Below are 72089 nucleotides of genomic sequence, written 5' to 3' on the forward strand. Positions count from 1 at the left end.
GCGTTCAGGTTGCCTGTGCAGGCATGGCTGCTGTGGGCAGGCACATCGGCCTGCAGCCCTCAGCAAGGCTTAACGCTGTGTAGCACCACATCCCTCAGTATGGTGGAAGCTGCCAGCAGGGATGCTGGGCATGGCAAAACGAGGGTTCCAGTGTGTGTAGCAAGCTGTTTTTCTGTCCTGCTGAATGCTTTTTCCCTGACCTCCCTGCCCCTAGATGCACAAGCTGTCCTGGTTCTGCACACCCCCTGCATACCAGGTGTGGAGGAAGTCACACTGGTTTTCTACTTTAAACCCACTTGCAGCTGTTTGTTTTCCCCACTGAGGATATCATCACCAAAAGCAGCCTCATGCCTCTTGCCTCCACCACCTCACGAGTGTACCTGTTACTGCCACTCACATTTCAGCTGAAGTAGTCTCTTCTTTCTCACATGGCTCTAGATACCCATTTAAGAAAACAAACTTTTAAACATATTTCCTCCTCTTTTTAATCTTTAAAAAAAAATGTTGTTTTAGCTTTTCCCATAGGGTCTCAAGGCAGTTGTGTCAAAATCTTTTGCTACTACAGAATCTCACTGGACTTACAATGTAGGTTGCTAAATTCCAAGACATACAGGAGGTTAATTTATTTCTATATAATTATTTCTGTTTAGGACCAAATACAAACAGGATAAATGTATAGGACAAAAGAGAAGACAACAGGTTTTTACTGCAGCTTGCTTCTGTGGTTTTTATGCTCTGCTGGACACTGGTGTGAAAGGTGAGTCAAGCCAATATCATCATACAAAGGAGCCCAGGACTGCTCCACTCTGCAGAACCCTGAAGGGGAAAGAAAGCAGCTGGCTCCCTGGGCCACCTCAGCGTGGTGATGCCGTGTCACATCATGCACACGTGGCAGCTGGCAAGTGCCACTTCCTGCAAGGTCCTGGGGACGCATGGTCTCTCAGATGGAAAATCCCCAGCTGCCAAGGCTTCTCCCACACACCGCAGCTCCCCATGCTATAGGCAGATGGTCAACTTGATCTGTGATCTGCTGACCAGCGGGTGGGATCAGAGCAGCAGGGTGCTGCTCTGCAGTTGTTGAGATACAGGACGTTTGGGAGAAGGGAAGGGAGGGGAGGGGAAAGGGAAGAAATGGCAAAACAACCAACATCTACTTTCCAAGTCTCACATGCAGCATGTAAAACCTGATAGCTCTTAGCAGTATAATTATGTAGGGACTGAATGTGATGATACAGGTGCTGCAGGAAAGACCAAGAGAGTCATAGAATTCCCCCTAATGCTGTACAAGTCACTTGCTTCATCGGGAGCTGCTCTGGCTTTGAATAAAATCAGGTGGTGAAAGCAGGCTAGGGAGATTTGAGAACAGCTAGTTAAATTGAGCGATTTCTTCTTCTTAGGCTAAAAATAGTTTTGCTATGTTGATCTAAAAGCTAGATTTTGTTCATCAAATCTTTTATTTAAATCTATAGTCCACAGAATAATTAACATTTAAGTTAATTAAACCAGCAATGATCTAAGCACAAGTCTATAAAGAAGGCAGTGAAACAGATACCTTATATCTTCTCTTACAAGTCATGACTTCTATCACATATAATTACATTCCCCCTGTGGAGCGCATTGGGAAAGACCTGTTTCTAAATGAAGGCAGTTTCTTATTAAAAACAGCAGGAGAAAGGTTCAGACATGAAGGTCTTCATCTGAAAGGCTGATTTTTGAATGAAATCAACCTGAGTCTGTCAAAGCACTGGGGCAAATGATTATTTATGAGTGTGTGAACAGTTGTTTTGCTTTTAATGCCATCATTTCTGCTCTTAAAGTTAGCTTTGCCTTTAAATGCTTTGTTTGACCTGTCCCAGAGCACTTGCTGGAGGCTTGTAGAAATGGCAATACTCAAACCAAGCATCTAGGAGTCGGGCTTCAAAAAAGCACCAGAAATATGTAGGTCCCAAGACCAGCACCTAGCTATTGCTCTGGCAATGGTATAACTGGCAAGTAGACAGTGAAGGAGGTAGCACTTAGGGAGACAGAGTGCAGATTTTTGTAAAGATTTGTGCAAGTACTGATGGGTATATATGCTGAGGGTGGTGGAATATAAATACATAAATATTCAAAAGATGGGAGAGGTGAATTGTAGGGTTGTTCAGGGGTTTAGACAAAGTTGATTGTAGGGCTGTGAGAGAAGGTGGCAGACTCATCAGAGGTGCACTGTGGACCACACCTGGGGTTGGGAGAGAGGTGCTGTAAGGTTTGGTGGGAGTCTCTGGGGCTGTGAGATGCAAAATGCAAAGCTAGCTGGGTGGAAATAAATTGAGGACTATATGAAAAACTTGCTGGCTTGCAGGGTCAGCTCTAAAGCAGCATCTAGGGATCATTTCTCTGACCATAAATACTGTCTGTTTTTTCTATCTGTTCCTTGTAAGACAAGGTTCTGTAAGGATCACAAGCTGTTTTAGACTTATGTCATCTTAGCATCATGGATTAATCATGCACTATCCAACTGTACATTTGGGCAGTTTCTACTGCCTCTTGAGTTCTGGAAATGTAGCTGGCATGATGATCAGAGAATGAGATTGCTGTGCAAACTACTTCAGGAAGCTCTTGCACTACTGCTGAGGCAATGACCTAACTCTTTTTGAGGAAACAGGGAGTGGCTTGTGTTGTAAGCAAGTCCATCAGTGAGGCTGCACTTGAAAACAGAACTGAAGAAACAATCCAAATGATTTCTTTAGTTGTCATTGTTTGATTTCTTAAAATGAATAGATTGCGCTTCCTCTTTCTCACAGTCTTCATCTTTAACATCAGTGCAACTAGCAACAAGGATTGAGAGGCAGTATTTGGCTAATTCCTCATGTCTCAAAGCGGAGGGTATTTTCCCTGAGTTTGGACTGAAGAAAGAAAATGAATAGGTGGTTCAATAGAAAGATGTTTTCAGTTCAGCATCAGTTACTACTGCTCCCTGCCCTCCCCATTGAAGAAGTGACACCTTACCCTCTGGAGTCCTGGTGATTTTTCTGGCTCATTCTTGATTCAGAGGATGAACTGGTAGTTTGTCCAAGCAGCTACAAGGAAGTAGTGCAACTCAAGCGTTGAATAGCCCTCATTTGTCTAAAACCTGAAGAATCTGGGAAACATACGGCAAAAACACAGGGAACAGAAGATAAGAATAATACTTATTGAAAAGAACTTAGTACAAAAGATTTCTTTAGCTCTGATTGCCATAAAATCAAAGTTTAGATGTATATATACATGTGTATGTCTACATCTACTCTTTCAAGCTGCCTGCCTATTCACATGATCTATCAGCCTAGCCAGAAAGGTAGTAATAAGAATGTTGCATGAATTTTATGTTACTGAATGAACATTTTTTGGCCAAATAATCTCTTACTATTTCTATCTGTCAGAAGGAGTACATTTCAAACCTCTCATTACTTCAAGTAGAGACACAGGCTATTAATATAGGCTTTGTCTATTTTTCTTTGCTGATTTACCATGGCAATAATAAGTGAATAACTGCTTCCAGGACACCCTGCTTGGGATCACTTCATGGAAAGCAATCAGCTAGCGTCATTGGGCTTTTCATCTCTGTTGTTTGCATACAGGTATACTTTGTTTTCAAAGGATTAGTGTGTGTAAGGCAGGCCTCCGCAATGACGTTGGTATCTTCCTCTGGAAGGAATCACCTGCCTATGTATTGTGTTTGGAGTTATCAGAAATCAGCTAAACTCCAGGCTTGCATAGAAAAATATGAAATATAACAAAGAAGTGAACCCAAGCAGTCCTTTTAATGACTATTTTTGTGGATTTATGAGATAGAATGTACCGAGTTTTGCAGGGCTCCCATTTATGCTATTTTTTAAATGAGCTGGTCTGGAACATAGCATTGTAACTGTAAATGCATTTTTTTTCCCCACTTTTTGAGACTTGGTAGAGATGGAGATTACAGAGCTGGCTGAAACCTGAGTGTGGATGTGGGGGAGAAGAAAGGCTGAACAGTCACAAGACTGCTGCATCATATGGCAGAGAATATGTGTGCAAAGCAGGGAGAGGCTGGTGGCAGAGAAGGACAAGAGCCCTCATGTTTGTGTATAGATCAGCATCGTTGTGCCATCTGGTATCATGATGACCCCAGCTTTCCTGCAGAAAGCATCTACTTTCAAAGCAGTTGGCAATGGCCCTCATACCCCAGGAATGACTAGTTAATCTCTCAAATGACCCTGATGAGATACTGGAATTAACTTCTCACCCGTTAGAGGTCATAAATTCATAAATGTTTAGTTTCATATTAAAATACAGGGTCTCCTTTACAGTTAGCTACATGCATTTTTTACTATCACACATAAGCATACGCATACAGTTACACAAAGAAACCAAGGAATATTTTATCTTTATAAGGAAGAGAATTGCAGAGGTCTGATGGAGCAGGAAGAGTCCCCTTTAGTGTGGGGATTATGCCTGGCCCCTCCCCAGCTCCTGCCATATGTAGATATGCAGGCAGATAGCTCAAAGAATCATTATTCCCTGTCTGTCCTCTGCCTTGTGATTCCCCACTACTACCTCTCATTCTGTGCTAGCAAAATCACTGTGTATCTAAGCACAACTAGACCAGGAGGATGGAGTGGGAGGGCAGAGATTCACAACATTTTTATTTTTTTCTTGCCATGTTAGTTGTTGTCCATACCACCTGTACAGTGGTTTATTGCACACTGAATGGGTGCAGGTGCAGTAGAAGAGAGAAAGAGTGGTAACAAGAAACTGAATGTGAAGGTGCATCTTGCTAGCACATTTCTGTCTCAAAGTGGTCGTGAAAGCTATGGCCTTTGAGTGAGTAATATATTGTTTCAGGAACATGCATATAATTCCACTTTCCAAACTAAGTTTATGGGAAGAGGGAGGAGGAGAGTGAAAAACAAAGCTTATTATTGGAGCTTTCTATTTTTACTACTCAGAAATTATTTCCTTACATACAAGAATACATCCCTCTCTATCATTACTGTAGTATCCGAATACATCTTATTTTGCGGACCTTAATATTACTCTCATTACTCTTTTTTTTTTTTTTTTTTTTTTTCTCATGGAAATGGAAAGTAATCAGATTCTCTGTTGAGTTCCAGACAAGTAGGCAGAGAATGGCATGGTTCTATGATTTTTCTATGACTTTTTCTTTATTTTTTTTCTCAACTGCTGGTATGTTCTAAATGTAGGAAAACAAAAGTGGTGATAGATGGGGGAGTGAGGGATGCTGAGCCCAGCATTTTAGCAGTGCCCTTGAATTCTTGTTTTACCTGTTCACCTGTAATTGTAGCTTATCAGAAGCACATCAGAAGCCTGAGGTAGAAATATAGACAGATCATTGAGCTTGAAAAAATGAAGCCGTGGGCTCCCAAAGGACAGAACAAGGCCAGAGCCAAGACTGTGCTTTGCTGTGAACATAGTGAAATGTATTAGTCTCTCTATAACAGAAAGATAAATCCTTAAGATGTGCAGACAAATGTCTTAGAAACTTTTAGAGTGCTTTTGTGCTCAGCTCAAATGATTATTTCTAAAAGTGGAAAAGAAGCTAATTTTCCATCTGTGCCCAGTCCTGGCTTACAGCTAGAAATGCCTGCCAAGATAAACACTTAGACCTTAATCCTCAGCCTGGTGGAGTTAGGTACCTCAGTGCACTTGAGCATCTGGGCTCTAGCATCCACTTTGAAGATGGACTTTTGAATAGAGTGTTTGCTCAGCACAACTTGTTGTTTCACAAGGATATCAAATAGCCTGACTTCAGTGATTTCCGACTAGGGAGGTGTATTGAGGTGAGCGTATAAACCTCTGCCAGTGCTTGAGAAACCTAGTCATACATTCAAAATGAGCACTAGTCATTTAATAACTTATTTCATTTGGAAAAATCATAAAGGATATGAGTAATAGGAATTTAGGAAAATTCTCACAAATCATTCAATGCCTCCTCTTAGAAGAAAAAGAGCACTAGGTAAAAAGGCATATTTGCTACAGATGGCCTTTCACACTTGCTGCAAGCCTGATGATGTAGAACAGCAGATTTGTGGCTTCTGGGTAGGGAAAATCTGCAGGAAATATGAAAACTTCTGAAACTCTCTCACTCATTTCTCACTTCTTCATCAAGCATTTATTTACAGAAGTATTTCTCCAGGGACAGACCATTCAGGAAAGAAATGAGAGAGAGAGAGAAAGAGAAAGAAAAAGCAAGAAAGCAAGAACTATTCATATCCTGTGAAGAGAATGTAGCCTTATGACTTCTCACACTTCCCTGATTATCTTACAGAATTTAAAAGTAATTATCAGTATGTGAAAGAACCTTCATGTTTTGTGTGCTGTGTATTTCAACTCGCCAAGACAGTGATGTGTTGCAATATAAATCATCATGATGCTAAGAATGTGTCCCTGTGTTTTAGTACTATGTATTATTCAAAACATGAATGGTATACATGTATGATTTGAGCTGATTGAACTGAAGACAGGATCTCATAAGACTTCTTGTTTTAAACCAGAAATAAGAATGAATGACCCATACAAAACTGTATAAAACAACATACGAAATTCACCCTGTTCAAGTCTGAACTGAACCATATCTTGAAAGCGATTCAGTTAAGAATGGTGATATAAACACTTGCTCTTTCCACATGCACTCACTCATTATAAATATCAAAGTATAATACTCAGGTTGGAAGCAGAGACTGAATAACTGGAAGTAAATGTCCTTCTGGAGAGGCCTTTGGCCCCTGAGTAGAACAGTACCCTCAAAAAATTTAAAATTAATACACAAAATGAGAGCTTAACAATAATTACTACATTCATTAATGTTTAGAAAATATCACATCAACACTACACTGTAACAACCCTGATTGCAGATTATTAGGCTCTACTTGAGCCCAGAATTTGTAGCTCCCTTCTAAGTAGCACTGCCTGAGGTGACCAATGTGGATTTCTTGGGGTCACAGAAAACATCCTGCATGTCTACAGCTATCCCCCCACCCCATTCAGATCAGTGTTTGACCCTAATCAAAGCTCTGATAAGCATCAGATTATTTCTAGACCTTTACATGTCAGATATATCACCTGGGTGTGGTACCACAGTAATTCATATTTAATACTATCATGACCTTGTACTTAATAACTGCATTAAGATACTTGATAAGTATGTACAAAGTCCAACTCAAAGTAATGTATCCTCTGAATCATGACAAATGAATGGGGGTTTGTCATCTACTCAGGTTATCTTTTTTTTCTTCTCTTGTGTCATCTGATAATTTTATTTAGTGACCAAATGCAACAAGGTGGTTGCCTGGAGACTTCCAGTCACTTGTAGATATGTTATTAAAAACAAAGACCCTGAGGCTGAAGCCTGAGGCTGAAATGGAAGGTGAAAAACCTTACAACTTATTGTACATATGTTGCCGTCGTATTTCTTCTTTCAGTGGATGATATTTTAATATCATGTCTTGTTGTGAGCACCCTCTAATCCAATTTTCAGGTGATAGAAAATAATTCTTTTGTTTATCTTGGGGAACAGATTTTGAAATCCAGAGAATTGTCTTTGAGAAGAAGAATAAAGTCTTGCCTTTTAATACTATGATGTTGTAGCTGAAAAGGAATATAGCTACACAATGCCATGGACAAAATATGTTTGCTTCTGAAACACTGAAGAAAATTGTATTTTCAAGACAGTGTTCCTCTTTCATGTATCTGCAATTTAAGCATCTAGTCTCTTAACTGTTTTCTTGTCTCAAGTCTATTAGCTGATCTCCCAGGCCTCCCCTGTCCGGTCACTGGCCAGAAAGGAGCCCTTTTCTTTTCTGCCATTTTGAACACAATGCATCTGGATGCTTTTAGAAATCTACATGTGGATGAGAGGAATCAGGTTATGGAAGTGTCTATTCCTCAACACTAAATACGAGGTGAGGTAAAACAACTTAATCAGATGCACGTCATAGAGTCACAGAATCATTAAAGTTGGAAAAGACCTCTGAGATCATCTAGTCCAACTGTCCGCCTACCACCAATATTGTTCACTAAATGACGGCATCTTGATTAGGTCAGACATTGCCTACTATGTCTGTAGGACAGACATAATCTAGTTCTAAGGAAACAGTGAAAACGAAAACAAACAGCTAGAAGCAAGGTAGAAGAGAGACTCTGAAAAACCTGAACTCCACCAATGGCAGGTTAACTCACAATGTCTACTTCTGAGGGTTGACAGATAAAAAGGCGAAGGATGCTAGTGTGTTTGGAAAAGACTTCTCAGTTGCTTATTCATCATGGTTAACCTCTACACATTTATGAGCTTGTGTAAACCACACCAAATATTTTTCTGAGTGTAACTTACTTGTGAGTGTAGTTTTTTTTTCTTTCCTTTTTTTTTTTTTTTTTCTGAAACCTCTTCCTTATAATTAGAAACATTTTTTTTTTTCCCCACTCTGCATGATTGAAAAATGAACATATCACTGTGCACTACCTGAGGAAGTAATCAACCTCTTTTATTTTTTATATTATTTTAATAGAATGCTGCATATTTTATGAAAACCTATCTCAAAATAAATAAATTGATTTCTGCCAGTGAGTAGTAAGTATTTGGTTTATATCTTGGACTTCCCTTAATTTTAATTTTAAATGTAATAAATTACTTCATTCTCAAGTGCCATTTTGAACATTAGTCCATTGTGAAGTAGCTAAAACAATAACATTTTTATCTGAGTTAAATGTGAATCAAAATATAATGAATGAATCTGTATATAATTTTTCCACTTTCTCCAATATTTTTTCACCTTCACTTGCATTTTACACTGATCTGCATACCTTTTATTTTGTAAGTTGGTGGGCAGAAGTGTGTGATTGCATCTGAAAAGCGAGTTATACATACATGTATATGAATGTAGGCAGCAACTACGGAAAGCCATCAGAAAACCATGTTTGAAGCTTGGGTAGCATCAGATATCTCTTTTTGTCACTTCATCAGATTCCTCCCTTCATGCAATGTATAATGACAAAATTTGTTAAAATTCTCTCAGCCAGGCAAAACTTTTATATTTTTTCTTCCTTTTCTTCTTTTTTTTTTTTTCTTTTTTTTCCTTTTTCCCCTGTTTTTCTTTATCTTTCTTCTTTTTCTTTTTCTTTTTCTTTTCTTTTTCTTTTTCTTTTTTTTTTCTTTTTCTTTTTTTCTTTTTCTCTTTCTTTTTTCTTTTTACTTTTCTTTTTCCTTTCTTCTGTTTGCTGTCTCTGTGTGGCAAGTATAAGAAGAGGCACTAAATTCTTGCCCTAGATCCAGGTTTGGAAAGTCATGTTTGCTATGGAGCCTCCCTGATTAGATTCTGGTGCAGGAACTCACCAGTGGTTGGGTGATTACTACTGTGGTTTCCTCTATGGTGTTTTTCATTATTTCCCCTTGGTCTGTCTGAAAAAAAAAAAAAAAAAAAAAAAAAAGGTGTGTGTGTATGTGATTTTCATCCAAACCTATCTTTCTCTTTGAATCCTTCATTGGTTTCCTAACAACCATGTATCACATGCAGACTCCTTGTATGGGTTTGAAAGACTTTCTGCAACTCTATATACTGCAACTTCAAGTGCCTCTTGAAGTTCACGGTTATGTCTTGATGGCTACATCATTGATCTGAGTATGGGTGACCTCATCTCTAATCTGTTCATAGTAGAAGGGTTCTTGAAGTCTTACAGAAATATTGTCCCACTCTCCTTCCACCACCCATTAAAGCTTGTTTCTGTCATGGTGAAGCCCAATTTTATTGAATGATATCTTTAAAATTAATAGAAACATCATCAAAACATGACTTGTGCCAGATCCAAGCAGTTTTGAGGGGAAGGCTGTGATTCCTACACTCCCTTAGTTCATAATCAATGTATTGGTTGTTCTCATTGTAGCAACACATCTAAACTTAGACAGCAAAGTCTTTGCCTGTTAGATTGCCAATTTACTCTGTGCCAAGTGCATAGCACAGTTCAGGCCCTGCATAGTTTGGCCCCAGGTTAAGATTACTTACAGCTGGAGTGGCATGTCACTGCTGGCTTGCTGACCAGGCATTCTTGCAGGAAGCATTCAGTGCTACACCTGTTTGGATTTCATTCCTGGATGTAACTTAGGTTATTGTCTTTGACAAGTAAACTTAAACCTAATATGGAAATGGCTCCTTAAAGCCTGCCCCTTTGGTTGTGTGAGACCATGGAAATAAAGAACTGCTCACATAGTGTTTAGGAACCTTCTATTTTCTGTGCAAAAATATTTCTGGAAAGGTACTCTCCATAGAAAGAGCTCATCTTCAAAGCGCCCTCTCCTTTCACCTTGAAACCGGCAACCTGTGGAGCAACAGGCAGCCACTTCGATTTTCTCCAGTATTTGAGGGAAAACGCCCAGTTTCTGAAAAGCTGAAAGTACATTGTGTGTGTGTGTTTTGGGGTAAGCAAGCATACTGGGTGATGAATGAGGAGAATTGTCCAGATCAACTGATCAGGTGTACATTTGTCCAAATCACCTTGAAAAAAGGAACAGAAAAGCAACATATTATGTAAAATGCATGTTGAAAGGTAGCACAGAAGATAAATTCTGTCTGCTGTGCTTAGCACAACTGCAAACTTTTCATTGCACTCCTCTGTTTGCTGGCAAATAGTACAAGGCTTGTCTTGCACCCAGGACATTGCATAATGATTTTTAGGCTTAGTCAGTATTTTACAAATTCATATGAGGCCCAGTGAAATTAAGGTAAAGTTTAATCTAATTAATTTTAAAATAAATACAGGTAATTTTTGTTTTTAAAAATGTCAAAGTAAAACATTTGAACTTAAATAAACACATTCCTTTCCCCTAGCTGAAACAATTTCATGAATTTGCCATGGATTTCTGTGTAATTTTGTCTAAGCCCCAAACCTTATTTTTTGGAGAATAAGATACTCAGAGAAAAATGTTTCCAATTCTTTCCATATTTAGAAATTCGTAAGGGAAAAATCATATCTGTCTGCAGGATTAGGATCTCCTGCCCTTCCAAATGTATGGCCTTTGCAGTTGTAACTGGGCGTTTGTGCCAACAGCCACAAAGTGAGCTGAGACTCATCAGCATTGATAATATTAGCTATAGTTTTGGCAAGTTGATGCCAAGCAGCTATTTACCGTGATGCTCACCTCATCCAAGCCTCTTCACTGTTGTTTCCCTGGATATGCCCTTGATGGTTGCAGCCTTCTCCCTCTTGCTTGCCTTCCTTCTCTCACTCCCTCCTTTGTTTCTCTCTCTCTCTTTTTTTTGTGTGTGTGTGTGTGTGTATGTGCGTGTCTATCCCTTTAGTTTATCATATTACTGCCCCTACCCCCAGTGCAACCAGGGCTTGGGAAGACAGTACAACTGTGAAAATACCATAGTGTTTGCTGCCATAGATTTTTTTTTTTTTTTTTTTTTTGTGGATTTTATCTCCTTTCTCTAATTTTTGGCTGTCTTGTCTGTTTTGACTGTAAGCAGTTCAGGGTGTGGACTGCCTCCTTCTCTTCATCCCCACAGTGCCTAGGATTGCAGATCTCTGTTTATGGTTCATTCTTAACAGCAATAACAATAAGCATGTAAATAAAATGGACAAAATTTTTATGTATTTACCTAGTTAGGAGATAGTGAAGAAGCACATTTTTTGCCTAAAAATTCTCCCTATATGAAGAAAATAATTGTCATTCTGTAGTGAGATTCTTGCATGCTTATTTTACTTCAAGTGTGTTTTGTATTTTTATCTTCTACTGGCAGCCTTACGTGACTCCAGATAGCAGTCTCTCTCACACAATAAATCCTCACTCTTATTTTTCTTTCAATTTTCCTGCAGACCAACTTAGAATTTACCAATCTCCATATCCACAGCCTTACATCAATTCTGTTTTCTGTCCTGCTCTGCAAATGTAATTAACAGCAGAGTCCTGCAAGAACTCAGCACGTATAAAAGCTGGGGTAGGCTCCTGGGCTTCAGTTTCTTTTTAAGAAACAAAGTTGATAGAGGTATTCTGTGCATCCTACAGTGGTTCCTTATTTCCTGTGAGGGCAGTTTCTCACACAGCTGTTTGCCAGAATTTCTCAGACTCACCCAGCAAAGCTGGGATTGGAACAAATCAAAATGAACAGTTTCCAAGCTTTAATCCTACACTCAGTTCCCAACCTATGCTAGAAGGGCTTGCTTACATTTTCCCCTCTCAATCCATGAAGCCTCTTATATAAAATGCTTTCCTAGGTCACTCAAAAATCATTCTGTGATGATTCAGTCCTCCATAATCTTTAAGGAGCTTTTGGCACTGCTTGGTAACTTCTTGGGAATTTGAGGAGGGCAAATATAAGGTGCACTGTATAAGTGTATGAGGGAAAATATTTTTTCAAGGCTCTTCATTTATAGCTCAGCAAAGATCAAGCATGAAAATAGTACAGTCTCAATTAGCTGCTAGTCTGGATGATACTGGCAAGCTGTAAATAAAAACCATCTGTGTTTTGCTGGACTGTGAATAGGCTCCTTTGAGCAGCCGAGGAATGGCTTGAGTTGGCTGTTGGAGGCTCAGAAAAGCCCCAGTCTGCATGATGGGATTCTGCCCTGCTCAGCTGTTGGCAGTTACCTAACACAGTTGTGTTTCTTTCTTTTTTTTTTTTTTTAAATTGACTTGCAACAAACTTCAAGTTAACCTTAAACTGAGGTCAGTCTGAGGCTATGTAGACAACGTATATGCATGATGCTGAAAATATCTAAGGGGTTCTGATTACTTCAACTCCTGTCAATCTAGTTACAGACCTTAACATAAGATAGAAACTATTCTGGTACCACAAATCTCCAGTCTTCCTAGCAATGGGATAAGACCAGATCTCTTAGGCTATTTTTTTCAGATTCTGATTTTTTTTTTTATATCAGTGTTCAACACATGGTGTTCATTTCCCTACCAAAGTGGAACCACCAGAACTAAATGTGAACACAGATGAATCATATTTTCTACAAACTAAAAGCTCCTGGGCAACAGAAGTCTCTGTCTGTAAAATAAATAAACAAATAAATAAATAAAATGCAGGATAAAACAAACAAACAAACAAACAAACAAACAAAAAAAAAACAGACAGTCTCACTTTCCTACATGTTTCTAAAGGCCACTTTCAAATTTAGTCTTTCAAAGAAGAAGCTAATCACACCTGCAAGTTCTTGGCATGATGTAACGTGCTGCAGCGAGGTCTCCAGGTGCTGTAACTGATTTTCTCAGAATTTTGTCAAAATCCTCTTGTACGGGACCAAAGCTGATCTGATTAGAAATCTTTCTACTGAACATTAAAAATAGTTTATATTGAAATTATTCATGATCATCAGTTGATTTAATTAAATTTCTACTTTTGAGAAACATTATGAAAATATTCTTAAGCTATTAAATACCCATTTGTGTAAAAATATTTTCATAGCTGAAAAATTAACTTGGTCTACAGCAAAAAAGCTTCAGCTTTTTAAATGGTTAAAAGCAAAGTTAGTTTAAAAATGATCTACATGGAACATTAAGATTTACCAAATAATAACCATTTTTTTCTAACCTCACAAAAATAGTCAAACACTCCAGTTTTGGCTAAGAAAAACTGTTCAAACCTTGAACATTCTTGTAGAAGCACTGAGTGTGAAATGGCTTTTTAGGTGACATTGTTTCATTTTGCTAATCTGCCAAATCTATTCTTCACTCCCTGTGAAGTGGTCAGGTGTTAATCAACATTACCCTATTAGCTATGGTGTTCTCTGTTTTAACTGCCTGAGGATGGTATTGTTTGCACAGGTGCCCTAGCTGGGGAACTGAATTAATATCCATTTTTCTTGGCTGAAAGGCTTGTTTTTCATGTCTTGCCTGTCTTTTTGCAAACATAAATGCAAAATTACTTTTAGACTTGCATTTACAATTAGCTGTTTTCACACAACAGGCTTTCTTTCCTGCTGATGCTGGTTCATTAGTATGGAGATACATTTTCATGCTTTCACCTACAGGCCTGATCCTTTCCCCACTGAAATAATTAAATATGTTGCCATTAAGATCAATGCAACCAGTGCCTGATCCTGCATCACTATTCCTCTTCTCCTGAAGAAGTTGCATACTTTCCTAAAAGTGATGGTTAGACAGTAGGTTGCTGTCCATTAAACACAACTTTAAGGTGTGTGGGTTTTCCAGTTCAGTTCTTCTGTCTTCTCATTCATACTGAGTATGCTCACTTACTTGACAGTACTGTTTGTCATAGTCCCTTGCTCAGTATAATAGTCAGTGCATCTTTCTAATGAGTTAAGAGTTTTCCAAAAAAATAAAGTCCATTTTCTTCCTTAGGAGTCTTTCTTTCTGATTTGTTCCATAACTCTTTAAGGAAGACAAATCAGAGATCAGCATTGTATTTAGCATTGAAGGTGGAAAGGCTGATTTGCACTTTACCTTGCATCCAAACCCTATGACTTGTCCTCTCCCCAGTGTACAGGAGGGATTTCTAAGTCAGTTATTTATTTATTTATTTTTAATTAGAAAACTATACCAACTTGCCCTGACAGAAGCCCAAGCTGTGAAAGGAACCCTGTTTCATAAAGCAAATACTTATTGCCTTTTCCAGGGCATTTGGTCTTGCTTCTAAACAAAATGAAGCTTACTTTAGCTTACTACCTAGGAACAGACACATACTTTAACCAGTTCTTCGCAGGATAAAATATGCTAGAATTTTCTGTATTTCTTTTTCCTTCTTTACAGACTTTCAGATTATTTAAAGCACTGAAGTGAAAATAATGTAATGGCTATAAGCGACACAATTCTCTGTTCAAGCATACCTCTCTCAATGCCAGAACAAAAGACTGTTTTCTGCTTTAGTAGACCAAAGACACCATTGAAGAACACTATGCAAGTAAAGGAAATCTTAGATACATGAGCATTTGGCATACAAATGACTCTCTTCTGCCTGCACCTGCTTAATTTTGCCTACATTCAGTTTTGACTAGGTCCCTACCACAAAAGTGATAATGAAAAAGCATCCAAGGATGGATGAAGCTGGTAGTTTCTTGTTTCATAGCATCCAGAATATCACCCTGCAAGGACAAATGTAGATTTTTGTTTATAACTTCTCTAGAAATCCACTTATAATGTTATCTGGAAGACTAATTATTAAATTATTACCTGTGGGAAAACTGGGTAGAGTACATGGAAGGAAGACCTTTCTCTACCCTAACCAGGTTTCATATCCACGAGTGGTAATGCCTAAGAAGATAAAGGCAGTTTGATGATCTTACATACTTCAGCACTGTGTTGGAGAACATTTCCCAGATTTTGCTGAGGATGCCCAAGTTTTGGCAGCAAGAGAGAAGGAGAGGTGCGTGGCGGGGCGGGGGGGGGGGGGGGGGGGGGGAATACAGCACGGGAGAGGCTCTCAGTACAGGACCCAGCCTCTATCTGCCTCCCTTGTCACCAATCACATGGGCACCCTTGAGTAGTTTTGACTCACGTAAGATTTTCCTTCTTTAGCTGTGAAGGAAACAAAATGGCTGCTCCTTCTCTTTGCTATCCCTTGGCTAAAATGAATTTGAAAATATTAGTAGGATAGCCGGCAGACTGGACAAATGTGTGGTGCTTGGAGAAACTAATTTTTGGAGGCAGAAACAAAGAGAGCCAGCATTTCCTTATCTCTGATTTTTGAAAGATTGTGAGCATCTGCCAACTCTTTTACTAGCTGGTATTTGTGATTGCTTTAAGGTATTGCATTCAAGTGCTGTAAGTGTATTTTGAAATTGCTTCTGAGGGGAGAATTTTCTGAGATGCTACCGGATATAAAGTAAATGACGCACAGCTGAATTCCTTACCTACTTCTTCACCATGCAGTTCCAGTGACACAAGAAGCCACAGGCATGCAAGGCTCGCAGGTCCTGCACCCGAGCCACCACTCCCTCACCATGCTGTTGCTTTTCCCTCCTTCGTCTGCTCCATCCTCCTGTGGCCCCATCCCTCTTTTCCTCCACAAACTTTTAACTCTCAGTGGTCGGACCAAGTGGTTCTTACCTCTCAGCTAGGACCCAAACCCTGTAATCATAAATCCATTAATTACTAGACTTCTTCTGTATGAATAGAAGTCTGGTAAGGTGCTTATTATTTAGATGACAGAGAGAGTGTTTCCTGTTTGTCTGGTTCTGTTCTTACGAAGTACCCTGCTACAAACAAGTGCTTTGGCTGAAGCCTCAGCTTTCATAGGATCAGTCTGGTTTTACCAAGGTGAGTCCACATCCTGGAGCCTGCAATTGAAGCTTAATGCCCTGGAAACTATTTTCTTGCTCACAGAAACTTTGTTTTGCTATGTTATGGTGTGGGCATTCAGAGCAATCTCTACATACTGCTCTGTTGTGATGTCACTGTGCTGCAAAATGATATGCTGGCATTTGCAAAGCAAGAAGAATTACAACCCCCAAAAAACAGATTTACAAAGTCTTTGTTTCTTACCAGGTCTGGTAAGGCAAAAACAAATCAACAATTTGAAACATATCACAGTAGTCTTTAGAGAGAATTTCAACTAAATGTTAGTCATTCTTCTATTACTAAGCTGATACATAATTGTTGCTGAGTACATAGGAAGCTTGCAAATTGCTTTTATATTGAAATGTCTAATTAAATATTAGGATTAACTAAACAATAGATTACAAATGACGTGAAGGGACATCATCTGAGTAGCTGACTTTTCCGATAATGGCCTTGGGAGAGAAGTATGTGCTATCAAACAAGCCTCTGCAGCAAGTGTGCAAGGAACTGATCTATTTCTGTATAAATTCTAAGAAAAATTCTGCACAGAAATAGTCTTCTCTAATTGATGTGATTTTTATTCAGCCAGTTCTTACATTGTATGTTTCTTGGGAGTAGCTGATCTGGATGAAGTGCTATCTCCTATTTGCTCTCTGCATAGGGAGCCCAGGTGTCAGCCCTGTCAGCCCAGGTGCAGAATGGAGGGTATGCCTCACAGGTGATCCCCTTTTCCTAGGGATAATTTGATTTCTCTGCTAACAGTGCAAAAGGCTTTATTTTTAAGCACTAGTTACATCAGATTGAGGCTCTTTCTAGAGCCTCACAAGCAATAATTAGCAATTTCAGATAATCCAACTAGGTTACTAAATCTAAGGTTAACGGTCTTCTTGCTTTAAGTGGTCTTAGCGTCTACATCTACAAAGCCTTCTATGTTAGAAGAATAATTTAGTGACAGAATTACTTTGGAGGATACACATCCAAATAATTGTTCTTAACTTATTCCATTATTTTTCTTAATGAAAACACTGAGTAAAGTGTTATGATTTCTTCATTTTTTTTTTTAATGCATAATGAAGATATAGCAGTTCCTTCTAGTTATACACAATGATTTTAGTTAAAAAGTGAATATATTACCAGAGGAAGTTAATTGTATATGGGCCAACAGATTAAAAGGATTTCCAATTAAAACGTCAGAAACATGTCAGAAGCTGGAGCCAGAGCTTCACAGCTCAGTGGCCAAGCTGCTCCAAACAAACAAATTGGATCACCTTATTGATTCAAATATGGGTTCCAAGATAACATGTTTTCAGGTTGCTATTTTCAGCATTAATGTGGATGCTATTAGAGCGCAAAACTGCTGTATTAGCCATTCACCTACTGAATTAATGTTCATAAAATTCCCTTGTAATGACAGTGCTTGGAAGATTTCAGCCAATATGCACAGGCATATGGAAAGAGTGCTGTATTGGAAACAGTTTTGAAGATTACATATCTCCATGCCATTCATGATTTTTGAAAGAAGATTTATGACAGTCACCTTTTTGTTTGCCATTGTCATCTGTAGTTTTGTGCATATCCATTTACAGAAGCATTCAACAGGATACTTCTCACAGCAGAAAACTAGAGTAGGAGTCTCAAGGCCCAACACTACAGTGTTGTCATCAGGGTTGGTTTTGCCATTGTATCAAGTGTAGGTAGGATTATTCTTGAGACGGTAGGCACAGACAACAGAAACTTCTGCATTTTTCAGGGAAAATTTATTTTAATTTTATTTTTATTTCTGTCTGTTTGAGAGTTTTTTAAAATGCCAACTTCCCTGCTTGGTAGGGGCATATCGTGACAATGTAAACCAATGTCTTGTAAAACAGTAGATTTTAATCTTTTTCAGGAAAAGTTAGAAGAAGATGATATAATTGTTAGGAGAGTGAGTCAGCCTCATTTCCCGACCAAATTCTATTTTGGCTTAATAACTTCCCTTTGTCTGAATTCCCCCACACTTGCAGAGACACTGTAGTTTACATCCAACCTCATAGTATTCTGATGTGGTGTTAAAGATCCTCCTTTCCACTGCATATGTGTGACTATAAGTTGTGGGAAGAGTGATTCTTGCTTGTTAAATCATAGCACTCTGCAGTCTTGAGTTAGTCTTTACGTAAAAGGTGCTGTGTAAGTGTAGATTTCAAAGCAAATGTATTATTATGATCTTTATTATTATTTTTTATTCCTATTTTGAGTGAATACCTTGAAATATTGTGTAATGTCAAATATTTCTAATTATTCTTCTTTAAGAAAATGAACTAAACTCTATGGTCTCCAATAGGATCTGAGTTGGCATGTTATCTTTGATCTAAGTCTAACTATTTTAGACCACTCAGGTAGTGTTGGCATGACGTGTGGATTGAGTTTCCAAAGAATCTCAGTCTCAAGCCGTATAATCTCATATTGACTTGACAAGACAATAACATTTATCAAGGTGGTGTCATATTTAGTGGTGGTGAGGTGACTTTTCTAAACACCCTACAACTCTAACCAGAAATCTGACAAACAAGAACATGCTGATCTTATAATAATAAAAATAATTAACTTTAAAAAGGAAAACCTTGACCTCTCTTTACCTGTTAAACATAAGGAGGTTGCCTTTGTGATCTGATGATGGACTGCCCTTGAATTCTTACATCATATACTAAAAATGTCAACACAGGAACCTCCAAAGGAATGAGTCTCACTTCTGAGATGCGCTGAATATACACACTAGCTACGTTTGAGTCACCCAGTGAAGTACTTCTGGAATCTCAACACATGGCTATAGTATGTTACAGGTCTGGTGTCACATGCCCTAATAACAGGGCAGAGAACTGTAGCTAATCTCACCTTCATGCACTCAAGGCATAGTCACTCTTCACAGAAGTAGTACCACAGTGCTGTTAGACCTTTGTTAAAATTTCTGCTGTGTGGCAGCCTCACTGATGGGCTGGAATGGGCTGAGGGGTGACCCTGAATCAGCGCATCCCCTGGCTGTACCACAGAAGCTCTCCCCTGCCCCAGGGCTGTGTTCCTCCCAGGCAGGTTGCTGCCAGGGAAGACGGGTGCCCACCACCCTGCTGGGCTCCTCCAGTTGGCCTCTGCTGCCCCGTAGTTTCCCCACTGGCACAAGTCAGCAGGAACCTTAAGTAAATTTGTTTCCTGATGTTTACAGGCTGCAGGTTGCTTTGGTAACATGGTTAAATGCCAGCCCGGGCATGCTAAATTTCATCTGTGCTGTTGTCTTTATTAGATGACCAGGAACTCTCTTTTCCCAGCACACTAGTTCTGATGTTTATGTGGGACCATGGTCGGGTCAGCTCAGGCAGAGCAGGGCTCTTTCAGCATTGCTGTTCACAGGGGCCACATTGTTGCTTTGTCTGATTTATTTTCCTCAGCATCACAGTGAAACTAGCAAGCCTAGAGCATGTCCCTTCTCCCTCTCCCACTGTGAGAGGATGTTAGGCCTGCACCCCCTGCATAGGATGCGGAAAAAATGCTGCACTTCCATAGTGCATAACTCAGCTTTGCAGGCTCCCACAGAGACCAGAACCTCTGCAAACATCAGCATCAGATTTTCCACGTGTGGTAGAAGCCTGATTTTACTCCAGCTGCCTCAGGTGATCAATGAACTGACACCAGTTATCATAGATGTGAGGTTATGTGGGGAGAGGTGGAGTCTCATTAGACACATCTGAAATAAATTAAGGGGTTTCCAACCCTTACTTTGCTTCTCCACAGGCACCATCTTATTCAGAAGTCAAGAACAACAACAACATGGATGGGGGAAGCAGTAAAGAAGGACTCATTCCTTGCATTTCGAAGAAGGATCATGTCATTTTCATTTAGACATAAGCCTCACTGTGGACGGAAGTATTAAAGGCTTAGTGAGTCATTTATACCTAGCTGTACTTCCAAACATTGTGGTGGCTCTCATTGTAGCTCCATGTCACTGCCTGCATGTGTGTGCAGAGAAGAGGATTGTCCACTGTGACCAACACGTCAAGAGAGGGGTTAGCTTATGCTTTATTCAAATGAATTAACAGACTAAGGGAATCCTGCGCCTGAACAGCTTCCTAAAATAGCACTGCTTACTTGCTGTGATACTAAATCTAAGATTAGCATGGTGTTCTCCCTTTCACCTTTCCTTCTATTTCTTCCTTTCACAAAAAGAAAAATAAAGCCTCCTCCTAAAATAGGATATTGAGCATAACTGTCAAGGAACCTTGTTTCATCTGAGATCACATAATGTGCAAGAGAAAGATGAAATCCTGAAGCTCATGGAAGCTGACATGAGCACTGCCTGAAAAGGAGCTCTGTAAGACTCCCCGGAATTGCCCTAAAACTAGGCATAATATATTTGTTTTGCAACATCGGAAGATGGAGTAACACCAAAAACTCAGTTCTATTTAATACTATGTTTGCAAATGCTGTCTAGTATCAGTATAGAGCTGTTGGGAAGGGAAGGGAAGGGAAGGGAAGGGAAGGGAAGGGAAGGGAAGGGAAGGGAAGGGAAGATTTTTGTTTTTTCTTTTCTGGGGGGAAGGGTTTCCATAAGTATTTTGATTGCTGAGCATTGAGGCATGGCAGATTTCCATTCCTCTCTACCAGTTTGAAAAGTGTTAGCAATGCAGGCCATCTCAAAGAGGTTGTAAGTTTATAAGGCATTAACTGACTTCAAACATAGAAGGAGTTGGATGGGTATGGGTCCCTGTTAAGATCTGTTGTGGTAGGAGTGCTACTTTTGGTCAAAATCTGCCTTAAATGATCTCATCGCATTTCAAAGTATTTGGCTGTATACCAAAGCCGTACTCTCTTTTGCACATCACTGTTTTGTGCATATGTGAAGTGACAGCGTCATAGCTACATTATGGGAAGCTCTGAGCAGTCCAGGAGGTGAGAGAAGACTGCATCACCTCTTCTCCCAAGAGTCCTTGATCACCCAATAAACTTCCCTAAATGAGGGATTCAGGTTGTACAAACAGGTCTGCAAATTCTTTGTTATTACTCAGCAGTCTCTTTTCTTTCAGATATATAATAAAAACAATAAAGATTTATTTAGAGTCTGAAGGCCAGAATGCCTTGGAAACCCAATAAGCCTCCATTTCAGCTATAGCTGGGAAGAATTGTCTCTCTACTTTATTTCTCTTGCTGAGTTTTTATATTTCTCTAGTTCTAGGTTTTATTCACTGCAGTATCATAAGAAAACACTGTTCCTGGCAGGATTACACAGAAGAGAAGAAAAGAGAAGAGAAGAAAAAAGAAAAGAAAAGAAGAAAAGAAAAGAAAAGAAAAGAAAAGAAAAGAAAAGAAAAGAAAAGAAAAGAAAAGAAAAGAAAAGAAAAGAAAAGAAAAGAGAAAAGAAAAGGAGATTTCCATCCTAGTTTGAAAATTGGATAGAATCACAGAATCACAGAACTGTAGGGGTTGGAAGGGACCTCGAAAGATCATCGGGTCCAACCCCACTGCCAAAGCAGGTTCCTCAGAGCAGGCTGCGCAGGTAGGCGTCCAGACAGGCCTTGAATATCTCCAGAGAAGGAGACTCCACAACCTCCCTAGGCAGCCTGCTCCAATGCTCCGTCACCCTCACGGTGAAGAAGTTCTTTCGCATGTCAGTGTGGAACTTCCTGTGCTCTAACTTGCAGCCATTGCCCCTTGTCCTATCCCCACGAACCACTGAGAAGTGGTTGGCTACATCCTTCTGTCGCCCACCACTCAGATATTTATATACACTGAGGAGATCCCCTCTCAGTCTTCTCTTTTCCAGGCTGAATAGGCCCAGGTCTCTCGGCCTTTCTTCATAGGGAAGATGCTCCAGGCCCTGTATCATCTTTGTGGCCCTCCGCTGGACTCTTTCCAGGAGATCCCTGTCTTTCTTGTACCAGGGAGCCCAGAACAGTACTCCAGGTGAGACCTGACCAGGGCAGAGTAGAGGGAGAGGATCACCTCCCTTGACCTGCTGGCCACGCTCCTTTTAATGCATGCCAGGATCTCATTAGCCCTCTTGGCCACAAGGGCACAGTGCTGGCTCGTGGTCAACCTGTCGTCCACCAGGACCCCCAGGTCCTTCTTCTCAGAGCTCCTCTCCAGCAGGTCGTCCCCCAGCCTGTACTGATTGATACTTCTGGTTGTTCCTTCCCAGGTGCAGGACTCTATGCTTGCTCTTATTAAATCTCATTTGGTGTCTTCTTGCCCATCCCTCCAGCTGGTCCAGGTCTCACTGAATGGCAGCACAGCCTTCTGGCGTGTCAGCCACTCCACCCAGCTTTGTGTCATCGGCATACTTGCTGAGGGCAGACACTGTTCCCTCATCAAGGTCGTCGATGAAGATGTTGAACAAGACCGGACCCAGCACTGATCCCTGGGGAACACCGCTAGTCACAGGCCTCCAGTCACACTCTGCTCTTCCAATCACCACCCTCTTAGCTTGGCCAGACAGCCAGTTCTCAACCAACCTTGACGTCCACTCATCTATCCCACACTTTCTCAGCTTTGCTAGTAGGATGTCATGGGAGACAGTATCAAAAGCCTTACTAAAGTCAAGGTAGATGACATCCACTGCTCCCCCCCCATCTACCCAGCTGGTGATGCCATCATAGAAGGCAACGAGGTTGGTCGAGCATGACTTCCCCTTGGTGAATCCAAGAACAGGGCTAAAATGTAGCTGCCTTTTCATAAGACATCCCTCCCCAGCTATCTAGGCCTTTTTTCCTAACTTTTATTTTAATTGATGCTTTATTATATGAAAGACTCCCATAGAGTTCAAGGAGGACTTAATCCTCCTGCATGGAGGTTAACAGCTGGCTAGATTTGTGCAGGGTCAGATGCATTAAATGTGCTCTAAGTAAGCAGGTCAGGATGACTCCTTCAGGTGACAGATGTGGCAGGTAAAACAGCTTGGAGCATGCAGATCCCTCAGATTTCCAGCACAGAAGTCTCAACTGCTGGACACAAGGCAGTAAAGAGCATACAAGTCTACCCAGTCACAAGTCAGGTGAATTCTGGGCACAGCAAATCGTCTGGCATGGCCAAAGTCTGCCTTTGATGCTAAATTGCAGCAGGAGCGATCCCCTCTCCTGTTCTGTGATGCCAGCTACCAAGTGCATTGGATAGATGATGGCAAATCCAGGGCAGCAGATGCACTTGTAGAGGAAGGGTGATTTATCTGCACTGGTGTGTGTAGGCATCTAGCTAGCAATTAAGTCCAAATTGCTTCATTGGTAGCATCATGGCTTGTAGTGTTTGTTTGTTTTTTTTTTTTTTTCTTTTTTCTTTTTCAGAAAATAAATTTGTGATACTTAAAGAACTTCAGTGTTATAGCACCTAAAATGCCTTTGGATACCTTCAAGATCAAGTCACAGTCATGTAGAGGTTGCATCTCTAAAGCTGGAATTAGGAGAGGTTCAGGAACCTCCATCCCTTGGTAGCTCTTGCCCTTGGTGCTATTTTATACTATTCTGAAGTTTTCACACCCATGGGAGTAATTAAAGACAATGCAAGAATATTACTTGAATTTCCTGCTTTCGGTGTCCTTATTATCACTGAAACATCAGGGGAAGTCAAAGTAAGCTTTCATGTGGGGAAGTTTAATACTTAAAATTTGTGGCATACGAAGTCACACTGCCATTCATCTGCTTGACCTTCACAAGTCTTTTATTAGTATTTTGCCTATTTATTATTTTATTTATTTTTATTTTTTGTATTATCTGATTTCATTTTTTTTTTTATTGCTGCTATAGCAATTTTTGCATTCAGTATATTATTCTCTGGCAAGAGGCTGTGAATGAACTCTGTGATTCAGCAAGTCAGCAGCACTGCAAGAAGGACTTCAGGGTCAAAGCAATCAGCTGCTATAGGCATAAAAGCATTGCAGCATCCAGAGTAGGCACAAAAAGAATCAATTTTTCTTTAGAGAACACAGAAACAATTTTTTTTACAGTAGAAGGTAGAATCCAATTTTGTGATGATGTAAGGTCTTTTAAATATTTGGTGATGTCATACTCAAGTGTTGTGGATGGAATAAGAACCAGCATCATGGTTCACATCGGTGATGTTTGGATTTGCAGTTTTATTTCAAACAGATGCCAGTCAAGAATTTAGATTTTTAGTGAAATGTCACTTAACCATAAGGAACACATTGACCTGAAAAACTGAAAAAAAAAAATACCTCTCATGGGAACTCATTTTCTTGTGCAATCTGCATATTTTTGCTCTCACTTCCTTAAAATGCAACAAAAGAAACCCAAAAGCAATTCATCAATTTGGCTTAGAATCAGAAAATACTGAGGCAGAGGAAACTGCCCAGCATAAGATTTTTTTTTTTTCTTTTCAAAATACTAAATTTTGAACATGCAAAATATTTCCTGACAGGTTTGCTTTGGCCATGGGATAAATGCTCAGGTCAGTTCCTTGTACATCTGCCCTCAGATGTTCACCTCTATGTGTTGGGTGATTGCAGCTCATCCCTATGTGGTTCAGCCTCATGGTATGGGACAGAAGTTGTTAGTGGTGCCCTGTAGTTCAGAGCCTGTAGGAGATGCTGGATTTAGTTCTTCCCGGTGACTTCACCTTTGAGAGTAGCAATACAAGGGGCTGAGAAAAGACATCTCTTTGCAGGACAAGTAGGCTGGGATAGGCCCCTGGGCTTAAAATCAGCTCTCCATCCAGCAATGGCATCCCACTCCTGACAGCCTGTGTGAAGCAAAGTCAGCACAGGGGCACTGCATGCTTCACAAGCCAAGCCTAGCAAGATGTTCAATTCAGGAGCTGGGCAAGATGTATCTCGTGCCATGTTTACTTATTTGCAGATGAAATAAAACACAGCCAATAGCCAGGGAATAATATGCTCTAATGCACATAATAGCTTCCCTTCTGAGTGTACATCATCAACACCATTCAATCACCTTCTTATTATATGCAGCCAGGTGCATGCTCTTTTTTTTTAAATCTATTTAATCATAAGCTACCATTGTAAAGTTTAGGATAAAAAAGACATTTGAGCATGCAGAGAATGGAAAAGAACATTTTTATCTCAAGTTAGTATTTTTAAAGCAATTACTATTCATGCATGAAAATCAATCCAGATAGAGGAGTAATAAAAACTGGAAATGGAAAGGAAACAATTTAAAAAAAAATCAAAGTTTTTTCCATTTTAAAACTGCCAAAGCACATGTAGATAACAAAAAATAAAATAAAATAAAATAAAAATCTGTTTTGGACAAAATAACATTTCTTTTTAGAACTTTGAATCAGAAAATGGTTACTGAGGAAATCCTCAATCACTTCACAAGCTGTGCAATTTCTGAACTATGGATCTTCTTGAAAATAATGACCGAAACTGATTAAAATTTTTCTATAAGGGTGTATTTATTTTTATGCCATTCTAACCTTTTAACGAATCTCTACAGAAAGTAGCAGGAAAAAGACAATTTATTTTAGAAACCAACCAACAGTTCGTACTTGTTCATTGTCTGGAGATCAAAGGTCAACAGAGATAGCAGTTTAGTCTGTAAACCATGTCTATGTGGCTTTTAATAATGCAGTGAAATAATATATACATCAATTTGTGTTTTCAGTTCATGTGAGCACTTCATTCTGATGCTGCGCATTTTCTTGTGCAAGCAAAATCCCTACTAGTATAGAATAGTTTATTAAATCCCCACTTGAAAATGCATGCAGACACTTTTTGGTTTCCAATCAGAAGATTGTTTCATTTCCTAGTTTACCAGTTTAGCACCTTTTCCCCAATTGGTCAGTTACCACCAAAGATGTTTTTCTGAAGAGGATGGTCCTGCTGGGGAGGTGGCTTCTACCTCATTCTGTCCCTCTGAGGAGGTTGCCACCACCAGGGCTGGCCTGCACACCCCTGCTGGCTGGAGCTGAGCCCTCCAGGTGGAACAGAAAGTCACCTCTGGCATGTGGGTCAAAGACAGGAAGACAGGAGAGGTAATGCTTTCAGGCAGCTTCAAGCTGAAGCTAGAAGCTGCTTGTGGAAAAAACAAACAAACAAACAAACAAACAAAAAAAAACACAAACGAAACACAAACAAACAAACTCAGAGAAACAGGAGAAAAGCAGAGCACGAGGCAGATACATTAAGACTATCGAGGACTCTGGACAGGTCTCCTTCTGGTCCCTTCTATGCATACAGGTCAAATCCTGCATAAGGAAGTTCTGAACAAGAAATATGTTCACTTCTACAGCTGATGTTGGCATGGATTATTATATTTTTAGATATTTCTCAGGACTCTACAAAAGCACAAAACCCTATTTACGTCTTGTAACTCCTAAGGTCATAGACAACTGCAAGCATGGATATTTCTGGTGGTCTTTCCAGCTCAAAGGAACTAGCAGATGCTTTGCATTTTGCAAGTCTGATTGCATATTTTAGGCAAGAATATTTCCTTCTGTTGGTTTTGAAATTAGATAGGTACAGGGAAATACAGAAGTTCTTGTCATTAGTGAAATTATAGACACTGCCCTCAAGGGACACTAGATCAAGTCTACTTGAGGGTATATTTATTTTCTTATCCCTGTACCTTAGACAGTTCCCTGCTCAAGTTTTTAAAACTTACCTTTAAAAACATATCCATCATAAAATGAAGATATCTTAGGAAAAAACCTTCCTGTTTCTAATTTGATTTTGCTCTCAGCAGCCTACTTAAGAGAGTAAATGACTTTTGGAGATCTGCCTTTCTCTAGATCTAGTTGTTGTTGAATCAGCAAGGAAAGGACCAACCTGCCTGGTGTCCAGTCCCAAAACACTTTAGAGGAAGGCTGCTGCCAGGCTGAATATCATGTGATTGTAACAGAAACACCTGTGGAGAGCAGTAGCCCTGTAGCAGCTAATTTAAAGGATAGCTTGAGCTTCAGCTGAAAGTTGGCCAGCTGGTAGTCAGAACTGTGGAGTTTCTGAGATCTTCATGGAAAACACAGCTCAGAGACACAGACTGTGTCCTGCTTCATTGCCTTAGCTATAATCTGAGTGGCTTGAAGGTGCAGCTCCACGTAGCTGTAATTTGACCTCAGGGTGACAAACTGAGATCAATAAACACTCTAAGGTCCATAGCAGCAAGCAAGGACAAAACATGCCTGCCAAACACGGAGCACAAAGGGCTTGGCAAGCCTCTGAAGTGCATTACATTTAGTAACTTACTTACTATATCGGATTTGCTGTACGTGGTGCAAACATGGATTTAGAACTATTGGAAATATCTTTTGTAATGCTCCTCTAGTGCATTTAAGGACTTGCATTGAAAGATCTAAGTAATATATTCCAGGGTTTCCTGCTGCACACCACAAAGAAACAAATAGAAAAAGCCAAATAAAATGTGTTCGTTTTCTCCCAGTATGTTGTACAGCTATTGAGAAGTACAAATTTGCCTATTGTTTCTCCACATATAAAATATTCAGAATGATAACCTCAAGAAAAATAGCTAGCATATGAGTTATTATTTCAAAGATCATCACAAATGTCTTACCTTTTAGTATAAGAAAAAGTTGTTTTGTACTGTGAAGTACTATGAACAGATACGGAAAAGAATAATCTGTTGACAGATTTTTGGTTCTGCTATTTAAAAATAGCCAAATGGATATATATATATATAAGTGTATACTTCTAGCCTGAGAATATATACTATTCTTCTTTTAACTGGTTTAAGGCCAATATACAAACTACCAGGCAGACCTGCCTACCCAGCATAGCTGTGATTAGTTTGACTTCTGACTTGAGTTTACTCTCCAGCTCAGTTTGCATCTATAACAATTGACAGAGTTGATGTTACATTTACAGTTATGCAGAAACAAAAGGGAATGTGGACCAAAAGACATGGCTGCCTTGTTTAGAAGCAATGCAGTGGGTTTGCAACCTCATGCTCTGTAACAGATTTTTGTTTCTGGTAGCATTTTTTCTGTTTGACAAAAGGGATGCCACTGCAGTAAGGAGCCCAGCAGCTAAAAGAAGAAAATATCTGGTTCAAACAAGTACCTTTAGTGAGTAGGAACCCCAGCAGGAAGAGGCAAGGGATTACCTGAGGAGGCAAGCTTCAAGGAAATGAAAGAGACAGAAGTTCAAGGTGTGTGCATATCTGCAACTTATGTAAAAGGCTGATATTTTTCTGTCTTGCCACATTTGGACATTGTGTCTTTTCCAAAATCACATCAGATAGAACAAAGTATTTGTGTTAGGCAATTACATAAAAATATTGGCCCTGAATCAATGAAAATGTGAGTACTGTTCTATCTGAGGCTTGGGGATGTTTGAGAGAGAGAAGGAGAGATTTCTCTTTATTGATAGCTCAGTGTGATTTATTTTCTGCTAGTACAAGGAACCAGCCTGCTCTAATTTAAAAACAAAAGCTCTAGCAGCCTATTGTATGGGTTATTTTCAAGATGTCCTGCTTTTCATTTACATGTTTTGTATTGTGTTTCCAACTTGCCAGATACTAAAGTGACTCCAGTATAAAGTTTTCTCTAATTTAGAGTACAGAAATGCTAGATAGTAGACTTATGCAGGCCCTTGATAAGTAGGTTGGTTTATTTTGCACCAAAATGCTTACAATATATGTGCTTCATCCCCTGCCTTCATAGGAATTCCATAGGAAATATCTTGCAGGGAGAAGGAGTGCTTATACACAGGGAAGTGGTCAGCACACTCTACTTTCAATATTCCTGCTAGATGTCATGAGTATGGGGCATGAAATGACATCTACCCAAAGGCTTAAGTTATCTTTGGGAATATGAAATGAACATTATCCACAAGTCAGTAGATTCTTTATGAGTAATTTGCCACCTACACATACATTATTAAAGCTCTTGATGCACCCGAGTGCTCATCTCTAAGTTACAGCAGTAATATGAAATCCCACAAAGTTATTATTACACAATTTTTCTTGCAAAGATGATATTTTACGGCTGTAATCACTTCCCTCTTGGAGACTCCACAAAATTTCATCTCCATTACTTATGATTTATAGAGTCAACTTTGTGCACATATCATGAGCTTTCCTGTGGCCTGCTGAAGCACAATTAATGGAAGCCGTAATAAGGAAGGCTGACTTCCCTCATCCTACTAAAGAGGAACCTTTGCAAATAGAATGTATTTGGAAGTTTCATACAAAGTAAAATACCACTGTGTCCCTGCTCTGTTAGGGAAGGAAACAGGAAGGGGGGAAAACAATTAAAATAAGAGGAAAACAGAGAAGAACAAGAAATATTGAAATCAAAAGTTATAGGGAACCTGACTACAATGGAATAGGAAAGTGGAGAGAAAGCCACTACCATGAAATAATTATGTATTTGTTGCTCAGTTCTGGCAATAATTTTTTTACACATAGAAACTTTTTGGCTTTGCCTTTAAAATCTCATTGTACTTCAGACTACATGGGCTAACACAAGTGGAGAAAAATCCTTAGTTGTTATTCCTGCATGGGGAACCACATGAGCCAAACACCAGGAACAAAAGCAACACTCTCTGCACAGGAGCAGAGAGCTGTCTGCACAATGGCTTGGAGGATCCAGGGTCTAGGCTGGCACATGATGAGCAGTTCTTTGGCCTCAGATCCTCCTGATGAAATCAGGTGTAGAAATAGCACCATGTTTTTCAAGGACAAGGAATACAGAGTGCAACTCAATAAAAATTCCACTATGCTCCTTCATTTCCTCTTCCACTCTGCCTCAGCGCAGTAAGGCTCCTCCTGCCTACTGCCTGCAAATGAACCTGTCTGGGGAGAATAAGGCTCAGGCACAATATTGCTTACAATAATGCTGGCTAGGCTAAAGAAGGAAGTATCACATAAAGCCATTCACTTAGTGTAAAGACTTGTCTTTTTTGTTTCAACCCTGTGCACCAAAATGCTTTGTACTGTTTTATATGAGAATGCTATTAAACTCATCTGTGGCTTATGATGAGGTCTAAAACCTTTCACGAGTTCATCTCTTATTCTCTAGCATTATTACTTTTTAAGTGAGGTCTACAACTACAATTATTCCCAATAAAAAGTATAGCATTGACTGCTGTTAATACCCTTCTGTTGTGGATTACTTCTATGACAGTAAGCTTACCAGATATGGAAGAGGAAAGTCTCCACTATACTTTCCTTTATAACTTTTACAGCATTCTTGTTTTTTCTCTTGATTAGCAGAAAAAAAATATATATGCAATGAGATTTTTCCAATTTGCTTTGACCTGTTTGTGTAGCAGGTCCCAGGAGCTCAGAATGCAGAGTCTTGCTTTCCTCCTTGAAGATATGTCTGTGCACTCACACCTTCAGATTGAAGTTTAAATATTTTGGCTGCTCTGCTAAAATCCTAACTTGGGCTTCCCACTGGGATTTTACAGCCAGAAAAGATACATTTCTGTTGTCTTTTTACTTTTGAAATATTTTGTGTACTTGAGTTGAACTATCTTTTGTTTAGAATTTAGTTTTGTGTTGTTTTGTCTTGAAACAGTTCAAGGACTGAGTAGGGAGGGTCAGAGTATTAGACTTTAAGAAATGCATGAAACAAGTGATTGCAGAAATAAAGCCAGAAGGCAAGATAGATTGGAGATTTGGAGAAAATGTATGATGCATTTTGTGATGGTGTCTAATCACAGTTATTAAAACAGAATGGTAATGACTAAGTAGGTAATAAATCTATGTTCTGGAAAAAGAGTCATCAGTTTGCAGCTGAGATTATTATACTATTTGTAGGTGTGAGTCTGCATATTCTCATTTATATGTGTGTTAATCCTGTGTATGTGGATTTGTGCTCCCACACAGCAGGCTTTATTTAGATCTGTCATACACATGAGATGTGCCATTTGTCTTTGTGTACCACCTTTTGTTTCCTTTTAAAATTTTGATTTTTTTATATATATATATATATACTCTTAAATTCCAACTGAATGTAAACTTGTAAGCTTGTGGGAGAGGTTACATGCTTTAAGCAGTCGTGTGCTATGACTTATAATATGAAACGGCTTCAACTTCTACAATTTTCCATGAAACACATTGCCTAGCTTTGTATGAACACATGAGTAGATGTAAAGAGAGAGTTGCAAAGCTGACATGTTGTATGGTACTACTCTGTTTGCTAATACATATTTACCTTTGGCATATATATACATACTGATTACTTTGCAACAGTTGGATATGTATACATACATATGTTTTGACATCGGCACTTATAAAAATATTTATATATACAAACACAGATGCGTATGTGTTGCTTGTGTAATTGTTGCAAAATAGGCAGAGAAAAATAACTGAGGCATGAGCATGTACAGTTGTCACAGTGAGTATTTTGAATAACAGACTACTCTATGTACATATAATGCACATGTGTACTGTTTCTCAAAACAAACAAACAAACAAACAACAAAAAACAACACACCACCGCTAACAAAACAAAACAAAACAAAACAAAAAAACCTACTTGTTTTCCCATCAGTAGGCAAAACTACAGGTCATATTTGTGTAAAATAACAGCATATAACATTACAGTAGTAACAACAGACAACTTAATATACTGAAGGCATACAACTTCCTGAAAGACTATTTAAATGGAAACCTTTGTCCTTTCCACAGAGAGATAAGCTCTTCTTCAGGTCACAAATTGCATCTCTTTCCCAAAAATATCACCTTCTGTCTGTTATATTATTATAGTTAAGCATCCAAACACTAAATAAAAGAGAGAGAGAGAGGAAAGAGAATTTGGGAAGCAAAGACATTTACTAGGGAATAAATTAGTTACTGACTAAACATTTTCAGCATTTTGATAAGATGTTTCTTGCATGCCAAGAGACATTGCTGAGTAGGTGTCAAAAGTCCAAGCAGATTCAATCTAAAGATAACCTCAGAGAACATTCCCTGCCAGCATTTTGTTGATTTTAGCAGTTCAATATGTTTCACAACCTGAGATGAATTTTCATTACATATTGTTGGTAGCATATGGTGCTGCGGGAAGCTCCAGTGACCTGACTGGAATTTTTCACCCACTCAGGAACAATTTTTGCCATTAGGCAGCCTGCATGGGGGCTGGGGTGCAAAGTTCTTGCTGCGCTGAAGCTGAAGTACATAGCAACCATGTTTTGAAGATGCAAAATCTAAACACAGTTCTAGGAAAAAACAGAGCTTCAGAATTAGAGAAGAGGTAAATAGCTAGGCTCTGGGGAAATCTGACTGCTGGAGACTGCTGCAGATGCATTTTCTCATAGAATGCAAGAAAGGGTAATAGGTCTTGCTCCCTGTGGTGTTGCAACTCCTTTATTTCACACCCACAACATAAATAAAGACACAGGTCCCTGGGTAGAGGGTCTTCTGAAGGTGTGGGTGGGACATTAATGTCTCTTTAAAATACCCTTTACTGCATTCCCAGAAGTAATTGTGGCTTTGGGGCTTGTTGTAATTCCTGACACTTCAGACTCTGGGAGATCTGCCTTCAAAGGTATGCAGATGTCCAGTGTTGCTGTGAGGTCAGCTCATTTCAGGCAGATGGTGTGCCCAGATGCATCTAGAGCAGAAGCAGTGGGGTCTGTAGTTCCCCCATGAACACTAGTGGGTGCCAGGTGGGCTTCCAGCCATTCAGGCAGGAGCTTTCTGATGGCCACAGAAACCTTCAAGCCATGCTGGAGCTCAGACTGCTGCTGTGTATACTCGGCTGTGCACAAGGGGCAGCATCCTTGGGTACAGACCTCTTCAAGGAGATGCTCAGGGTAGCTTTGTTTGTTCCTAGGGATCTGTTTTTATCACTTTGCTGGCTCTGCTGAGCAGTGCTGTAAGAAGCTAGATGTTCAAGAGCAGCCACAGTTGTGTACCAAGAGTCTTGACTTTGAAAGCCTGTTTACCCATTTTGTCTACTTTGAAATAGTGAGGTCTGAGTGGGATGAAATTTGCCGTCCTGTTGATTGGGCAAAAAGCAGACCTTCTGCACCATGCTCCACATGTTCCAACTCTGTCATACCCTATAAATATGCTCTGGGTATGCCCATGTGGGCACATCTGGAAGGCCCACTCATCTTTTACCAAGGTAACTTCAGAGAGAAGAAACAAATGCCTGTAAGCCAAATGATGCAGCAAAGCCTCCTGACTGCAAACTCTCAGTGTGTGTATCCTCGAAGTCATCAGTTCCCAGGAACTGGCAAAGTAAAAATGACTTTTCTAAGGACAATGCTGTAGCTCACTGTGTAAAGAAGCATGTGGCTGAGGTAATATGTTGCTACTGTATTTCAGGCATTAAGAGGAAAGTACAAAGGGGAATCAAGCAGTTGACTCAGAATAGTCGTTTTTTTTTTTTTTTTTTTTTTTCTTGTGGCTGAATTGTACCCACAAGTGTTTTATAACTATGGACATCATTATATATGATATTACAGTATGTTATATTATATAAAAGCAATAAGATAGGAAAATGCAATGCTTTAGTCTAATCTTCACCTATCTAAGTACTTGTTAAAGCAGGAACACCCATTAGTATCACTGATAACCTTTGCTGGATCTTTGTTAAAATACATTTTGTTTTACAAATAGGATAAAATTTCTGACACAATCATAGCAAAATAATTCAAACATTGTTTATCTTTTGACTTTATGCCTATCAGTCACTGTTTAGACCCAGACTTACAAACAGAAGCAAATCATATTTACACAAAAGCACACTAACCCCTACCTTTTAGAGTACAAGATGAAAAAGTAAAGGAGAGCTGAACACATGTGCCACTTGAAAAACTTCAAAATGATGTTGGTTGATTTTTGTCAACACAAGCACAATTTGATTGAGCAACTTCTTACAGCATGACATCTGAAATGGCCAGAAAACAGGAAAAAGAATCCCAAAAACATCAGTATGCTTTGGATTAGATTATACAGGCTGGAGGAACAAAATACTAAAGAACTGATCTACATACAGGCTACAGGCAATCCTTGTTCATAACAATTAAAGAACTGAAAGCATCTCTTTTGCTAAGTTTATTTGCTGTCCAACAGAACAGAGTCCTCAACCTGAAGCAGGGTCTCTGACCACTGCTGGAATAACATGTAAAAGGATACTTTAACATTGCTCTTTGGAGACCTGGAATTAAGTTTTCTGTTTAGCTGTGATCATTACATTGACAACACAGTTTGAGGTTATGAATGTTTTGTGGTTAATCGGGCTCTGGAGATCTGGGTTCAGCTCCTGGCTCAAGCACAAGTTTTCAGCTGCTCAATTAATCTTCGTGTGCCTCAGTTCCTAACCTGTAAAAGTCAGATAATAACATATTTTCTTCACCATCCTATGTAAGTTTCAGCTAGTTGGCATATAAACTCTCCAGGGCAATGATAGCCTTTCTTCAGGTTTCTGTAACACCAAATACAATTACGGTCTGGTCTTGCTATGTTTCTACAAGATATGCTCTATCAGAACAAAGAATAAATGCAAAATCTTTCTCAGTCATGCTAGATTTTAATTTCTTGGTGAAGCTCACAGTCTCACTTTACTCCAGTTCCCCTGCATAGCCCTTGTAAAGACTTCTTTTATTCTGGGCTACCTTCTAGATATCACTCTGTATATAAAAATTCTTCTGACTCTGATGCGATGCTGGTATGCTTCTTTCCCCAAAATATGGGATGTCTCAAATTATTAAAGAGGATATCAGACCCTGCCATCTGACAGTGCCATCAGAATGCTCCACAGTCCACCAATCAAGGAAGAAATAACCATTTATTGCTAAGTATTCAATTAAAAAAAAAAAAAAAAAAAAAAAAGCATAAAGATTGCTTTCCAATTTCATCATTATCCCTCTTCCTTTCCCTTTTTAAAAAAAGGATTACTGGTGTAGCGATTATGCTGTTGAATGAATTGTCTTCCCTTTCTGCACATTTTCTTCAGTGAATATTCAGAGAAATAAACCTATTTTTGAAGGAGTAACACCTTCCTAAGAGAATTGCAGTGCATTGACAGAGTATCAAAAGTAATTTAATTCAGACCCAAAGAGGAGACTTTGCGCTATGGCACTGAGTATGCACAGAGCCATGTTTACTTATCTTCATCTGAAGAAATTTCTTCCCCACAGCAATGCAAATGGCACACTTCAAATTATAGTTATTAAATCCTAAAGAGTATAAACACACCAAAGTGAAGCGGGACCTGGCGTTTTTAAAGAGCCTTTGTAGATTTTTGTTTCATTTAATTTTTACCTGCAGTGGGTAGTGGAGTGGTTCTACACTATGGCAGTAGAGGCAAAACATATTCCTGATACTTATAAAAATGTTCACTCCTTTTTCATTTTCAGTGGGTTCTTGACAACTTTGTTTCTATGGTCCAGTTATGCATGATGAAAAAAAAAAAAAAAAACAAAAAAACCCAAAAACACGTCCTTTGCCAGTTTTGAATTTACTACCTTTTCATTCATTGAATGGTCCCTTGCTGCTCTGCAGGCGTGATGCTTCGTATCTATCATTTCCAGTTCTTTCATTATCCCGCAGACTTGTACATGTCCCTTCTTATTGTTCTCTTTTCTAGGATGATCAATTCTAACCTTTTCAATTTATTTGATGTATGAAAGCTTTTTCTGAACCTTTGCTCTTTCCCATCATCTGTCTACAAACTCCTTTATTTCCACCACATCCTGATAGATATCTGTGGCTGGTGCTGCATAAAGGATTCTGGAGAAGTCTTCGGCATGGTGTTAGAGACACACATCCTAAGGGAATTTATATTCTTCTGTCCTATTCTTTGTTTCAGCTGCCTTTAAGATGTTTTTAGACAGTGCAAGTTTTTCTGCAGTGATGCATGTGACTTCCCTAAGTTAGTGCAAGAGGGAGGGCACTCATGCTAAAGAACTACAGAAGCTAATTTTTGCTTCCCTGGCAGGTGGATTTGTTAGAGGGAGACAGTAGGACTTTAACCTGCAGTGTCCTTATCCACACCAGATACAGTGAGAGTTCCTCCCAGTAGAGAAATGCCCCCAGGTGTTTAAAGCATTTACAAACAGCTCACATGTTCCTGCTTCTCTGACTAAAAATAAAGCATTTTACTAACCCGGATTTGACTGACAAGCTCTTGACATGAGATGCAAAAGTCAAATAAGAAAATAAATGAAAAAATCTGGGCTTCCAGCAGGTGTGTCATTGATTTGTAATCTTTTAGGTAAAGGTCTCTCCTAAGATACTGCTCTCTGCAGACAGGACTCTCTGGTTATTATTCTGTCTGCAGAAGGTTTTTTTCCAGATAACTTATCAGCCTATTTTCAAAGTGAACTTAGTGCTACTGAAAGATGCCAATTCAACAGCTGATGGACTGTAGTCCCTCCTTCAGAGGGACACGGGAACACATGTACTCCCACGAGCTGTTCCAGCTCCAACGTGCTGGCAATGTGACTCAGTCCAAAGGGAGCTTTCTCAGATGGAGAGAATTCATCTTCTGTACTGATATTTATATGACCCTAATTACTGTGTTATCTAAATTATTCATAATCTAGAGCTGTACCATTGTAGGAAAATGGGGCATTTCAAAGGCGCGCATGCAGTCACACATGCCACACTCCAGAGCCACAGAGCAGCAGCCTGTTCTTCAGCCAAGGCTGCTGCCACAGTGTCTTACCGAGGTGGGCATGTGGGAATGTGTGTTTTGCTGTGGGAGATGTGCAGCAGCTGCTGAGTGTATGCCTGGCAAGAATTTGCCCACACTCCTTCTCTTTCTGCCCAGCTGCAGCGGTTCATCCAGGCTGCCATTTGGATGGCTGCACGCTGGATATCCGTCTGGTTTATCTGCTGCATTAGCCAAGTAATGCACATTAGTTTGGTCTTTGCTATTTATCAGTATGTGAATGTGCTTTCTCAAAACAGGGAAAAACCAAATTCTCATTTCATACAACCCAGCAGGTTCTTAGGCATTAAACTCTAGTTTAAGGATACACTGCCTCACTCACTGACTGAGACACCTTATCCTTTAGTTCATTTAACTCTGGAGACATTTTCTAATTCCCCGTAAAAGTTCTAAATATTGATTTCCTTTCTCATTTGGCTGGGAAATAAGGCCAGGATTACCCTGCTGAGAGCAAAAACCCAATTTCCAGAAAAGCAGGCTGCCAGTCCCTGAACTGCTGTTTGGTGCCATCCCTGTCACTCCTCCCAAGCAACTTAGGTGACGAAGCTCCGAGCAGCTGACTGAGAGGTGCCCCTGCACCACTTGCAGCCCCGCAGCCCCCACCGGGGCACTTTGGGCAGTTCACTCAGCTGCAGCCAGGGCCTGCTTACACTGCTTGGGGCTGCTGGGGATTGCAGGCCTTGCCCGGCACTGTTCGCAAGCAAGGCTGCCAGAAGAGCCAGCAGAGCTGCCAAGCAGCAAGCAAGATATGGGGCATGCCAACGAGGGGAAAGGATGACAACGGGCCCTCCCAGTCGGATGTAGATATGCTGGTCTGAGCAGGGAGCTGGCAGAGAAACTGCAGCCCCAGCATTTCAGGCAACAGAAAGGGATGAAGTCTGCACAGGGCAGAGGTTCACATGACTCTGGATGGTGGAGGCCTAAAGCACAAGTGAGTCAAGGTGCAATGCTCTCCACCCTAGCCACAGGTGACACAGCTGGGTTAATGGTGTCCACAGGTGCTCTGGTGGCACCGGGGCAGGCTACATCAGCCGTGATGTGATACCTCCTGCTCTCTGAGCAGCTCCTCCAGGTCACAGCAGGGATCGCAGCAGGTGATGTACCCTGCAGCTGCTACAGTTCATAGCACTGATGACAGAGTATTTGTGCTTACATGACTGGCCATGCATGGAGATTGCTTGAGGCATAGGCACACTTTGTTTTCCCTGCCTTACGTCATGCCACCTTTTGCTACCTTACTGTGAGACACTGGCAGAGAGATGGGGCAAACTGAGGGGTCAGGGGTAGAATCTGGTGACTTGGTTCACTGCACATGAAATGTTCAATCCAGCCCAACCCAGATGCGCAGAACACAGGAACAAACCATGATGGAGATGTTTCCTGTTGACCATAGGAGTCAAACTACCCAGGTTTATCCTCAGGTATCTCTTTGTAATGGAGTTCTGAAAGTCTCCAACTGCTATGCTGCAAAAACATCTCTCAAGAAATCTTGCCAGACACCATATTCACATCCACAGCTTCGTTCATGCCAGCTCTTACATCACCTGTTGTTGGCAGACTCCATCAATAAGAACGGCTTTCTGGCAATTATATCAGCCAGCTTTCTTCTTTATATAGCTGTGTTGTTCTGCATTTTGCATCAGCTGCTGTGGTTTGTGAACTCTTCTTGAGAGCTTTCAATTGACATATTTGCCTGTAGTTTCCAGTTTTAATACCCTTTATTGCAGGTACAATTCTCTCACACATACACTGTTTTTTTGTTAACAGACCGTTAAGCCACTAAAGAGCCTTCTTGGGGGGTAACAGCTGAGTCCCCCTGAAATGTTCAGAAATGTAAGATGGATCCTGCAAACCTATCAGTCTGCTTCCAAAATCCCCAGTGAGGGCTTGGATTTTGGGGATGGTTGGCTGGGGATTAGGTGGAAGCTGTTATCACAGGCTGGCTAGGTTGTGTATTTCCTTCAATTCAATCCCTGCTGTGCACAGAGCAGCAATGTACCTAACAGCTGCGCATTCTTTGCTTCCCTTTTGAGCCCTGCTCTGGCCAAAAAAGCCTTTATCAGAGGATGCATTACGGTACCTTTGTTCATTAATGATAACCGAGGTAGAAAACAATTTCTGCTTCATCTCCATTCCTTGTGCCATAATTCTCCATGGAAAAATATCTCCTGGGACTTCACAGCACTAGAAGTCAATTGCTAAAGGGAATTTATATAAACAGTGCCAATATTTGGCAGCAGGATTCAGTATATTTCTTTGATGTCCACAGTCTGCAATTGCAGAAAGGCTTACTAGCCCAGCTTGAGGGAAAAGGGGTGATACCTCTCTACACTTTCGTGTTCTTTTTTTGGAGTATCTGCATGCTTGTCTTTGCCTGAGTCATTATAAAGACCAGAGGATCACAGTCAGCCATTGGTATGGGAGGGCGCCTGGATGCTGCTCTTGTGGGAATTCCACATTCCCTTCAAGTCTTGCGTAATGCTGACTTTCCCTCGGACTCTGTCCAGGATTACTTCCTGCCAGACACTTTTCCTCTAGCAACGGCACCATATGAGGAAAAAAGAAACCTTATTCCCTATTAGGGAAACACCTCATTCTTCCTTTTTCCCCTCAACCCCAAGATACATTAAAACTGCCATTATATAAACATAAAACTACACTCTAATGAAACTGTCAGTGTCTTTTCAGGACATCCCAATAATTTGTGTCTAAAACACACGTGTTCTTTGTCAGTCTTCCTATAGTGTAACACCCTCCTTCTGCCACTAACTAATGGCACAGCTTAAGTAATCTCTGTTATGACACTGATGGTCAAGGGTTTAAATCCTGATGATCAGTCAAAGCAAATGTCATCACAAAAGCAGTGACTTCTTTCCTTACTCTTTTTTCATTTTATTTTATTTTATTTTATTTTATTTTATTTTATTTTATTTTATTTTATTTTATTTTATTTTATTTTATTTTATTTCATTTCATTTCATTTCATTTCATTTCATTTCATTTTATTTTATTTTATTATCTAAGAACTGCTGCTCATGAGATGTGTATACCTAACTGGCTCAGATGCCTCAGCAGGTAAGAGCTGCCACACCATTTGTGTTTCAGCAATGGAAAAAACAACCGCTTATGTAATTCTCATACTGCCAAAAATCCACACCACAGATGAACCATCACAATAAAAGCTGAATTACTGCATGGCCAAATAAGCAGTCAGAAAACAAATACCTACCTAGAAGAGCTGCAAAAACAACTTAGAGGTTATGTACAGCAGAGCTGTGTATAACTATCAAAATTACATCTTAAACACAGTTCTAATGACCAGGCTGCATCGTAAGCATTTAATTAACTTTTGGACCATAAACTCTGAGGATGTACAGGCAACAGAGAAAAAAGCTAATCATATGGAATGAGATACCAATCCTCTTGTTTGCAACTGTATGCTCTTAATTTGCCTTGTTTCTGCTTGTGAATGACCATGAATCAGACTTTGTGTTTACTGGCAATGGCAGCCTTTATGTCAGCTGAAAGCTAAAGCATACTTCCTATCATTTAATTTTACCAAAAAATTCACAAGATGCATTTATGAACATTATGAACAGGGAACTCTCTTACTCATGAAAACATGCAGCTAAATTTAAATGGTGTAATGCCAATGAAGGGGTAGAATTACAGCTGTCTGTGGTGGCTAGAGGTCCTCAATGTGAACAGGTGTTTTGGTAGCATAAACCTCCCACGTTCCCCCCCCTTTTTTTTCCCTTTACCTCCGCTCAGCCCCTGCCATGCTGTCTTGGCCCCACCGGATGCCAGAAGGGTAAGTAACCTCTGCAGTGTTGCAACTTTTGCATTCACCACGGGACAATTCATTTTTTCCAAGTCAAAAGCAGGGCATTACCTTTGCTCATGCTCCTTGAGCAATAAAAGCTAGGAAACATAGTGGACAAAAAAAACATAAAAGAGAGGTAGGGGACTCAATAATATACTCATCAGGTGATATCTCTTCAGGAGAGAAGGGAGCTGCTGTGTATCAAGAGGTTGCCTGTAATAAGTGAGGGTGTTGACACATACAAACAAACAAAACCAACAAACTGAATGGGCACTCCTGTTCTGGGGAACAGTACAACTCATTCTCTCTCTCCCTTTCCTGAAAAAGGAGGAGAATTTCTGGACTGGGTAGGAAACATTTCTTCACTTTCCTGTGAAGAAGTGAGACAGCTGAACTCTGTCTCCCCTCCATGTGTTTTTTGAACTTAATTCCTAGTCATGGCTGAGGTTAGTACAGGTGAGCCCCGGAGGCAGCATAACATGAAACAATAAAACAAGTCCAACCACTGAACACATTTGTGCCATGACCCAGATTTCATCAATGAATGGAAAATCCCCAAGTTGAACTAGGAAAATATTCCTCAGATTCATTAGAAAATTAGAAGCAAACAGAGGCTTGAACTCAGCATTGCAAATACACTTACACCTTATTTGTTCCAAGAACTATGGAGCACAGTGTGTTGCAGATTATTGTAAGTTTGCCTGATGGATGTATTATTACTTTTATGTGGCACACCACAGCAGGAAATATTTACTGTGATTTTGACCAAGATTCCTGTTACAGAACTGATGTTCCCATGACTGGAAGACTTTCAAGTAATAGGGACATGTTTTTTTTCAATGTCAAATAAAAATGTAGAAAAACAAACAGATTTTAGAAACTGCAGCTTCCCTTCCCTTCCCTTCCCTTCCCTTCCCTTCCCTTCCCTTCCCTTCCCTTCCCTTCCCTTCCCTTCCCTTCCCTTCCCTTCCCTTCCCTTCCCTTCCCTTCCCTTCCCTTCCCTTCCCTTCCCTTCCCTTCCCTTCCCTTCCCTTCCCTTCCCTTCCCTATTTCCTTGTATAATGAAATGTTATGACTGTAAGTGGTAGCCACAGGATAAAAGTAGCATTGTAGGAAGTATCAAAGAAGAGAAATTACAGTATTGGAACAATTGCAGTGACAGGCTAACCCAAAGTTTATCTGATCTGTGGGATGTGCTAAAAAAACTCCCAAGCAACGTCTTTGGCCTTGGCTGCTCTTTTTGATAACCACATTCTGGGCCTGCATACCAATAACAGAAACCGATTAAAAATAGCATAGTATAAAGGAGTGAGAGCAATGAAGAACTTGTAGAGGTTGGCAGGGATAAGCTGTTGGAAAGACAAAATGGAGAACAAGAGCTAATTAGTCCGACTGGCCCTGCAGCTGCCAGCCTTGACCAGCCCCAAAGAGCCTGCAGAGCCTTGTCAGGGTGCCAGCAGGATCAATGAGGATCAATGACCTTGTGTGCACTCCTTGGTGGCCAGGCCTGCACCCTGATGGACTTTTTCTTTAACCATTCAGAGGCTGGATTGTAGTACTTGTTCTTTTTTTTTTTTTTTTTTTTTTTTTTTTTTTACAGCGAGGTGCTTTATGACAGTGTTGCACTTTGGTTCACTGCTGATAGGAAAGCTTTGAGTCCACAGGTTTGCATAACAAAGCAAACTGGACAAAGGTCAGGGCTGGCAACATAGGAGCAATGCCAGCTGTTGGCAGTCCAAGTATTATCCGTAGTCACGTCCTGATGTAAAAAATATTAAACTTCTGTAAATGTGAACCTTGCCAACTGTACTAGTGGCCACTTTCTGAGCGGTCACCTTTCTGAGAGGTGATTTTTCCTGTGAGGGTAGACCTGAGGATGGAGACAACCGCTGAGCTCTCTGGGAGCCAAAGGGAACTCAGCCACGTCCCCATGATAACAGCTGTGTAAGTGTCATTATTTAAGGTGTTGTCAACAGTATGTTCTGCATTGTGAGGGCAAAAAGGGAAACAGAAAGATATATTAAGCTTGTCTGATATGGTGACTGTACTGAAAAGAACAAAGAGCATCTCATGTTGTTTAGAGTTAGATGCCTAGGGTAGGATTTGTCTTGCCTAGCTTTATATGTCTGTCAAGTCAGTCATCTGTATCTGAGCTAGACAACTTTGGCTGTCTGCATAGTCAGTTGAGGAGAACAAAAGCTTCAAGAAGGCAAATCACTCAGTCTTATTTTAGACAGCCATAACAGTCAAACTACAGCATCTACACTGTAAACATTCAAGATTTTCACTATATATTGCTTCCAGTCTGATCCCAGGGAGAGGACATCCACCAGCCATCAAAGCACATCCTCAGGAGTCTTGGGATTCATGCAACCCAAGATGGTTTGCAGTATGATAGCATGCAGTCTGGGGAGGTGACTGGGAGATCCATTACAAAGCATACTCCTGATCTAGGCAGAGGTGCGAATGTACACACACACAATCTCTTTATAGAAGAGAGAGCATCGAGTAAAGTTCATTGCCAGGGAGGATATTCTGATCTGGTCCTTATCTACCACGGTCAAATGAAGGTGATCTGCTTGCTTTATATTTGCATTGAGGAAATATTTCTCATAGTAGCAAATATTCATTAAGAAGCAATGTTTCAAAGACAAGAATGGTCTTTGAGGAAAGTAGATTTCTAACTTTACATTCAGAAGTTTCCTTTTCTACGGACAAAGAGGCAACCTGATTTGGCACCCATGACATCCATTTTTTAATCAGTGTTATTACTGATAAAAATTAATACTAGTACTATTTATATTTTGCTTATGGCGCGTGTGGCCCAAACAGGAGGATAGGAAGTGGGAACTGGAGTACGCAGGTTAATCCTTGATTTATTTTCATTTATCTACTGCCATGACCAAATATTTTGACAGTATTCCAGATGCACTAAATGTTCCACAATTGCAAAGATTGCTGACCATATAGCTGCACAGAGAGACTGATACAACAGGGCAGAAGAAAGAGCAACATCAAACATGGTGGTAGAAAGGTGAATAAGTGCATCTTTGAAAGCTGGTTTTACACACACACTTTTTATGAGTTGTTTTATACTCCCTACAAATACTTAAATGGATATTGCTCTGTGTCTTTGTTTAGGGGAACTCTTGTTCTTGTTACCACACATCGTTGATCAGGCTTCAGCTGACAAAATCCTCAGTATTGCAAGGAAAGGTAATTTTTACCTGTTCACAGAAGTTAATGCCATACTGATTTTGCATAGTCCAGGATTATTCCCTCACTTAGCCCCAAGCTTCCCCTCCGAGTCAGCAACTGGAGCTCCTACACAAAGAACAGCACAGGAACCGAATGTACCAAGGTTCACAGTTTTCTAGAATTAACACTTAAAAATGATATTTCATCTCAGTTAAACTGAAAGAGAGACTTCAAGCATGTGGATTTGAAGCAATGTGTTGATACCTCACTCTGACAAGTGCCAGCAGGACATTTACATGGTGCACAGGCTCCAAGCTGTGAGTGCAGAATCACTTAGTGTCACGTGCTCTGTGCCAGAACAGTTGGGAATCTCTTGGGAATTCTTTTGTTCTAACATTAGTTAAGATATGGGCTCAATAATATTCTTAATGACAATACCTAAAATGTACAAAGGGTCAATCACCCTGTAAAGGAACAGGAAATAGTTGCAAAATATGTAGGGAGGGGCTACTGTTAAAGAAGTCCAAGGAAATGTGTTGCCCCAAGTTACCTCTGGTGTCTTCTGTGACTAATGCATCCTTTTTCATAGAGCAGCACAGATTATACACCTACCCATGCTACCTAATGAGGTACTGAACCAAACACTTCCATATCTTAAAGAAAACTGTTATTTTTCTCCTGAAGCTTATACCTGATTGAAGGGAAAACTTCTGATCCCTGAACTCACAAAATCTCTGGGAAAGCAGTAAGATATGAAATGGTGAGTCACAGAGAAGTCTTGCATTTCAGTAACAAACACTTATTGTCAGTGCAGAAAAATAAAGCTGGGACTGTATACCTTCAAATTTGCAAATGTACTCTTGCACTTAAAGTTGCCTGAATGCATTTGCAATAAAAGTCAGACAGGTAGGCAGACAGAGTAGGAGTTCCTTTGAAAAGTGCAAGTGTTGCATGGGGAGAAGAAAAGTGTTTTAAAGAGCTATCTAAACAATAAAAGGAAAAAAAGCTTAGTGTATGAGAAAGTGGATGTAGCACCCACTACAAGGAAATTGCATGGTGAAACACCTAGGTTAGGACACTCCTGCCTGAAGCTGCAAGAAGAGAAGCAAAGCAGCAAGAAATGTAATTGGAAAAACATCTAGATCTTCTATGGAGGAAAAATGAATGGATTTGTTTGTTTGTTTGTTGTTTTGGGGTATTGGAGAATTGTAGCAACATGTTGGAATGACAATCAGAAATATGAGACTGGGTAGTAGGCAAAAGGTCAGAAGTGAAGAGAGAGGTTTGTGAGTCACCATTCAGGTAGCACCTGGAGCACATGAGGCCATGAAGAACTGTACACATGGGGATATATACTAAATCTTCCTCCTCCTTCATCTTTCGGTTAGTTGGATTTATTACATCTCAAAGCCAGGGTTTCTTTAAGGTCCTACTTGTCTTCTGCCTACCTTCAGCATGCCCTTCTTAGACCCTGTGCCTTTGCATTTACACTAGGGACATAGCCAGCCTTCAGACTCCGGAGTGTCTCAAACTACCTAATGTTTACACAGAGAAATATCAGCTATAACATCTGAAGCATCTCTTTCTCCACACAAAATTAAGATTTTGAGGACAAAACTGGCATTCTGAATACTGCAGTGTGAACATAACAGGTACCCGTGGATGGCATGGTAAGCAGGAACATCTCCCAGCCATAATTCACTACCATGAAAGGAGGAGAGGTAAGTAGCACCCGCCTTTCTGCTTCTCACATGCAGGAAACTTAACTATATTATCAATAGCACACTTTCACAGCAATTAAATAAAGGTTTTGAAGCAATGTTCAAACTAACTTGTTATGGCTTGTCACATGGTGGAATAATCTGACTGGAAAATCCCTTTTCTAAACTTCTCAGGATTTATGAATGTGTTTTAAAGAGTTACATATGAAAAATGCCCTTAATTTTTGTGTGCCTTTGATGTAAACTCCTCTTCTGCTTGTTCTTTTTCTATGTTTATGTTTCTATGTTCATCTATGGAGACTGCAAAACTGGAACTATTATTTTCTCTGAACTTATTAGTGCTAAGAAAGTTGATGCTGCAATTCAGATTTCAGGCTACAGGGCCTAGAAACCTATGTGAATTCCAACCCACATTAGTTTATAGAGACCTATTAGATGGCCATTTCTTGAAAAGGAGAAAAGTAAGCCCTCCTGATCCGTCTCTTTCTTGGAACAGCTTTCATATGCATACACAGTCTGAAAGAAAACAAATCCTACATGTGCAAGTTTATGGAAGAAGGTCACGACATTTCCACCAAAAGGACATGATCCTGTTCCTGTTGAGATTACTAGTTAAATTCCCATCAGCTTCAGACAGAGTTAAGGTGGAATGTGAACAAAATCCAGAATAGCTCCCTTGGCTGCCTAATACATTTTATGCAGTTAACGTTAATGTTTTTAGAAATTTGGATTTTAGACAAATGATAGAGATAACTGGGAAGTGGAGGAGCTAGAAGAGAAACAGAGAGAAATGTTTTGTCTAGACCAAAGGAATGTAGTTACAATGTGTTCTTTAAATAATAAATTAACATTGAAATTTGAAATCAAATAAAAATGTTTTTGTTTCTCAATGTCCATTTGCAAAGACCATTTTGTTTGCATCTTTCTTCCCATAAAATGGATAAGTTTCATCAGAATACAAATATTCTTGTGCAAAACTGCTGCCCTCCTGTACTGCATTTTAAGCAAGCAAACTTTTCACGTAATTGATAAGCTTTGTTTATTTGTTTATCATTTTGGTACTCCAAGCATAGGTAAGATACATCATCAAGAAAAAGAAACAGCAGTTCCTTTTCTGCTGAGTGTAAAAATTAAACATAAAGAAGATACTGTAAATCCCACGCTGGTCATGAGGGTTTTGTGGGATGAGGATAACCTCTGAAGGCAATGAAAATGACAGGGTACAAGGATCAGGGTTTTGATCGTTGGGTTGGACTAGGTTTATTTATGAAAGAGTCCAGATACAGGACAAAGGTCAATGAGAAGGATGATTTTACCCACATGGAACTACCATGACAAAAGTAGAGCAATCCAGGTGCTCAGAAGAGGGTATCAAGGACATAAACACCTACATGTCCAACAACAAACCCCTTTGGAGCAGCAGCAGCAGGAGGTCAAATGACATGACCAAAAGTCACTTCAGATGCCTGTGAAGAGGCAGTTGAACTGCTCCTGGGGCATTTTGGCTTCCCCACTTCCTGCCTTCTGACTGCTCCCTTGACTGCTCAGCCCTTGGCAGCAGCACAGGACGGTGAAACCACAGGCTGGTTTTCTGTGGAATAACCCAGTCCTAAAGAAAAGCAGCTTTTGGGTCACAATGGGCTGGAGAGGCACAGGAGTACAGGTGGAGATTGTGACTGACTGTTGCCAGAGAAGTTATTAGGACAAAGCCAAGCAAGCAGCAGCTCTTTTAACTCACAGTTTATTCTTCATCTTTTAATTGTGTACGTAAATTGGTGTGTTTTTATGGCTGTGATCTCATCAAACCCAACCTCAGATTTCCTGCTGGCTCTGATATGAATTTTGCAGTGTCCATTGGAAACCTTAATGCTAAATGGAAAAACCTCTTCTAAGAGGGAACAGGACTAACTAGAGAGAATATATGACAAACACTCCTAATTTCTCAATTTGAATATGAATTTAGACATTGTATTTTTAGATATTTTTTATTCCTGACCTGTCTGACTTGAAGCTGAGTTTCTCCAGCTGGATATCCTCAGCTTCCCACCATGGAAATCTGAAAAAAAAAAACTACAGTAAGGCTCTAATACAATTACTGTGAGTACAGCAAGATCCACAAGGCTATCTAGCTTGACCATTAAATTGTATTACATGCAGACTACAAAGGGAGAAAGCAGGGGGCAGGAAATGAGACTGTATGTATCAGCTTCCATAGTATTGGATTGTGCAGTTCTAACCCAGACAAATTAGGCAATCCAGTTGTCAAATTCAGCATCATCTTGTTAAGAACATGTTTTCAATGCAGTTCCTAGAGTGCGTTAGGACCCAGACAAATAGAGGCTCTTCAGTTGTTAACCACTCAGTGGGCTGTACTCTGTGATGACTTCACTAGCTGCTTCAATGTGTTCTAACTCAGCCCCAGGGAGAAAAAGTGGCTTCATAACGGACTTCAGGAAGCTAGCTATTTGGATGAAAACAGACAGTAACATGAAGACACAGTGGGTCTATTTTAAACAGAGAGTCAAAAATACTTAATGGTCTGAATCTCTTCCATCAATGCACCTTTACTATTATTTCTCAGTGTTGTGTGGCATAAATAACCTCTGGGACTGTCAAATTGTAATGTGATTTTGTGTTGGTAGTATCATCATTTCCTGTATCTTTGACTACTTCCTTCTGATCGATGGTGGGAATGCTTGAGGAAGTTTGGGGTCAAACACATGGGATGACTTCAATTGGCTGATTAAGCAAGTTATCATTGAGGATGACATTCCAGCCTGAGGTGGTTCCTCATATATGAATGAATGTGTAATGTCAAAAGACTTGCTAGAGGTTATAAGCACAAAATGACCCAATCAGGAAGCTGTGTCATGCCTTTATTTTGCATAATTTGCTCCTAGAGTTTCAGTGGTTTGTGACACCAACACAGATGAAGGTGTTAGAATGCAAACTTCCTTTAATTAGGCAAAACAAAAACAACACTGTACTTCAGGACTTCCAGAGGCATTTAATATCTAGCAATTGTGGGTGATTCAAAAGGTCCAGGGATTCGTGCTATCTAGGTTTATACTGTGAGATAAGTATTTGGGCTTTCCACACATTTCTTCTTTCTGTTCCTCTCCCCATCCTCCAGTTCCCTCCCTCCCGTGTCTTAGCAATTACATGCCACTTGGACGATCCTTAAAGCACTGAAAGTCATTTCTTGGAGCTGTTACAACAGGGAAAATAGGTCCAGGATACATGATCCAAGGTCAAAACCAGTGGTTATTGGCAGGGGCTGCTTTTCACTCATCCCCACTTTGACTACTTTTATTGTCTTTTGATGCTTTAATCAACGTATTTCTGCTGGCTGGCATGCATTTCCAAGCTGGCTACTAGGGACATTTAGTTTAGGCAACGTGCCTTATCTGTTTTTTTTTTTTTCCTACGTCAGCAAGTGGGGAAAATCCCACCCATACCAAATATTTAGAATACCCTATCTTTTTATTTGCATTGAGCATCCTTTGTTTGGGACTCAGAAGAGCTGTGTGAATCAGGAAGAGGAAGAGCCGAGACAGACAGACTGGGACTGTACAGGGAACTGAGGAAACTCAAAAGAAGAACGTGTCCTGCGTTGTGTCCTGATTTGGCTTTGGGGCAGTAAGTGCTGATTTATTCTCTGAAACTTGGACAGGAACTGCACGTATGTCAGCCAGAAGAGTTGGGAATATCTGGGCAGCACCTATGGATTGATTTGCTTTTTTATATGTGCTGGTTTCAAGACATGCAGCTCTACAAGAATTGCAGAACCTGTTACTGTCGTTGAAGTCATGGGGGGACTTTAGGTGTAGTGGGACTAAAGCCCCATTTCAATTAGAAGAGTAATTCTCATTGTGTTAAATGTTCATTGGTATTTTTAAAGGAATGTTTTTTTTTTTTCAAATGTTTAAAGTATGGTTTTCATTTCCACAGAATCAACTTTGTGTTGGTCCACTGGTGTAAAAGGCTCTTCACATGATTCTAAAGTAAGTTATACATTACAAATTTGTCATCTCAAATGTTTGAGAGGAGATCACAGTAATGGAGGATCTGACTCTAAACACTTACTTTTAAAATGGAAGGATTTTTTCTTAACCAAATAAAAAATGTACGCTGCAAGAAATGTTCTGAACTTTTGAGGAGAGTTTTTAAAATAGTTGTTACAGATACCTGGTAATTACTTCAAATTCACTTTCAGTGGTACAGAACACACACTCCACAGGGCTAAGCCAGTAGTAGCAGGCAGATACAGGTTAATAAATCAATCCATTAAGACTGGACACTTGGTGTTTAGGTGATGCTTACTATGATAATAGACATTCAAGTCCATGTGAATAACTGTGACTATGGCACTATGGAATTCCAACATTAGTTCCATATCAAATCACTTTTGGTGACAGATGAAAGGATGAGGCTCCTTCTTAACAGGCACATACATTTACAATGGGCAACTGAGGCTATAATGATGCTTTGTCACCTGTGATCAAGATAGTGTAAGCCAGATTCTGCCTTCAGATACTAGTATGCAAATTTGTCATTTTAAAACGTTGTCACTGTTCCTTGGAATGCGGCATCGCTGTTCTCAGATTGTATCTTCAAGCACAACTTAGGCAATCTTCACAACAGTTTGCACAAGATAAAATCTAATTAGGAGTACTTTCTGAAAGTTTTGCATTGGATGAAGTGAGGGACATCTATGTCTCTAGCTATTCGGCTATAGTATTATAGTCCTTTTGCATATTTTTCATTATTCCCTTTAGTAGCATCACAATCAACACTAAATACCATTTGGGCTATTTTGATAAGAAGAAGGAAAAAAAAGTGCTTTTTTTATCCAGTCATTTTCCTGGCTGCAGCAACCTCTGAGCAATGTATGCACAAAATATAGATGTTGAGAATGACTGAGTGATGGTGAAATCACAGCCTTTGGAAATAGGCACAGAGAATTTCCTTAGGCAGATGGAAATAACATTTATGAATGGAGAATCTGTATAAACGATTAATACAAGGCTTGGCTGAGACCACTTCTATCATTAAATATCACCTCCTGCTAGCACAAGATATCCATGTAAATGCACCTGTGAGCTCTTAAGAGGGAAACTGTCTAATGAACAGTCTGGTGGATCTAAACTTGCTGCTTGTGGAGGGGTCTGGAGATGTGCTTGAGCACACTAAATCCACATTGTATAAGACCTGTCTATAGTCTGCCTTTTAAGAATCAGTCAAAGGTTTGACCAGGAACACAAAACACCAGGGCAGTCTGTTTAGTTTGGCCAACTCTTATGAGAACTTTGGGTTTAGAAGAAGGTCAAATCTAGGATGAGAGCATTTTTACCAAACCCCAGGCTTACAAACCTAGCATGTAGCTAGGCATTAGGCAGTTTCCTGTATTGTGCAGGTGCCTGTTTTCATTAGTATCCTCCCTAGCCTGATATATCCCTTGGAATGGGAGGGGGGGTGCGGTGGGGAGAAGGGGACTTCAGGCTCTTACACACGCTTTGAGCCTTTATCTGGGACACAGCTTGTAAACAGTGTCCAAGCTCTCTCCCTGCCTTACAAATTAGCCATGGTATGTGCTTTGTCCACATTTTCTTGCCAAGGAAATGCAAAGCTTTGGGCTCTGGTTGAAACTTCCTCTCCTACAACCCAAGGATGTGCCCTAGTCACAAGATTTCATGTAGCTCAGAAGATTATATCTCCCCACCTTCCTCTTGTAACTAGGCCATGGCAAAGGCATCACTGCAGTACCTCAGGGCTTCATGGAGAACCTGTGTCCCCACCCAGTGGTTATATCCACCTGGCAGGCAGGGCACCACTGGATTACAGACCCAGCTCCCTCAATTCATCATATGTTGGATCTTTGATAGCTAAGAAAAAAACACCAACACCAGAAAACCCATGATAACTCTATAAAGCTATGAGAGCAAACTCCACTCACTAAAGATCTGGCCTTCAGTCTCCTTTCTTTGCTTCCTTTTGTTGTGAATTTTGAGCTAATCCAGTATTCACTAAATAATTGGGAACCTTTCCATCAGCTTGCATGGACATTAGATCAGGCACCATCTGACTGGAAAAAGTGACCTTACGCTTCTAATAACACAGATATTATGAATAGCTTGGCTTTAAGTGGTGCTTTTTGGCAGAAAACATTGTGTAGTTTTAACCTCTGTGTGCAGGAATTGCTTTTACCAACCACTGAAAAGCAACCACATGTGGGGAGAAATGTGACTGCAATTAAGCAGTACAAAGCAAAATTATATTATGATAGCATGTCCTTCCAGTTCATGAAGCTCCAGGCAGTAGATGACAGCAAAGACGTGCTGCAAAGCAAGGTGAAAAGCATGACCTCTATTATTTTTGAAATCTGAATTAGTTGCCTATGTTGGCATTTTGTCTAGAAAAGGTCATTAAGTATTTTTTTTTCTTTCTTTCTTGTGTCTCCAGTATAAAATTTAATTTCTGAGCAAGTTCAGTTTCAACTGTCCTGTTAATCTTGCTATGGTATTTCTCATTTCACCCCTGTCTGCCTTTGTAACGGAATATTAAGTGAAATGAATGATCAGTCTGTGTGCAAGTCTACTGCACAGTGACACATTTTTCAATAGGCTGTATTTGAAACATTCTTTATATGTTGCAGTCAAAGGATGAAGAAATCTTTATAGATTTCAAATTTTGAAACACATTCCAAATCATGTGCAGGTGCGCTCAAAATCTGAAGAAAATACATCTGCTCTAAAGCAAATTTGTCCCTTGGGAAATTCTAGGACTGAAACAACTTGAAGAAAAAATATCTGCTCTTTCCTCCCTTATTCAGGAAGTTATGTTCTAGCACGGTTACATTAAACTGTTGGCTTATGTGCACCTGTCAACATATGCTTGCTCACTTTCTTCATTCCCTTAATTTTAACAATTGTTAGTGTGTTTCCTAAAGGTACTATACTGTGATGAAGAGCTGCTGATTTGAGGTCACACTGATACAAACATGGAGAAAATGAAGAGTTGTTTCCAAAAAGCTAAAGCAGGACAGACACAAGCACTGAATGATTGATTGTAACTGTCCAGGTCATCCACCTGTTTGGACAGCTGAGTGCAAATGCATGAGGTTTCTGTTATGAAGGGGTAGCAGCCACAGGGTACCTATAAAGAGCACTGAGAGGCTGGAAAGAATTTCTGGAAGGGATTTTCAGTTGCAGAACGAAAGCAGTGGGATTTAATTTCAGAGAAAATATTCCAACAGAAGCTAATCCTGCCCTAAATACATGCAATGCAAATGATGTGCGCAAGTACTGGATAAAAAAAACAAAAGCATTGGCAAAGTTAAAGCATTTAGAGGGTGGAAGGGGTTGTGTCAGTGGCAGATTAGTTTGCTGCAGGCTACTTGCCATATGCCTCCCCGGGTTACTTGTACTGGATTAAAATTTACTTCTGTAGAACAATCAATTAATGTTATTAATAATGTTATTATGAATCTGACATTAAGGATGAAAACTAAGCAGCTAGGATGTGAATCATCTGCAGGAAAGGGTTGTGAAAAATGTCTCTACTTAGGCAATAACAAAAACCAGAAGAATGACATTTTCCATCAGCTCTGAGCTGAAAGCTTTGTGCAAAATCAGGCAGGACACCAATTCCATTGCTCTCTGTCTTTTTCAGGATATGGACTTCTTATATCTTCCTCATTGGACCTCACACTCAGACTGATTTTTGTTTTGGTTAAACTGCTTTTCAATAGTAAATATGAACCTGTCATCCAGGTTTTCAGTTTCAAGTGAACATGGCTTTGTCTTGTTTAAAACTAAAGTGCATCTGCCAGAGAAAGTCTGTGTCAAAGTTTCCTCGAACTCAATGACAGTACAATCAAGCTTTTCACAAACCTAACCAAAACATGTTACAGCACTGACTTCAGCAGTCTGCTCTTTTTCCCCCTAACTCAGTTTCCCCTCTGTTAATCACTAGTGTTTCTAAGACAGACTAAATCTTAGATTTATGGCTGCCGTAGGAGCCCATGCCACCAATTAGTTTTATCTGAACCCAGACAAACTCATTTCTTCTCCACCCACAGAATCTTCATACTTGAGGTGATGCTTTCTGCTTTTTCTGAGGGATCTATATCAACACACTCAGCTAAGCCCACCATTCCCTTCTTCACTGCAGACCTGAGGTCATCTCTCATCCTTATATTTTCTAACAAGCCTGGCATTAAACAGGTGTTTCCTGACAGTTGACTTCACATGTACATTGCCTTTCCAGGACTGCTAGGCTAGACCCAGCCAAGTGCTCTAGGTTTTCTTCAAAGCCCTGGTCACTTGTTTACACAGGGGACTAAACTATGCTAAAATTATCATCATTAGTGTTTTTTAATTCTAAGGTGAGAAATTCACATTTGTAGAATGCCACATCACCTTCCTCAGTTTTCACATAAAGTTCATTATATTATATGCTAATATTAATATTTGAAGGAGGTATGCATAATTTATGGGCAATTAGCCTATAAGTGATTCCTGCTATAATGATGAAAAATTGACTGTATTTTTGTAAAAAGTTAAAACTTTTCTTGTTCTCTTTCCATTAAGACAATTAAATATGAGTTGCCACAGGAACCTAAAGCGCTCCATCATTAACATGAACACTATTTGGCTATTTTCTGTACTTTTAGGAACTACTCTGAGGAAAGAAATGAGAAAAAAACATTTCACCGACTGAACTTTTTGTGTTTCACATTTACTCTGCTGGAAAGCTGACAAGAAACATTTGTTTCTTCTGAGGGCTCTTCAAGGAGGTTCCTGAACAGTGAAGGGCACAAGGTTGCTCTTTGATGTGTAGCCTTCCACCTCAGCTTCTAACCTGTTACCTAAGGGTCCCATTTTGGGGTGGCTTCACCTTCAAAGGTGGAGTCCTATCCTTTGGTGCTGGGAAAGTGAGTCTTTCATCGCACATTGCTTCATACTCTGCCACCACTAAACTCCAACTGTTTTGGACAGCATTGTCACTGTCTATGCCAAAGCATGTTATCTTTTCACTTGCAGTCAGAGACCTGGACTGGTCTTTATATTAATGAGCCTTTCAAATCCAGTGCTTCAGATCTGCTGGCAACAGTATCAGTCTCTAAACCATTTCCTTTCCTATGGGTGTTCAGGACACATTCCACATTTTTTTTTGTCCCTTCCCTTTAAGTCAATATTTTAAAAATAAATGCTTAGGGAAATTGGACCTTTGGGATTAGGCACAGAGCAAAGGTCACCGGCTGTGAACTCTGCAAGTGAAAGCAGGAGCTGACATTGCAATGGCTACCTGTTGGCCTTTTCTGCTGATACTTGGACAGTTTTCAGTCAGCCAATGTCTGTCTGACTGTAACCAGAGCTGAGCTAACAGACATATAAATGTTACTGTGGGACACAGAGGTAATATTTTAATGCCTTTAAGAATATGGATACAGGCTAAGATTCTTTAACTATACATTTTTCTCTTCTTTTCATTCATATTTGGTGACACTGACCTTTGGTCTGCTGGGAAGCACTAAATGCACATAGCCTGGCTAGCAGCAATGCTGAAGGTTTAAATGGTGTCTCAGAAGGTCCATGATCTATATCAATTGAGAGGAGACAGAGTTGCTGGGGTGCCTTGAGAATCATGATTTACACTTGAAAAGTGAACTGTAGGTTGGATAACAACAATACATTGCTGTAGCCTGTTAAACTGTAAGTAGAAGCCCACAACAAAATGGGCCATAAAGTTAGGTTGTTTATAGTCAGACTGGACAACACATTGCACAAAACACTGTGTAGAGCACATTCTTGCACTGATAGAGGAAAGGACTAAACGACCAAACAATCTCCAGCATCAGAGTCCATGTCTTGACCAGTTTTTAGCTTGTACAATTAGAATGATTCATCCATTATGAAAGTCACTAGAAACTCCTTTTTGCTGGAGAGATTTTTCTTGGCTAACAGTTCCTGGCAAGATCCATAGCTGGAGTGACAGAAGTACTCCAGAGATTAATGGTGTGAGTGTGTTCACTTGTGCAATATATCTGTGTAGTAATAACCTGTGCTTAGTAAATCAAGCTACCCTGCTCAATATGATAGAAGATCTTTGCTTTAAAAAATCAGCAAGAAAGGAAAACAAAAATAGAAGCTGAACAAATAAATATCACAGGTTCTCATGTTATTCTTACATTTAGATAGTTGTACAGCATAATACAATGTACAGCTTCTTATGCATAGTAAAATCCATAATTTTTAACTCTATATACATCACTTTTGCTGCTGTAGTTAAGGCTTTTTGTGACATCCTGGTTGATATCACAGTGATCTACTCCTGTCTGAATGAAAGAGGGCAATTTAGGGAAAAAAAAAAAAGTATGTGAAACTGATTCCTAGCTTATTCAAAGGTATTCACTGATGTTTACAAGTTTCTAATTTTTGAGCTTTAAATGAAGAATTTCATTTCAATTTTATTATGTGCTAATCAAAATGAAAGTAACACAGAGGTTTTCCAGCTCTTTACTATGTATTTTACCCCCCTGCATTTTCATGAAAGAGCAAGAGAGCAAAGCAGGAAAATGATACAAGGAACACCAAAAATTCCCTCCCTGACCCAATAAAAATGTTCAAATTGAACAAAATTTGTCTCATTTGAATGAAAAACTGTGTCCAGTCAGTTTTATTTTTTCATTTTTTAAAGTATAAAATTGTTTAAAACAATAATTTTATCTAATTATCATACACCGTCATATATCTTCCATCTGATATAGAAGGTATCACTAATTTTTTTTTTTTTTTTTTTTTTTTTTTTCTGGCTGAGGCAAAATTGAGTAGTTTGCAGCATACTATTCTTGGAGGCTAGCCTCCCACTGCCTTCTACAACCTTTCTATTGACATGTGGGGTATTAGTATATAAGAAATATCATTTACTCTATATTCTGTGAATTGTTTCTCTTTAGCATTGAGAAAGATAAGCTTGTCTTTGGTAGTTTCAACTATAATACTATGATATCACCAAAAAACATTAGGTGGGATTGAATTCTACAGGGCCATATTCAGATTTTTTCATCTTCTGCTGGGAACTTGAAAAGTGTCTTGTGTTCAAGGGCAGCCTTAAGTGAGTGGGACCATCAATATGGTCAGAAAAGAGAAGGACAGAAATGTACACTATTACTTAGTCTGAAAAGAGATTTGCTATAGCAGGTAATATAAAATAGGGAAAAGGTTTGATGATACAAGAGAGTAAAGCAGTTTTTGTATCCGATCAGCTGTGAGAAAACAGAATTTTTAATGAGAGAACCAAACTTCAGCTCTAATTCTGACTACTTTAAACAGCTGAGGTAGGTTTTATTATTATTATTATTATTTAATTATTTAATCTTTTATTGTAGAAATCAGATATTTTCAAAAAAAAATGCCTTTTTTTTTTTTTTTTTTTTTTTTCCTCATGAAGACTCTTCAGTGCAGTGTGGCAGAGAATAGAAATTCTCACCTATCTATTTTTTAACAAATTGTAGGTGTAAGGCCATGACAACAACTGAACTGAAAAGCACTAATGACTAGTTGAAAGAACTGAATTCAGTCAGCCAGTAGCACTGTGGAGATGTCCTTTGACAAGGTCCTTAATGTTATCACAGGATTTCCTTTTTTAGAGTTAACACAGTATTTTCACTTTTTCCATAGCTATCTATTCTGGATGTTCCTAAGAAATGTGTGTCTAGTACCTCAATCAATAGCAGCTTTACCACTTGCTTTGCAATCAAATGGAGCAGGTCTTTTTGATTTTTTTTTTAAGGAAAACAAAAAAAGAAAGTTTACAACTCTGCTTGGACTCTATAATGCTAGTGTCATATCTCCCACTCATATTGTTGGAGTCAGAGTGTCATATAGGTGTCCTGAATATTTCTTATTTATGTCCTGCATAAGATAATCCACCAGTTGTTTGTTGGTGGCTTTAAAATGAATTTGAGTAATTCATTCTGCTAAGCGGGTTGGTCCTTCCTTCTTCCTGTGCTGAGCTTGCCCTACTCACTACAGGCATACAATAAGAAGACTTCTCTGCAACCGATGTTTACAATACATGTGGTAAATAATGGATTTCATTTGTTTATTCAAAGTAAAAAAGACTTTGCAGACCTACCCGCTTTGCATGGCTGGCGTCAGCCTCCCCACACACAGAGTCTCCTAGCTTCCAGGAAGAAGCCCAGGGCATCCTCCTCTCTTGTAAAATGTTTCTGCCAGAAGCACTTTAAAAATGCCTAGCAAAGAGAAACGTGCAAAATGAAGCATTTCAAAGGAGGAGGGAAATAGAGAAGAGGGGAAAAATAAAGCCCTGCAGGAAAAGACTTCAATTTGTCAATTGATGCCAGTTGATAAGGCATTTAGTGTCCAGTAAATGGCCACTCCCACATAGAATTTATCTTGAGAATTAGTAAACATTTATACGAAAGTTAAAGCTGTACCTTTTAAAGTTCTGCTCTAGGGATTCAACTCTGTTCACTTTGTACTAAAGTATCAAAGAGATAGTCCATGTCATAAAAAGCTTAACATCTGAAAGATGTAAAGAGACAAAGGGTGGGTTCATTCCTTTGAATTTATCTTTTTTAATTCTGGGAGAGAAACCACTGCACAGGAGTAGCTAGTCTGGAGACAGAGGCTCATGACTGTTTCTTGGGTTTTGGTATGTTTAAAGCATCTTCCCATTATCACTGTGCCCAAATATTTGTGGTATTTTTGACTTAATTGAATTGACAGCTAGAGATATACTGGTCAGCAGCAAAAAAATAAGTTACCTCTCCCACACCTGTTTTATGATAACATTTGTATCTGGAAGCTATTTTTCCACTTCTAAGTTAGAACTACAAGGACATGGCCATAATGATACCAAGCACTGTTACCTTCTAATTTTGAAGGTCCTGGCTATGGGAGCAGAATTCCTAGCCTTTCCTGAGACATATATTCCCAGTGCAGCAAACAGGGAGTTTAGAGATGGAAAGACTGGACACGCAACACCATAGCCTGGATGAAGAGATGTCATTACTCCTACTTCAGCAAAATACTAACAGTTAAAGCAGTCACCCAGGAGACAGAGTCAAGTCCCTTCTTGAGGAAGAGGGGAGCAGGGTCCCCTCTGTGAGAACATCCCCTGATGTGAGAACATCCTCAGAGGATGGTCTATGGCAAGAAAAGTGGTAAGGTGAAGGGTCTCTTATTCAAGACTAGGCACTAAGAAAGAGCAAGCTCACAAGGAGAGAGAAATCTGAAGGAGCCTAACTACCTCACCAATGAGGCAGATGCAAAGATGCTCATTTTATTCACAAGGCCTCAATATCTTCTTGGAGTTGGATTTAGCCTGTATTTATTCATATCCTATCATTAATGCAAAACTTGGGATTCTCCCTTTCATACTTGGATAAGTTTCTCTCTGAGCTTAAACTAGTCTTAGCTTTTCCTTCTTTTGCATATTGTTGACTGTTGACATCAATGTGGTGATCTCATATTCTTCCAATAGTATCCTACTTGTGAACACCATAAAGAAGTATTATGTCCATGGGAAAAACAAACAAACAAACAAGCAAGCATCTTAGTTCTGTCTTTTAAACAATTTGGCAAGCAAGAAGCCACAAACAGTAAGAGACCCATCATGAGAGACCATACATGAAACCTTTCATAAATCTGGAACCCCACTGGGTGCTTTCACAAGGTTTAGCATTCACACAGCAATGCTAATGCCCTACAATCACTTTGAAAAATCACCTTTTTATCCATGTCTCAGATATTCCTTCCCCAAAGTTCAAGAGGATGGATGAACCTTGCAGGATTTCCAGAAAGACAGCCAGTCTAGGTACCATCAGAAAGTGACTCATATGACATTTGAATTTTCTTTTCTTGCCACTAAGACACAGCTTCCTTTTACCCATAAAAAGCTTGCCTGAGCCATTTCTCTGTAGCTAACTGCATTGTCTCAAGGAAAGCAAAACAGTCTCTGGGCCCACAGTATTCAATGCTGTAGTGTTAGAAGATAGCATTTTAAGCCCAGAACAGAAACTAATTAGAAATCAGTGCAGGTTAGTGCTGAATGCTGGCCTAATATTCTCTTATCCCGAACCAAGGGTCTGAAATCAGACATATTCTGCACTAATTAGAGTGCCTGAATGGTCTCAACATGTATCTTGCCACAGGAGCTCCCAAAGGTTTCCTTAGAATACCAACATCACCAACAGCAGGAAAACGAAAAGCAGCAAAACTGCTCCTAGGCGAGCCCAGGGGAGCAATATGAGTTGCTCAGCTGTGGAGCAGTGCTTGTACATCCCTGTGAAATAGCTGACACAACAGGCCATTTGGGAGCCCTTCCTTAATGGATATGACAGCGCGTTGCAGTAGGGAGCTGCAAAGGTCTAGGGGTCTTGCAGAAGACTAGTGAACAGTGTCCCTCATCCAGATGCAGTCCTGGAAAGCCATGGGCACAAGAACAAGTAGCTGAAGGGAAGCTAAAGCTGTTTCACTGAAGAGTTGTGTTGCATACTCAATTTAGCTGAATCAGGCCATCATATGATTATTGGAAGCAGCCACAGTCTGGGAACAGAAGACAGAAAAACGTCTTTTGTCAGAAAGGTACAACTGGAAAAAAAAAATAATTCAACTACATTTCAAAAATCAGGTTAAAATAGGCTGTCTTTATTTTCACAATTATATTTGATGTGCTCACAATATTTTGAATACCTTATTTGAGTATTTTTTTATGTTCCATTATGAAGTTAATATATCTGAATGAATCACTAAATTTAACATGTTAATATTTCATAAACTTTATCTGACACTGTACAGCAACCTTCCAGCATTACTGACAGAAATTATTGTTACCTTGGCAAACACATTAGCATTTCAGAAAACAACAACAACAACAACAAAAACAGTTTCTCCTCAATGAAATGCTAAGAATTTCAATGACATGGAAAGTTTCAGCGTGGTGGGGTTTCATCCCAGTTCAGAATGAAAGCAAATGTCAGATCAGTGAGTTTTCTCATGGAACAGGAGTGCCATTCTGGACTGGCTCTCTTGATTGTAATCAGGAGTGGCCCTTATGCTGAGAAAGTGTTGGAAGGTCAGTGAGTGCATCTGTGGTAGAGCACAACCAGTGACGCCTTTCTTTTTGAAATCAGCAATACGGCCAGCTAACCAGCTGACAAGCAGAAGTAAACAGCTGCTTCCTGAAAAGGGGGGAGAGAGGATCAGAGAAAAGCGACATGAGACCGACATGTTGAAGCATCCTGAGTCAGCAGGTGAGGTGACAAAGTTTGCTCCTGTCCCCAGAGCCACATGAGACTCCAGAAGTGCTGACCTGGGCTTACCACTGGCTGAGCACCCATGCAGCTGGGGGACAGAGGTTGGATGCACTTTGCAGTCACAGAGAACCCACGGTGTCCCTGCTGACGCAGGGCCCTTTTAGACAAGAATCGTAGGAAACAGGCAGCCGGGAAGCAACAAGTACAGCTTGCAGCAGCGTCAGCCCCAGCTGAACTGCTGCTTATGCTGCCAGCAGCCAGCAGACCCCACTGGAGTGTCGCAGGTGCCCCTGTGGGTGCGAGGGTGGCAGGCGATGACAGCCCCATTAGCCAGCCTCCGGGCTGCTGCTGTGCTGCTGCGGACTGTGCAGTGCTACACCATGCTGGGGGCAGCCTCCAGGGAGCTGGGTGCTCTCTGCACTCCTGTGAAAGCTCACAGATGTGAGCAAAGACTTCCTTCCAGCACAGGTATTCCCAGAAATGGTCTGTATTCCAGCTCACATGCACTTTGACTCCTTAATCGTAAAACCAACACTTCTTGTTTAATATTTTCTATCGAAAAAAGAGTGGCTCACCTATGCAGATGCTAGTGTTGCTTTCCCCTATTTTCTGAAACATTTCAAGCTTTTGATTTTGAAGGAAGAGGAAAATGTTTTTTGGCTCAGAGAAACTGTGTTGTTTGCTCTACAGGCAAACTAAAATAGCTCCTGAGTAGGAGCACAGGACAGATGCCCTATGTCTATCAAAATATGCTATTCATTCTCCTTCCCATCCAGCTTGTGTCTGTGGTGCAGGTTTAATCAAGTCATCTTAATTCTGTCACTCACAAGCTACAATTACACTGTGCCTCACAGAGCCTCCTGTCTGAAATGGGACTCTAAAGCATGAAGAAAAGCCTCCTCTCCTCTCCTCTCCTCTCCTCTCCTCTCCTCTCCTCTCCTCTCCTCTCCTCTCCTCTCCTCTCCTCTCCTCTCCTCTCCTCTCCTCTCCTCTCCTCTCCTCTCCTCTCCTCTCCTCTCCTCTCCTCTCCTCTCCTCTCCTCTCCTCTCCTCTCCTCTCCTCTCCTCTCCTCTCCTCTCCTCTCCTCTCCTCTCCTCTCCTCTCCTCTCCTCTCCTCTCCTCTCCTCTCCTCTCCTCTCCTCTCCTCATTTATATCTCCTTGTTTTCTTAGTCACAAACCAATAACTTTTGGCCTGGATGCTTAACATGACCTTAATTACAAATTGTTATACTCTTCCTGTGGCACAGAAAAACTTTCTCAAGAAGTCCTGGCTGTTGTGGTAACAGAAGTTTCCTAGGAAATCCCAGACAATGCTGAATCACACACAAAACCACAGACTGGTTTGCATTGGCAGGAACCTCTGGAGGCCATCTGGTCCAACCCCCAGCTCAAGCACGGACATCAAGAGCCAGTTGCCCAGGACCACGTTCAGGTGGCTTTTGGAGATCTCCAAGAAGGGAGGTTCCAAAACCTCTGGGTAACCTGTGCCAATGCTCACTCACCCATACAGAGGGGTGCTCTTCCCCTTTCTTCTCAATGAAGCTGTTATTGAGTCACTGAGGAGGTTTTTCTTTTTTCTCTTTTCACATAATATGTTCAAGGGAAGAACATTTTCCAACCTCACACCCACAGCATTTCTCATCTTCTGGGCCTGATGTGGAGTAGGGATCCTACAGTCCATAAATAAAACTATAAAAAGCCAACTTGCTTTGAGATAACACTTTACTGAGTCTGTGTGACAAGAGTTAGAGGAAATACCACACTGCCAAGTGTGTCCATGGGGCTCAGGAGAATGTGATAAGACTGTTGGTACCTGGGATTCTCACAACATCTTGAAATTAATAGAAAGCTCCAATGTTTGTCTGTGTGAAAGGGACGTGAAGCAAACCAACAGCTATGGTAAGGGGAAGGATGAGAGAGAGTTGAAGAAGGGCTTCAGATAATCATCTGTGTCTTGATTTTGTTCTCTGGGTTGCAGTAGTGGCATACGCAGACACCTTACTGCTGGCCTGTGCTGCTCTGAATGTTGCCACATTGAGATGGTACTCAGAATATGTCAAAGACAGCCTTGCTCTGTGGTTCCCTAAGGAGTTTTCCAAAGAAGCCACAAGATGAATATGTCCCTCAAGGTCTATGGAAACCCTCACAGGGAACTGAGAGTCACAGAGGTGTCAGTAATATCAGGTATCTGCCACTGCAGAAGTCCTCCTGGGCTCCCTGCCATATGTTTTTACCATTACATGATTTCATCCTCTCATTCCTGTAGCCCTAACTCGTTTTTCTGTATGATACCTAAAACCTGTTTTTTTTTTGTTTTGTTTTTTTGTTTTTTTGTTTTTTTTTTTTTGTTAATGCAGAAACACCCGATGCTGTGCTGCAAACAGCTCGGAAGCAGGTGCAGGTCACATTGAAGTAAGAAGCAAACCTCTCCGAGAGCAGGCAAAGCTGCCTTGGCATATCAGTGCCAAGATGCTCTCTCACCCCCGCCTGATTCCTGCATGGTGCCCACGTGTGATGACACCTGCTCACACGACACCATTTCCTCCCATTTCCTCAACATGCAGCTTGCCTGGCATGTGCCGGCTGGCTTTGGTGCGCAGCAAGGTGCTGCAGGCCTGTTTCTCCAGGGCTGCCAAGAGGCTTGCAGAAAGGCCCTGGCTCAGTGCTCTCGCCGGCTGTGCTCCCTGGCTACATGGGCCAGCCTGCTGGTCTCAGAAAAACCACCAATCCCCAAGCACTGTCATGCTTCAAACCTGGATGAGGACGTGGGCCAGGGCATGGGGAAATATCACTGGACCCCAGCCAGTGTCTGAGGATTTTCACTTGACTTGCAGGAATGCAAAATAACACTGGCAAAGACTAGCTATGGTGCCAGGTCAGGCCTCTTCTATCTCCTTTGTATTTATAACTGTAATGTGAACTGTCATGGGGCTCACTTATATATGACTTTTAGAAGGCAGCTTACAGATCAGCTCTGCCTTAGAAGTCCATGTTTTTATAAGACCTTATTCTAAAGATCTTTCTCCTCTCCCTGAATATGAGGCAAACCACTATAAGACAGGTAATTTCTGTGCAGAGCAGTGTGCTTTGAGCCAGTGCTATAAAGCAATTGGGTCTGTTTTATCTGTTGTTACCTTAATAGGAATCATTTCATTTCTCATTTTTGAGGAGAGGAAGGGAGAGGAAGGAAGGGAGAAAATGAGTTGCCTCTGTAATTCACCCCCCCTGACAAAGCTGGTAGTGCCTTGTTATTCCTCAGAAAATTAAAAAAAAATATATCCAAAGGAATGATGTAAAGACTTTATCATTTTGGCTGGCTGGTATGTCCAATTGCAGCTTTCAGTAAATAAAAATGGAAAAACAAGCTCAGCTCCAGGCTGAACAGTAAACACAGAGGCAGTCTGGTTTATGCAGACTGTTTGAAGTATGCATTTGAAGAAGACCTGGGAAGAGGCTGAAGCCAGCAACCTCTCTGCAAGGGATGAGTACCCAGCCCTGCCCTCACCCTAGAGCAGCAGCACAGTTGGGAGGGACTAAAAGCCAGATATTCCACTTCCATTGCTATAATCATCCTGGCTACAGAGGTATATAAATACAGGGTCACGTGCAAAGGAAGCAGCTCTGCAGACAGAGATTAAGAGATAACTATAAGGGAAAAAATTATCAGCAAGCTATGAGGCAGCCTGTAGAAGGCAAACGGACTCCATCAGTCCTCCAACCACATACCTACCAGCACTCAAGTTCCTTGTTCGTGGAGTGCTGGCACAGTATTCGCTGACTCCACATGTCCCGTCCAATACATGTTTTCAGCACTGACAACTGGCAGCCTGCAGTCCTTGGGGTTTCTAAATAATCACTTATAGCTCCACTTATTCTTTAATGAACATTCATCTTCCATGCCTGGGCATTTCTTTTGTTACTCAACCACAACCTCATTTAGGTGTTTTTTTTTTTTATTATTATTATTTTATTTATTTATTTATTTATTTATTTTTCCCCTATTCTATCTGTGCTGTTCTGGAGAGGAGTCATGGTTAACAAACAACAGTATGTCTACTATGACTCAGTTATATTATTAGGTTATAGTGGGAAGTGATGATTTTCATGTAGAAAGAGAGAACATATAACTCACATTATAAAAATATGTCCAATTATAACTCCATTGACAGCAATAGAATCAAAAGTAAGCCTATCTATTGAATGTATTTTGGGTTAGCTTTATAGATAGCATTATGTGACTAAGAATAATAGGTACCAGATTTTTTCTTTGCTTACTGAGTCCTTGGCAAAGAAGCCAGACACGGCATCTACTCATAAGTATTGGAAAGGTTGGCTCCCACCAGCTTTGGTTTTCCCTAAGAGGATAAAGAGGGGTATGGAGCCATGGCCTGCAGCTTCTGCTGATCCAGCCAACAGAAGTGAAGGACAGCAAGGAGAGACTGTTAGCTGAATTTGGCTTAGATGCATGAAATGTGAGCCAGACATTTAAAGTATGGGAGATGCAGGCACATCCAAGCTCATACCCTTTGCAACAGGTCCAGAACCAGAAGTGCCAGGTCTTTCACTATGTAGAAAACAAGCTTCAGCCAAGTGCTGGCACATGGCATACTACAGCTAATGAATCCTGTTAGACTGGGCTGCATAACACGTGGAATTTACTGGCTTCGGTCTGTTCAGTATACTGAATTTCAGTATACTGAACAAGCCTTGAGCAGACTGATGTACCAACAAATACTGTCTAAAGGCTACATTTGAGCTTATGATATTTGTCTAGACAGGATCATTGGTTAATATCTCAATCAATTTTTAAATGGATAATTGTGTTTTCTTCTTCTTCTTCTTTTACAAAACAGAATTATTTATTATAAAATGTCTATATATGCTTTTAAAATTAGCAACACAGTCAAAAACATACAAATACATCTGGATCTTATCATCTCGGTATATATATGCTTGCAGTTTATGTGGATTAAATCTACATGCCTGCTACTCCACACTTACACCACCATGGCTTGGAGCAGAACTTGTCTCTAAACTGGACTGGAGCTCTTTAGGATATGGTTGTATTGTAATTATTTCTTCTGGCTTTAGAGTCAACCTTACAATATATTGTTCTTAAAGGCTTCCTCAGAAGTCTAATGATTACTGAGAAATCTCAGCTTTCATTTAAGGGAAAGCCAGGAGGTTTTAGACACCACTGTCCAAAATATGTGAATCCTCAATTATTATTATTATTACTTTTTAAACTTGCAAACAACAACAACAAAACCCACAACCCCTCAACATGGCTATTTTTTAAAATCATGTGATTTAAAATCACGTAACTTGGTGGGTGCAGTGGGTGAGGTTTCAGTTCTTGTTTTGGCACTGGTGTGCTCTGTGTTCCTCTTTGCCCATCATTAACCATGTGTTCAGATATAATAATAAGCCACAAAAGCACCACAGCAGCATTTACAAACACAACATAGCAACCCCTCTCCTTAAAGATGGTGTTCTATCCCAGCACACCTAAAAGACAGGTGTTATTAACAGGAAGCTTATATAATGATATATCACATCTTGCAGTGGAACAAAATGGTGAAAGGTCAGCCCAATGATATATGTAGAGGGTAGGCTTGTAACTAATGGCTTCCTAAAGCAGATGAATGAGAGCCTGGTCTGAGAGCAGGTTTTATCTCAGAAAAACTGTCATTCCCCTTCTTAGTCTTAGATATGACATGCCAGGCTAAAAAAGCAGTAGTGAAAGACTTATTTGTCCACTGCTCCTCAAAGTGCACAAAGTGAACTCTACTGAAGTTTGTGACATACTGATTAACAGCTGCAGTGAGGTCTTGTCATGCTATCATACCTCTTTTTCTGGATTCATGTAGCACATCAGTTTTGAGTGTGTTTGAACTGACAGTGCTCTTGATGGCTAAATTATTTTTTTGAAAGAAAAAGTGTACAGTGTCTTCAGATGTCTTCCTAGAATTTTGTTTTTCTTCTTCACAATGTCATTTTTGGCCAAGGATTAGGATTCTAGGTTCTGCTTATTAATGGTGTTGAGTTGCATTTAGGTTTTGTGGCTTCACATTTGCCTATAATGAGCCAAAACCAAAACCTTTGGCAAAGCGTGGATCTAAATGTGCACATTCCAGTTTTTCTCCACTCTAGTTTGGTTCTTCTAACCTCTGAAGTGTTTGTTTGTTTTAAAAAGGAGAAGCCATATATAAACTTACTGTTTCCAGATACCCCTTAAAGAATTCCAAATGGCACAAATTTATATAATAGCAAATGCCCCATAAATGCAGTTAGAAGGCAGGAATCTCCAGTGTAATGATAGCATAAGTCTGCTGGTTCCAATAGGTCCTATATGGTGGAATGCTGAAGCAGTATAGTAGTGAATAAAAGCCAGTGGTTTTATTCATTTGCAAATATGAAATCCTTAGGAGTTATTGTGCAAGTTCCTACTGTGTTCATGAGGGAAAATATTTTCCATGCAACATTCAATATGACATCCCTGTACCAAAAAAAAGGCTATTTCTTCCAATAGACCCAACCTCTGAAATACCAAATATCTAGACAAATAGCATGGGCTGAATACAATTAATGCCATTTCCTTCTTAGAACTGTTTTTTCTTAGTCACATCTTATTTGCACACAGGAAATAAATTCCAATATTTTACCAGAGAACACTGGTGATGGAGAACACTGCAGTTTTACATGGGTCATTCAAATAAGGTAGCTAGAAAGAAGAAAACCCAAGAAACTGCTGATGTCAGAGAATACACCCTCTATCAACTTTCTCAGATGTGTCTGCTGAAAGAGTTCTTGCCTGTCTGCCATTTGCACCAGTTGTCAGCATTCCTTTCTTCTCCAATTCTCATTTCTCCAATTTCTCTTCCTTCTTTCACCTTTGGGTTCATATCTTTGTGGCTCTAATTCTATTTTGCACTTTCCATTGCAATATATCCTTCTCTCTCTTAAAGCCAAATGCAGATCCCATGCCCCTATTTGCCTGCTCTCTCATGGCAAGACCTCTCTTCTCCTTATCACCAGCCCTGCATTCTCCCCAGCCATCCATGCTTCACCCCTTAATACCTTCATCATATCTTGTCTATTGCACTCTTGCTTTGTTTCTTGAGAGTCAGTTTCATTTCTTTCATGATCTCCATGAAACCTTTGAACTTGTCCTGATACCCTTCAGCTGCTGGCTATGCTAAACACCTGGACTCACCTGACAGTCTTTCTGCTTCTTGTTTCTTCTCTCACACTCCCCAGTCTGTAATAAGCAGCTTCTTCCCTTATATTCTACCCTCTCCAATTTCCCCCCCTCCCTCTCCTATGTGACTCCTTATCTTCCCTTGTTATTCTTGTCACCCATCGCCTACCCAGGTCCTTCCTCTTTGATTTGCTTTTCCTTGGAAACAAGAACTTTTATTATCTTCTTCATGTTAACCTTTGCCTTAGGTAGTCAGTACAAGGATGCTCTCTATGAACAATCACAGGAATTGTTCTTAAGATTCCTATTTTGTTGTTGCTGTTTGTTTGTTTTTTTTAATAAAAGTGGCAATGGCTAAGCTGTTGGTGTGCTGAAACAATTGTCCCCAACATACTAGTCAGTACTTTAGCCAGTATATCCACCCATTTTTTGCCTCAATTTTCAGTTTCATTATAGATTTTTGCCAATTCTCCCTCCCACCTTTATTTTGTTCTGACAATTAATAGCTGACACTGAGGAGGTTCAGGGAAAAAAAAAAAAAAAAAAGGCACCATAACATTTATTTAGCTGTTCCTGCAGTATTTATGCAGGGGAAAAAGAAAAAAATAAAATAAAAGGAAATGAAATAAGTTTTAAAAGGCTCTAGGTGGTAGCCAGCAATCCAGGAGAATTCCTGCAGCACAGCCAGTCTGCTCTTTTTCTGCTAAAGGACTTCCACAGGCAGAGAGTGCAGAGTAGATTAGGCAGATGGTTTTAAGTGAAACAGGTAGGATACTGGGAGGTATTTAATTGTCATAGCATGCAGCTCTCCCTGGTTTAATTTAACAGGAGGACAAGCAACCTGTGGTGTTGATATAACCTTAGCAGCACTCTGAGAATGAAAAGGGACTCATCTTTGATGTAATCTTACCTCAGAATCTTCATTTTCTATTACCAAAATAGCTCTGATGAACATGTGAATGCAACATCAGCTGTACCAGATTTAGATAGATAATGGTTCTGTGAGTGTTACAGAGCCTCAGGCAGACTTCCACAACATTTGGTGACCAGCAGGAGAGACAGAGGAATAGAAAGTGAGTTTCTTCTAAGATATTTACATCTTTTCTCTGTGTTTTGGACTGGAAAAGTATCTAATGCTAACAAATGTCCTTTATACATAGCTCTGATAGCCCAAACTGCAACTGCTTCCTGTGTTTTACTTCTACTGTTCCTTTTTTTAGCCAAATGCAGATATAGAGGTGGAACTGAAAGGACTTCAGTGTCCCCCACCTGTTTTAGGAGGGGCTGGAGGCATACAAGCTCCTGCACCCTTTGAGAGTGTAACGTGCTTAGTGGCTGTTCTCCATGGTTTGTCACAGGCCCACCTCTGGTTCACAAATTCTGCAAACAGACGTCCTTAGCTTTTATCAGTTTGAAAAGAAAATAACTCTTGCTGTAGAGATTATGTTCAGTAAAATATCTCTACATGAAAATTCCTGAGAGGGACGCAAAACAGTAAGTTTAAGATCTAATGTACAAAAGGCTATGGATTACAACAGAAATGGAGCTGGACTTTTAATGTCCACTTCTGAGACATGGTGGAGGCAAGGGGTGTCATCCAGAGGGACCAGGACCTGGACAGGCTTGAGAGGTGGGACCATGCAAACTGCATGAAGTTCAACAAGGCCAAGTGCAAGGTTCTGCTGCATCTGGGCTGGGGCAATCCCAAGCACAAATACAGGCTGGGGAGAGAATGGATCATAGGGCCTGCGAAAAATGACCTGGGGATGTTGGTTGATGAAAAACTCAACATGTGCCAGCAAGGTACACTGGCAGCCCAGAAAGTCAGATGGATCCTGGGCTTCATCAAAGCAGTGTGGCCAGTGGGCCGAGAGAGGTGAATCTCCCCCTTTCTTTCACTCGCATGAGACATAGCCTGGAGTGTTGTGTTCAGCTCTGGTGTCCCCAGCACAAGAAGGACATGGATGTATGAGTCCAGAATGAGTCCAGAGGAAGGCCATGAAGATAGAGAACATCTCCTATGAAGACAGGCTGAGGGAGTTGGGGTGGTTTCAGCCTACAGAAGAGAAGGCTCCAGGAACACCTTATAGCAGCTTCCTTCCTGTGCCTAACAGGGGTCTACTGGAAAGCTGGGGAGGGACTTCTTTTCAGGGAGTAATGGCTTTAAACTAAAAGCAAGTAGATTTAGTTTAGATATTTAGATATTATAGAAGCAGAACTTCTTTGAGAATGGTGATGCCCTGGAACAGGTTGCCCAGAGAATCTGTGGATGCCCCATCCCTGCAGGTGTTCAAGGCCAGGCTGGATGGGGCTTGGAATGGGTTGGAATTAGATGGTCTTTAAGGTCCCTTTCAGCTCAAACCATTTTGTGACTTTTGTGACTTTATGATTCATCCGCTGCTAGGTTGTGATAAGAGGGTCTGTTTTGCATCTTGGGTTGTGGTAAGATGCTACTTTATCTTCTGTGACTATACACTGTAAACTATTCCCCATACTGAGACGGAAGAAATATCAATATGAATTATTATAGTAGGAAAATAAATAAATAAATAAGTAAATAAATAAATAAATAAATAAAAAGTCCCTCTGCTCCATTTTGCAGTTCTGACTGGAAAGTCAGAAAGTACTGCAGTAAGTTACAAAGACTACAGTAAGTTCAGTAATTTGGATATTGTTGATGGGGGATACTGGTAGGTAGAAATGCATTTTTTCTTTTGAGCGTCAGCAAAAGAACAGCTCCCAGCCAAAAACATTTCAAACTTTAAATAAAACAAACAAGCAAAAAAAACTGCTGAGACTGTTCAAGAAGGCTGGGAGCTAAAGCAGATCACACAGACTGATCTTACCCAACTCTCTTTTTATTTATTTATTATTTCCTTGGAGATGTCCAACTAACTAACCAAACTACCTAGCAGTTTTGGAGAAGGCGATACCTCAGCATAGGAAATCTGTATGCTGGCCTCTCCTGTACTTTTTCTGTGATTAAATAAAGGACTAAGCTTCTCAAGCAGCCACCAATGACTTCCTGAAATTGCATTTACTCCATATGTGAGGCAAAATGGAGCTCCATAACTCAGATGCATTTGTGTTCACAAGCAAATCCTGAGCACCACACGACATTCAGTCTAGCTGTTAATCTGTTACAAAGATTCAATGTAATTATTTGATATAAATCTGTCTGAAGTGAATTGTGATTCACCGCCGTCTTATGATCAGTTTGTGGTACAAAACAAATGCATGCATGCATATGTGCTAACAGCATCCTCAAGGCTGCGAACTTAAGTGTTCAAAACCAAAAACCAACAGGAAATTCTGGAATTGTTGTTTTCTGTCTTTTCTTATTTCAGCTTTCCTAGCTGTAAACCTAATGGTGAAGACTTTTAATTAAAACTACAAATTACACTGGCCCTGGCCTCACTTCGGGACTGAAATATGTGATGCTTATTTGATGGGCAGCTTCTGAACACTACATTCAATCCATCTAGTGGCTTTTGTTCTGCACATGCCATATCCTCTTCTGGGGGCAATATTATTTATTAACTTGTGAGCTTTTATCTGCAACGCATCACCAGGAGATCTGAGAGCCTCTACAGGCACTAGTGAGCTTATTCTCATTGCAGAAGAATAAGAGCTAGGTAATTCAGAGGGAAACAACTTGGACTTTCATGTTTCAGTGCCCAGTAACAAATATCTAGGTGACATATTCAAAGCATGTTCCTTAGGAAATCTTTAGGAAAAGTGATTTACTCAGCATCAGTGAGCCTACTGGCAAAAGAATTAGAATTACCAAAGTCATTTTATGTGAAGAAAGTACATATTTACAGTGCTTTCTTCACTCAGAGTTTGTTACTCTTTAGGTGAGAAGTCTAACTGGAGCTAGTAGTATGTTGAAGGACATTTTTGGATTAAAATGTGGCAAGAAAAGAAAGCATAAGTTTTTAGAAGACAAAATAACAAGGAACTGACTTTACATGTAGTACCTTTGCTTTTCATAATTATGCATCCCAAGACCCCACCATTCCCC

The 72089-nt window shown here is 40.1% G+C and overlaps 1 long non-coding RNA gene across 1 annotated transcript; it reads right to left on the reverse strand.

Moving 5' to 3' along the window:
• Positions 1-9217: 9217 nt before the first annotated feature.
• Positions 9218-43961, reverse strand: LOC309877222. The gene is made up of 3 exons (XR_014317335.1): positions 43886-43961; positions 33917-34048; positions 9218-9412 (listed from the first exon to the last, which is right to left on the reverse strand). It is a non-coding gene; the product is annotated as an uncharacterized lncRNA (long non-coding RNA).
• Positions 43962-72089: the final 28128 nt, after the last annotated feature.

This window comes from Aythya marila (assembly GCF_965140915.1).
Source record: "Aythya marila genome assembly, chromosome: 3".
Lineage (NCBI taxonomy): Eukaryota > Metazoa > Chordata > Aves > Anseriformes > Anatidae > Aythya > Aythya marila.